General features: G+C 33.8%; 2 protein-coding genes across 2 annotated transcripts; both read left to right on the top strand.

Moving 5' to 3' along the window:
- The first annotated feature begins 23,951 nt into the window (after positions 1-23,951).
- On the top strand, positions 23,952-24,874 carry LOC127129742 (auxin-responsive protein SAUR72). The gene has a single exon (XM_051058891.1). The coding sequence runs from the start codon at positions 24,263-24,265 to the stop codon at positions 24,689-24,691; it is 429 nt and encodes a 142-aa protein (XP_050914848.1). The 5' UTR covers positions 23,952-24,262; the 3' UTR covers positions 24,692-24,874.
- Positions 24,875-29,945: 5,071 nt separating this feature from the next.
- On the top strand, positions 29,946-32,181 carry LOC127087550 (uncharacterized). Its single transcript, XM_051028451.1, has 4 exons — positions 29,946-30,216; positions 30,306-30,395; positions 30,724-31,993; positions 32,136-32,181. Exons 1-4 carry the CDS (start codon positions 29,946-29,948, stop codon positions 32,179-32,181), a joined length of 1,677 nt encoding a protein of 558 aa, XP_050884408.1.
- Positions 32,182-72,089: the final 39,908 nt, after the last annotated feature.

A 72,089-nucleotide genomic window follows, 5' to 3' on the forward strand; every position in this document is an offset into this window, starting at 1 on the left:
TTACTCAATATACAAGGAAAGTCTAAGGATGGCCTTAAGGCAAGAAAGGACTTGATAGCGATGGGAATAAGAACTGAATTAGGACCCTTGAAGAAAGGAAAACGAACATATCTACCGCCTGCTGCTTATACTCTATCTAGAAAGGAGAAAAAAACATTGTGTAAGTTTCTAAGTGAAGTTAAAGTTCTTGAAGGGTACTCTTCAGATATTAGAAGACTTGTGTCTATGAAAGACCTCAAGTTAAAGAGTTTAAAGACCCATGATTGCCATGTTATAATGGAACATTTTCTCCCAATAGGTATACGTTCTATTCTTCCAGAAAAAGTAAGAAGCTCTATAACTAAGTTGTGTTCTTTCTTCAAGTCAATTTGCAGTAAGGTGATCGATCCTGCGATCTTACCAATGTTGCAAAAAGAAATCGTTATTACTTTGTGTGAGCTTGAAATGTTTTTTCCTCCATCATTTTTTGACATAATGGTACATCTAGTTGTTCATCTTGTGAAAGAGACACAATTGTGTGGACCAGCTTATATGAGATGGATGTACCCTGTTGAACGTTATATGAAAATATTAAAAGGGTACGTGAAGAACCGAAGTCAACCAGAAGGTTGTATGGTTGAAAGATACATTGTTGAAGAAGCGATTGAGTTTTGTACTGAATATTTGTCTAATGTTCAGTCAATCGGACTCCCCAAGTCTCAGCTTGTCGAAAAGAAAGAAGGAAAAAATCTAATTGGAAATAAAATCATGGCAGTATCAAGGGTCGAACAGGATCAAGTGCATTTGTATGTTCTGCACAATGAGAATGAGGTTGAGCCGTATGTTGAAATTCACAAGGATGTTCTCCGAGGTTTAAATCCCAATAGAAATGAAAATTGGATAGTACGAGAGCACAATCGATGTTTTATACCTTGGTTTAAGGATCATATTTATTCAAAGTATTATTCATATCCCGCTTCAATAACAGGAAGGTTGAGATGCTTAGCATATGGTCCAAGTTTCCATGTTTTTTCTTATAGCGCATACGCGATTAATGGATACACATTTTATACCAAAGAACAAGATGATAAAAGTACTATGCAGAATAGTGGTGTCACCGTGGTAGCTGAAGCAATGCATATATCAAATGTGAAGGACTTAAACCCCAAATTTGCAAATCTGTCGTATTTTGGTGTTATTGAGCGCATTTGGGTGTTTGATTATGAGAAGTTTCAGATTCCTATATTTGGTTGCAAGTGGGTTGAAAATAATAACGGCATTCGAATGGATAAGTCAGGATTTTTGCAAGTGGATCTTAATAGGGTGGGATACAAAGATGAGTCTTTTATTCTAGCCTCTCAAGCTAGACAAGTGTTTTATGTCAATGATCCGAAAAGTACGAAATGGTCTATAGTTCTTTTTTCCAACAAAGTAATTGATGAAAACACTGGAGATCAAGGTGATATTGATGTTGAGATTGAATCGTTTACCAGAAATGATCAAGATGAGAATATTATATCAAATGATTCATATATTAGAAATGATCAAATGAGGGTATTTGGATCAATCCAACCGTCCGTGTTGTTAAGAGACATGTAGAACATATTCCAACCAAGAAAAGAAAGAGAACTTAGTGAAAAAGGTACAGGTCAAATGATTTTAATTGTTTTCTTTATTATAGGTAAAATGGATTTTATGATTTTAATTGTTTTTATATTTGTCATCTGATTTTAATTGTTTTCTTTATTACAGGTAAAATGGCTATTATGAAGTCAATCATTCGTGCAAGGGGCAAGGGATACTTGAAAGTATCAATTGATATTTGTTTAGATGGAGATGTTCCATTGTCGTCAAGCCTCATTCGCATAGATGATGATGTTGGATATTTGAAAGTATCCCTCTACGACAATGGAACATGTCCATCTAAACAAATATCAATTCTATCTTCAAAAGATAAGGGACCAAAACTATAAGGGGATTACGCAACAACTCGAGTCAGTTGCATCAAAAAAAAAGGTATAAACACAATTATATGATATTTATGCATAGAAAATGTTAATTCTTGATCTTATACTTCACCTAACTAATTTTATGATATTTTAGGTTCATGCTATTGATATTGAACAAAAAGAGGTTGTTGCTAAGAAGACTGCGGCTAGCAAAAAAAATATGCATCTCAGAGATGCTTTTGCTACTTAGTTTTATTTCTTTTTAAGTTATGAATTGGTTGTATATTTAGAATCTTTAGAAGTTAAACGATTATATATCAGTGGATTGTTGTATATGTATGGATTGTTGTATATAAGGCTTGTTGAATGCAATGTGTGAAAAAGGGCTTCAAATTATACAGTTTTAGGTGTACTGCTTCAATATACAGGTTGTCTAAAATAAATAAATAAATATAGCGCTTTTTAAAATAAATAAAAAATAACCATCCACTTTAGAGGGCGCTTTCCAAAATAAGCGCCCTCTAAACCCTTTAAATTTCCACTTTAGAGGGCGCTTTCCAGTAAAAGCGCCCTCTAAACCCTTCAAAGTTTCCACTTTAGAGGGCGCTTTCCAGTAAAAGCGCCCTCTAAACCCTTAAAAGTTTCCACTTTAGAGGGCGCTTTCTTTAAAAAGCACCCTCTAAAGTGGCCCTTAAAGGGCTTAAAGAGCCACTTTAGAGAGCGCTTTCACCAGGAAAAAAAGCGCTGTCTTTACCTATGCCAGCGCCAGATTAGTGGGCGCTTTAAAGCGCTGTTATAGACCAAAAAAAGCACCCTCTTTTCCCTTATTTGGCGTAGTGTGTACATTTGGAGTCCGTTCCGGCAAGTTGTTGGGCTTTATTGTCAGCGAAAGAGGTATTGAAGTTGGTCCTGCCAAGGTCAAAGCAATACAGGAGATGCCTGTGCCCAAAACTGAGAAGCAAGTCCGAGGTTTTCTTGGCCGCTTGAATTACATTTCGAGATTTATATCCTACATGACTGCCACATGTGCGCCTATATTCAAGCTCCTCCGGAAAGATCAGCGTCATGATTGGACCGAGGATTTCCAGAAGGCCTTTGACAGTATTAAAGAGTATATGTATGAGCCTCTGATTCTGTCTCCGCCTGTTGAAGGGAGACTGTTGATTATGTACTTGACCATGCTTAATGACTCCATGGGGTGTGTATTGGGTCAACAAGATGAATCAGGGAAGAAAGAGTACGCAATATACTATTTGAGTAAGAAGTTTACTGATTGTGAGTCTCGGTACTCAACGCTTGAGAAGACATGTTATGCTTTGGCTTGGGCCGCTAAGCGTTTACGCCAGTATATGTTGAATCATACAACTTGGTTGATATCCAAAATGGATCCAATCAAGTATATCGTTGAGAAGCCTTCTTTAACTGGTAGGATTTCCCGTTGGCAGATGTTGTTATCTGAGTATGATACTAAGTATCGAGCTCAGAAGGCTATTAAAGGAAGTATCTTGGCTGACCACTTGGCACATCAACCAATTGAGGATTATCAGTCTGTGCAGTACGACTTCCCAGATGAGGAGATTCTGTATTTAAAGATGAAAGATTGCGATGAGCCTACGCTCGATGAGGGCCAGAGCCTGGTTCCCGATGGGGTATGGTGTTCGATGGTGCTGTTAATCAATATGGAAATGGTATTGGGGCATTGATTATTACTCCTCAAGGCACACATTTTCCTTTTACAGCAAGGCTAAATTTCAAATGCATGAATAATATGGCAGAGTATGAGGCTTGTATTATGGGTTTGGAAGAGTGTATTGATCTTAGGATCAAACATCTTGATGTTTATGGTGATTTGGCCCTTGTTGTTAATCAGATTAAGGGTGAATGGGAGACGAATCAACCTGGCCTCGTCCCATACAGAGATTATGCAAGGAGGATTTCAACTTTTTTTACTGAGGTTGACTTCCATCATATTCCTCGAGATGAGAATCGGATGGCAGATGCTCTTGTTACGCTTGCTTCAATGATTGTGGTGAAATGTTGGAACGAAGTCCCCAATATTACTATGATGCGCTTGGATAGACCAGCTCATGTGTTTGCAATTGAAGAAGTGAAAGATGATAAGCCATGGTATTATGATATCAAGTGTTTTCTTCAGAGTCAGACTTACCCTCCCGGGGCATCTGTTAAAGATAAGAAGACTTTGAGGAGATTATCTAGCAGTTTCTACCTCAATGGTGATGTGCTTTACAAGAGGAATTTTGACATGGTTCTGCTCAGATGCGTGGATAGACACAAAGCAGACCTGTTGATGACGAAAGTCCAAGAGGGTTCATTTGGTACTCATTCCAATGGACATGTTATGGCAAAGAAGATGTTGAGAGCAGGCTACTATTGGCTGACAATGGAGTCTGACTGCTTCAAATATGTGAAGAAATGCCACAAGTGTCAGATTTATGCGGATAAGATTCATATTCCCCCGACACTTATGAATGTGATTTCCTCACCATGGCCTTTCTCCATGTGGGGAATTGACATGATTGGCATGATTGAACCAAAGGCGTCAAACGGTCACCATTTTATTCTCGTAGCTATTGATTACTTCACTAAGTGGATTGAAGCGGCATCATATGCAAATGTGACCAGGCAGGTGGTTGTGAAGTTTATCAAGAATCAACTCATATGCCGCTATGGTGTGCCAGACAAGATCATTACTGATAATGGATCTAACTTGAACAACAAGATGATGAAAAAGCTGTGTAGTGAGTTCAAGATTGCACATCATAATTCTTCTCCCTATAGACCCAAGATAAATGGGGTTGTTGAGGCTGCTAACAAGAACATCAAGAAGATTATTCAGAAGATGGTCGTTACGTACAAAGATTGGCATGAGATGCTACAATTTGCTTTGCATGGTTATCGTACATCTGTCCACACTTCAACAGGGGAAACCCCTTTCTCTCTTGTATATGGCATGGAGGTTGTTCTCCCCGTGGAGGTTGAGATCCCATCAATGAGAGTCTTGATGGAAGCCAAGTTGACTGAGGCTGAATGGGTTCAGAGTCGTTATGACCAACTGAATTTAATTGAAGAGAAGAGATTAACTTTCATGTGCCGTGGTCAGTTATATCAGCAAAGGATGAAGAAAGCCTTTGATAAGAAGGTCAAGCCTCGTGTGTTCCGAGAAGGTGACCTCGTGCTCAAGAAAGTCTTGTCTTTCGCGCCCGATTCTTGGGGAAAATGGAATCCAAACTATGAAGGTCCATATGTTGTTAGGGAAGCCTTTTCAGGCGGTGCTTTGTTGCTTACAACTATGAATGGGGAGGATTTCACTCGTCCTATGAATTCGGATGCAGTCAAGAAATACTTCGCCTAAAACTAAAAACAGAATAGCTCGCTAAGTTGAAAACCCGAAAGGGCGGCTTAGGCAACAATGAGCGTCTCGGTGGATTGAAACCCCGAAAGGGAGGTCCAGGCAAAAGTTAGAGACAGAAAAAGAAAAAAATGAATATATATCTCGCTTGATTGAGTACCTCACCCTGGGGCAATCTAGGCAAAAATTATGGATTTGGCAAGTAACTGCATCCTGATAAGACTTTGTTCTTCAACTGTCATCTATCAAAGATTCTCGCTCAGTCATCGTTAACTGAAGCTTCAAATACATTGGATTCGGAGTTGGTGGAGAAATGGTCATTATGTTCAATGTAGCCCTTTTTCCAATATATATCACCAATTTCAAATTTGTAAAGATCCATGGAGTCTCGCCATTTGCGGACTACCATTCTATTAAATAAATTTGAGCCTTTACCCAATTCTTGGCACTCTTATTTGTTTCTGTTTTAACAAATGTTTGCATGTTTTAATTGATAAATATCATTGTTTTAAACAAATAAAGTTTTTATAAACTGTTAAAAAAAGTGAACATTCACAATGACTAAAAGGATAGTTGGAACGTCTTCAGTGCTCTCCCAAGGATAGTACGATTTCCAAAAAGGTAAGACATTTGTTCATTTTCTAGCATCCTTATATCCTCTTCATCAGCTTTCAAGTTGTCTCCATAGCGAGCGCAGAAAAGAGTGATGCATCATTAGCTTCCCAAACGTTTGGCACTAGCATTTGTGTTTTATCAATTATATGGTTGTCATCCCTTGTATGGACTGACCTAAAATCCCTTATAGATTGATAAAATTTGATATGCTATCTATTCACGAGGAAGTTTGTCTTTCCCTAGTGTGGGTAGAAGTCTCCACCGGAGTAAGCATGTGTTCCCTGCATAGCTGCCTTTCCAGATAAGTTGTTTCCTCAGCAGGAAATTTGTCTAAAGCAGTTGGTGAAGGGCTTGAGTCCCTTTTCATCCCCAGCATGGCACTTGTTGACGAAGGATTCGTTTCCATTTCCCTCAGGCAGGACAGTTCCTTTGGAAGTACTAGTTATTATTCCCCAGTAGGTTTGCTTACTGTCCATCCCCAGTGGAGTTGCCTAATCCGAGCTTGATAATTTGTATCCCCTCCGTGGTTGAAGATCTCTTCCAGTATCGGACGGCAATGAGGAAGATGTGTTATTTCCTTCCCCAGCGGAGCAAATTGGTTCTTTCTCCCCTCAGCAGAGATTTGTCTCTCCAGCAGTTAGAATGGAGTGTTTGATTGATGGATATCTGTTTGGTGGGTGTTCCCCATAGAATTTCACATCATCCCTTGATGAGTTCCCCAGTAGAGTTTCTTCTATGACAGATCTTATTGATATCCCGCCACCTGTTCCCGAGAATTGTTGGAATATCCCCTGCAGTAGGAAGCAATGACCTTTGCCTATCCCCAATGGTGATTGGTGTATCCTGGTATTAGATCATCCCCATCAGAACTGATCTCTCCTATGGGTCTGGCTTTTCTCTTTTGAGATGTTATGCCGGATGTCCGTTCCTGGCTTTTGAGCCTATTTGTGTTAGATATGTCTGTTTGTCAGCATTAATCATACATAAATCACGCATATACATGCATAATCATAGCACTCAGATATTCATGATTGCATTATTTGCCATATATCTTTGCTTGTTATCTCCTGCTATTGGTGGAATATTCTTCCCTAAGCAGATGTTTGAGTCTGATCTCTCCATATAGAGTCAGCCCCATAGGCAGAAAATGTCTATCTTTCCGTCTTTATTCCCCACTGGGTTATGTCCTCGTGGATGATCATTATTTCAGTTTCCGCCCCAGTTATGTATCGGGATGGAATTACTCCCCTGAGTTATATCCTCATCGGGTTGAGTCTTGTTTGATTGTGTGTTTCTAGTTTGTTCCTAGATTGACTCCCTTCTTGTTATTTCTCGGCAGTTCCCTGTGGTTTAGTTGTTCAATTGCTCAGTAACCAGTAATTGTTCATCCTTTTCCCCAGCGAACTTTGTGGCTTTCTACCCAGTAATCGGTAGTTGTAAGACCTATTTCTTGGTTTTCTACCCAGTAACCGGTAGATGTAATCCCCTCTTTGTTGGTTATCTTTACTCAGTTGTCGGTATTGATATTCCTTCATTTTGAGTATACCACCCAGTAACCGGTGATATATCTCTTGGATAATTGCTCTTATCAAGCAATTTATCCCCTTGCGAGTCATCTTTCATTTACCCTTGTTTGGTAATGATTGTTTCTCCTTCTGATTGGTCGTCATTTCATTCCTAGTACCTAGTATCCCGATGTCCTTTCTTTTCGGTCGATTTATCCTGTATTAACCCAGTAACCGGTTGTGGATAATCTTCCATGCGAGTATGTTATCTACGTTATGACGGTAATAGATAACATATCTCATGAGCTCTTCAGTCGAAGTATTTTTCTTCCCCAGTTGAGTAAGATTTGTATTTCCTTGAGGAATCGAATGTCCATCCCGTAAGTCGAGTTTGCTTTTTCAGCCCTCCTTTCGGATGATGAGTGTCTTGGATATGTTCCCAATTCACGCCTGGTTGGTCACCTATTATATGCCCAGTAACTGGTATCCCTGGTGTTCCTTCCTTCTGCTCCCTATTATGACTTTTTGTCCCCAGTGGAGTCAGATTTCTTGAGTTGAGATGTGCCTTTTGGGTACTCCTCAATGTTTCGGATGATTAATATCTCTCACCCTTATATCGGTCTTAGATATTCTTTATCCCTGAGCGTGTTGTTCTCTCACCCAGTAACCGGTGTTTTGGTGACATGTCTCTCTTTGAATTTATTACCCAGTAACCGGTAATATCTCGTTGTTTCTTTCTCAGTTGAGTCATTTATGGATATCCCCGTCTGAGTCCGGATTTTCATCCGAGGTATCCTTTGTGGATAGTTTTGTTGTATTGGCGTATTCCCCAATACATGCAGCTTTGCGTCAGCTCGAGTCTTTCCATTGATTTACTTTCATGGAATCCCTTCGTGTCTCCCAGCAAGTTTTCAAGTCGTGACCTGCTCACGCATTTTCATCTTATTTTCCCCAGAGTCTCTGTCTCCCTAGTGAGCGTGTTACTCCTATGGACTTTTCAGTTTCTCCTGATTTCTTTTCCTTCGTGGCAATTATTCACCATGAAGATTTTATTTTTGCATGCTTACATTTACATCATGAGGTCTCTTAGGGACCAAAATTCGTCTCTTTGTTATTATTTAAGCCCATTCTACCTTGTCGAGACGAAGATTTTAACCTTCATATCTCCGGCTAGAATAACCTTAAATAGGGGCATCTGTAAGACCCTAATTTTGACCCTAATATCCCTCATGGCATCATATCATTGCTCATTGCATTGCCTCAAGAGTCATAACATGTTTGGCTCCTTAACCATAGGGGTGGGATTTGTGTGAGTGATTTGAGACCACCAAGCATGCTTGTATTGTATATTATTGCTTTTCTCATTTGTTTACTAACCAAAAGCACAAAAATATGTCACTAACTCTTTTTGTTTTGAAGCTCAAGTGATCATGTGCTCCTATGCTCCTAGGAGGCTCCTAAGCTCAATGAAGTGGCTAGATGAAGATGAGAATCAGCATGAAAATGGTCCACAAAGCTCCTAATCATAATATATGTCTCCCAAGTATCTAAGTTTGCCAATTTGATCAAGATAACCCAAAGGGCTTGAGGATTGTTTCCTAAGGAAACCCTAATTCAATTGTGCATTGATTGTGCCTTGCTCATGAAGCAACCTCAACATATGATTAAATTTTATCAAGGTAAGTTATTTCATTCATTATTTTATGCATATATGAGCCTATGTGAGGATCCTCAATCATTCATTCATCAAGATTTGAAGTTTGGCCTTGAGAAGTTGACCAGTCAAGTCAGCTGACTAAACTGAAGATCACTGAGACATAACTTTTGATGTGTTTGTCAAATGAATATGACCCCGAGATAAAACATGTTCTTAAGAACCATATGAACAACTTTCATGTTCATCCAAAATCGTTTTAAAACTTGGAAGGTCATCATTCATTTCAAAACATTATAGGTCATTTTGACTGAAACCCTAATTTTGGGTCAACTTCCCAAGGACCTAACTCCCTTTATTTTTATGATTTTGAGGTGAAACCAATTGAATTGGAAAGCTTAAGATGTCTAATTAAAATGTTATGTTGGACAAAATTTCATAATCCTAAAAGAAACACATGTGATAATACAAAACATTATAGGTCACTTTGGACCAAAGCTATTGAATTTGAAAAATGCCCAACTTCAAGTGCCCATAACTTTCTCACGAAAAAAATCCAAATGATGCAAAATTTGAGTCTAAATTGATCATCTTGAAAAGATCTACAACTTTGATGTTGGAGGCTTTTCCATTTGAGGCTTGCATCATTAAAACAGAAGGGCTTGAAGATGCTTACTTTTGGGGGAAATTTTCAAAGGTGATTTAAACATGTTTTGTACCCAAAACTTCACAGCCAGTTTTCATAAATTTCCAAACTCCAAATGATTTTTTGCCCAACATGACTTTTGTTCCTTATTTCAAGGGTTTTCCAACCATTACTCACATTAATTTTTTTGACTTTCCATGAGTGAGTTTCAAAGAGCTTAATGTTTATGTTCATTTTTGCAATTCGCATCATAACTTCATGTGCAAGCATATGCCAAGCCTTGTGCACGTCCAATTCACTTACCTTTGATCTCAGCATGGATTTCCCTTCACTCTTGGGCCTCACATGCGCCTGTACAGGCCCATGCATGGAGGATCCAAAATTCATGCACACGAGGGAAAGCATTGCTTTGCATCTATTCCAGCTATAAATAGAAGCTCATACTCATTCAAATGATAACCCCAAGGAGATCTAAAACGCTGCTGGATTGAAAACCAAACCCTCACCAAAGGAATTTTAGTTTTTTTCTATTCCATTTTCAAGCTTTAATTTCAACATCATTAGTTGAATTTCAAAGCATAATTCCTTAACCTTACATCACCATCACACTTTCAGACCAAAATTGGATCAAGAGCTTGGACAATTCGTGATGTTTGAAGCTTCATTTCAGAGGTATATTACCAAACTTTTTTGATTCAGATCTTAAAATATAATGTGAATTCCTTTGGTTTTTGTTGTTTTCTGAAGTCCTCAAGCATGAGGCAGGCCAGTGGTGGTCTTAATTTTGCAAATCGTGCCATTTCAGATCAAGCACCGTGATCTTCAAGCTCATGTTTCTCTTTAAATAGGAACTTTGGGAATGATCTATGGTTACAGGGGTGATGTACATCACCTCTGCTTCATTTTGATACCTTGCTTTTTCATTTTCATTAAAGTTTGATTCCCTGCGCGTGGTGGCCGGAATTGGTTGTCTGGCCGGAGAAGATGGTGGTTTCCACCACCATCCCCACGTGGGAGCTCTAGAGCCCTTGGATCTTGATAAAACGTTTTAATCATGGCCTTGTATTATGTTGACTTATTTTAATTCAATGTGTGATGCACTTGACTCACGTATACCATATGACCGCGCCTTTGAACCCTCAGCTCATTGCCACGTCAATTAATAAAGTGATCCAATGGCAGCGCATTTTTGCTATTTTTCCTATTTTTTGTTAATTCCATTTAATTCCTTTTATTTTCAAAATTCATAAATATTTTATTTGAAGTCACAAAAATATGAGACCAATGCCAAAAAAATTCTTGAAAAATCTAGTTTCATATTTTGATTTTTAATTAATTTTGTGACTTCATTTAATATTTTTTGTGAATTATTTGGTTTTTAATAGTTTTTAATTCATTTTAATTACTTTTTGATATTTGAAAAATCCAAAAATATTTTCTTAACACCTATATCATGATAAGTCAATGAAAAATAGTCTCATCAATTTCTTAATTGATTTGATATTTATTGGAGATTTTAATTCATTTGTGTTATTTTTTCATTGTTTTCATTGTTTTAAAATAGTTTCTGATTTCAAAAATTATTGAAAAAATTTGTCAAAGCTTGTTTGACCATATTAGACCTATGAGAATTTAATTGGACTTGTTGAAGTTTATTTGAATTGAATTTGAGGTTTGACCATATTTTGTCCATTTTATTTTTGCATTTATTTTTAATTCAAAAATACCAAAAAAATATGTTTGACTTGTGATCTTCATTTCTCTTTTGTTTGACATTGGTTGATGATGATTTGATTCACCTTTGACCAATTGTGTTTGATGCTTGAATTCTTTTTCCATTCATTTCATCTTCACCTCTTTCTTTTTAATTTTTGGCCAATGAGTTAATGTCTCATGGTTGGTCTTGACATATGAGAGGCTTAACCTTCTTTGATCCAAATCAAACTCAACTTGATCCAAGATCAAGTGAGTTGCTTTGTGTCCAAGATAGGTTGCTTCTTGGTCAAGCAAAAAACCTAAATTCCATACAAGGCCTTTCTCTTTTCTTTTGGCATGACAAGTTTTAGGAGCTTGGCTTACAAGTCATGATCTCTAACTTGTGTTTATTTACCTATAGTTTTATTGACCGGCCTCAGATAGGTGTGACTACTACATTAGTCCACTTACGATTGCTTAACATAGCGATAAATTGTCTTGTGACCAACTAACATAACTATACTAATTACTAACTTTAATTTGAGCATTTAATTTCTTGCAATTTACTTTAATGCAATTTACTTCTTGTTATTTTATTCATATTGCTTTTCCCTTTACTCATTTGAGCATATATTTTATGTTTATGCCATTTTCCTTTTGCTCATTTGAGCTCGTTATTGTACATAAATATATTGTTGCCTTGTGTTTGTTTTGCGTTTTTGTTTGTGTGAACCAAATGCAAAAAGGAGAAAGGACTTAGAATTAGGACTTACCTATGCTTAAAAAAGTTCAAGAGCAACTAGACCTCATGCCTTTAGAATGCTAAACTTTTTGAAGAGGAACTAGGCCTCATGCCTTTAGAATGCTAAATTTCAAAGTTGACTTCAAAGGACTTCCTTTCCAAAACTCATTCTTTGTCCATTCCTCTTATTGTGTTGTGAACTTTTTGATGTTTGTTCTTGGGTGATAGGGATTCCATCTTGAGATAGTAAGAAGGACCATTGTCATGAGTAGCCAAGTTAAGAGAGATAAGCCAAATGGAGATCCTAGGAGCTTGAATCCAAATATTGTGTGATTGCTTGTTGTTTGCTAAGTCCAAAGGAAAGGAGCATCTTGACTCATCTCTATGATTTCAAGAAAAGGAACTCCAAGGGTTTTATCTCTTCTCTTATCTTTGTATGCTTTAGGACTAGTTATTCTCTTCTTCTCATCACTCTAACCCAAGCCAAACTCTTTTTGTGCAAACTTTGACTTTGTTTCAAATTAGAAAGCTAGGCCTTATGCCTTTGACTTTTCAAAATCTTTTCATTAATACTTATTATGAATAGATCTTAATTCAACTTGGACCTCATTTTGTAAATAAATCTAACTTATAAATACAACTCACTTCAAATTGTTTTTGTGGTTCCAATGGCCACTTGTCAAAACTTTTTCATAAACATTAGTCATAGGTTTGAGTTATCATAGTGGTTGATGTAAACCTCACCTTATCCTTAGTGGTTGGATTATAATCCTTCCATACTTATTATAGGGTCAACCCCTCACTAGTATGTTGAAGCCTTCCTCACATGGTGGATTGTTGGTTTAGGTTGAGTTTTCTCCCTTTGATAACAAAAGACCTTAAGGCTTTTGATCAAATCAATTCACCAATCTTTTGAGATTTTTACTCTAAACTACGAGGTTTTGATCCTACCTTTGTGATGAGACGTAGGCAATGGGTTCATCCATTCAAACAACAAAATTGTAAATACAATCTATTCTTTTTTCATCCCTCAAATATTTTGCACATATTTTCACAAATACCAACCTACAACACACATTTGCAAAAAGAGGTTCCCTTAGAGTACTAAGGATGTTTTGGGTGCGTAAAATCTTCCCATTTCATAACCAACCCCCTTACCTAGATCTCTGACATTTTTATTAGTTTTTTATTTGATAAAACTTCTTACTTGGCTTTTGTTCGCTTTTTAGCCTTTCCTTTGGACAAATAAAAGTGCGGTGGCGACTCGAATTGTATGTTTACTTTTGGTTTAGTCAATAAACCATAAGGTAACGAATACCCCGCTACACCAAGAAAAGTTCATGAGCACTCTTCCCAAACAAATATTTTCCTCTCAAGGTATTCAATTATTTACGAAGCTTGAGGAATTGATCTTTCATATCATCCATCTTCTCATACACATCTGGACCCTCAGACGGCTCAGAGTGGTAGATAGTATCCTCAACATGAGGCAGAGTGTGAACAACAAGAGGTGGCACTGACATGACCGGGCTAGATGTCGGCTGAGAAACAAAGGTGGGCGCATACCCTTCTGGCATAAAGTTGGATGGCATCCCCCAAGGGAATCCAGTAGGTATAGAGGGAACATATTGACTGGCAGCATCAACCAGAATAGTTGAGGTAGCCACCTCATAAATAACAGTCCTCTGGGGAGGAGTTACGTGAGTTGATGAAGATTGGTTATGTGCAGCAATGAAAGATTCCGTCAGCGTCGTTAACCTGGAAATCTTATATTTCAGCTCCCGATTCTCTTGCTCTAGATGCTTCATCCTTCTTGGTTGATTAGCACGAGTGTTATAACGGTGAGTCAGCTTGGTTGATGCACATAATAAGAACTGATAAGACATATGGCGGAAGAAAACCTGTTATGCAAATGATGCATTAAATGCAATGTTTTTTATTGTTTAATTTCAAGGAACATATGAAGTTCTATTTGCAAATATGTAATAACAAAAATTTAATTGACCGTAATAATCTCTTTTTATTCATAAAGTTTGGAAGGATTACACAGAGTACAATTTCAGAAACCAAAGTACAAATACAAGAGAAAAGGAAACTATCATCCTAAGGATCCCTTAGCAACTGTATCAGATGATCTGGATGTGGGTGCATACTTCCTTCGGATGCGTCGAATCTCATACTCAAAGGATGTCTTCATCTGAGCCTTCTCAAGGACTAGCTGATCAATAATCTTCTTCCAAGCACCAGAAGGCCGAGGCGTGCTAGAGGAAGGTAGACCCTCTAGCTCTCTCTGTCTCTTCACTCCTCGGTCTTCAAGAATCTCAATAAGTGCATCCTTGTCTTTCGACTCAAGTTATAACTCTTCATGCTTTCGGCTTAAAGTATGGAACCGCTCTTCCCACACATCTTTCTCTTGCTTCATCTTGATGAGTGCGTCTTCTAACTCCTCTATATCTTGGTTAGGGAGAGTTGATGGCTCATCCATAACTAAATACATAGGTCTTTCACAAGCATACAACATCTTCAGCTCTAAATCTCTCTTCTTCACCCAAATAGTGTAAGCTTCCAAAGCTACACAGTTGCACGGACCAAGCTCAAATCTTCCCTTCTTATGTACATTATGCCAAGCATGTATCATCCTTTGCTTCAAATTTTGGGGATCCTTACCCTCTTGATAGAAAAGACCTTATAACTGAGTGTTATTAAGTTTATCTCTAAAGGGGAACCCAAGTTGACGACGAGCCAAAGCAAGGTTGTAGTTGATTCCTCCATGTGTTCCAATGAGAGACACATTAGAGAATTCACCACAACTATCAATAATGTCCAAGATACTTAATGCAGAATCATACCAAACAATATCGTCATTAGTGAGAGACATAAATCTCTGAGACCACCGTAGACATTGTTTGTTCTCCAAGAAAGCAAGCGTCTGAGGCAAGTGCAAAATAAACCACTTGTACAGAAGAGGAACACAACACACAATAGTCCCACCACCTTTAGAAATCCTCAAATGCAAAGAGAAATACATATCACCCAATAGAGTAGGAATAAGATTCCCAATCAAGAAGATTCTAATGGCGTTAACATCAACAAAATCGTCAATGTTAGGGAACAAAGCCAAACCATATATGAGCAATACAAATACGGCTTCAAAAGCACCTATACTACCGGCTTGAGCAAAGACAATAGCTTTACCAACGAGGAACTCAGAAGTCAACCCAAGAATACCTCATTTCTTTACCAAATGAACGTCAACCTCGGATTTCTTCAGATGAAGAGCCTTAGCTATGATATGAGGTATGGGAATCTCCTCCAATCCATTAAAAGGTACTTTGTCAGATACGGGTATTCCCAAGAGATGGGCAAACTCTTCTAACGTGGGCACAAGTTGATAATTACGAAAAGTCGAGCACCGGTAGAGAGGATCATAGAATTGAACCAAAACACTCAGAAGTCCTTCAACCACATCAGCAGATAATACAGGCAAAAGCTTCACATGGCATTGCTTGAAGTCCAAGGGATCTAATACAAAGGATGACAACTTCCTTAGCTCTTTCAAATCAGGACATCTGAAACCATACTTCTTAGTGTTCCTTCGTTCGTAATCCATGGTCTGAAAATATTTGCAAATAAGACCTTAGTTCCTTGAAATTTATTTTTCTATGATGAATGTTATGATGCGCATGTATGCATGAATGCAACAATCACAAACAAGGGATCACACACAAGGAAAACACAAACAATGGTCAAGGGATGGATCATGTCATCGTCAAGATAAATCATCCATTTTGGTGGATTATGGTTTTCACCTTATCAACACCCAAGTTCCATTGATATTGACATGACTTAATCTGATCAACCAAGAATCAAAGGGTTTGTTGTGAGTCACGAGCATGAAGTCAAGTTAAGAACCATCCCAAAGGAGTGTACTAAGGATAAAACTTGTAGATCATATTTTAAGAAGTTCCCAGAGTCTTAATCCCATCTATCGGATATTATAGGTTAGGATGATTGACTCATAAATCCATAATATTTTCAAGAGAAACTCGTCTGAATGTAGTATCGCGTAACAAGTGTTATCGGGTCTACACCTGAACAGCCTTTGCACTACGTCCTATATAGGCCAAGTTGGGTTAAATGTTCTACGGTCCTCAGCTTCTCGGACCCCAAATCAGAGAAAGTAATGCCTAACCACAAACAACTTGTGTGCCATTAGTAACTCCAAAAGGATCTCCAATGAGTAGATGGGTCTCAAGCCAACTTGTTAAGGACTACTCCACACAAGTTGAATATGACTATACCATCCTCCTATCTTAATTGCACTCAAGTTCGGGTTAGAACTTATCTCACCACTCAGAGATCACCAAGCACAACTGACAGATTATATCACACAAACAAACATACAAATATCAAATATACAAATATATACACATAAAAAAGTAGGCTAAACCCACTGAGGACTACTCCCCAACAGAGTCGCCACTTAATTTCTGTAACGGTAAATTCATGACCATCAAGCTATGGATAAGCCTGACGTCAATAAAACCAGAGTCACCACCGCGCTTTTATTGTTTCCAAAGGAAAAGGGAAAAGTACGAACAAAACTCAAAGGTAAGAAGTTTTCAAATCAAAACTAATAAAATGCTAGAGATTACATGTAAGGGGGTTGGTTACATAGAGGGAAGGTGTTAACACCCAAAGTGTCCTAGGTACTCATAGGGAGCCCTTTTTTATGTGTGCATGTGTTTTTGGTATAAATGATATTTGAGAAAAAAATAGAGTGTAGGGATGAGAAAAGAATTCATTGATTATATTTTTGTGTTTGACAAGACCTTTGGAGTTGTGCCTACGTACCAACATAAAAATGAGAGATCAAAACCTCGTAGTTCGTGGTACAAATTTCAAAGAAGTTTGTGAATTGCTTTTAATAAAGGTTTAATAAGAAAAGGCACAAAGGGCCAAAAGTTGAGTGGAGTTGTTAGTTCTTTTTGTCTTTTTGAAATGTTAAGTCAATATGATTAAGTTTATTTACAAATTTGATTTAAGAAAAAGGTTTGAAAATTCATTGGCATAAGGCCAAAGTTTCTAATCATTAAAACAAAGCCTAAGTTTGAAATCACAAGCAAAGAAGGTTTTGAAAAGGGGGAGAGATTTTTAAATTTAAGAAGTGGGAGGAGATGAAGAGGCTATCCTAAGCATAAATTAAAAGTTAAGGGTTGAAAAGATCTGACCAATGGGATACAATCCAACAGACAAGAATGTCATATAGAAACTCAATTTCCCTTTGGACTTTAATCAAGCAAACATCAATAAGCAATGAACAATATCAGACAACATGAAGATCAAAGCATCAAATAGAGATAGCCACATCCAAGCAAGAAATTCCCATAACTAACAGTCTTCTTTGTCTTCTCATGTATCAAATGAATTATTCCTTGATCAACTCAAAGCAAAGCATCAGACACAAGGTCAAAATAACAATTAGCATAAAGACATAGTAGCAGATGAATTTAGACAAGATCCAAGGCTTGCATCAGATGAAGGCTTAGTTCACAATAGCTTGGTCTCAAAATGTTGGCATTGGCCAAGTCCTTTTTGCATAGGGATTGTTTCCTAATTCTAAGTCCAAAAGCTCATATCAAGATCAACAGTCCACCAGATGGTTTTTAGGGTTTTTTGTTGTTATTAGGTGTTTTAAGGTTCTAAGACCATAAACATAGTCAAAACGCATAAACAAATATATATATACAATCACAAGATATGACTCAAATGAGCAAAGTGAAACTGGCATAATCATAAACAAGTTAATGGAATGTAAAATGGCAATGAATGGCAAATGACTGAAATTTAAATTGGATAAAGTAAATGACTTGAAAGTAAAGCAATATTAACAAGAATTAGTCAAAGGTTAGTCAAAAGTTATTCAAGTGTTAGTGGTTATTTTTTTATTGATTAAGTCATTATTTGGAGAACAATCAACCATTCTTTCACAAGTATGAATCCTTAAACCAAGACATCTTCCATGAGAAGGACTCCAACTTGGATAATTCAACAAGTATGCCACTAGCTCTGATGAAAGGAAAAAAAGTCAAGTCTCCACACAATACCATGAAGAATGGGAGACTTACAATCTCAATTACTAGAATTCTATGTCATTAGGGTCAAATTTAGCTATATGTTAAGCAATCGTAATTGGACTTATGTAGAAGACATAACTATCTGAGGTCGGATAATAAAAATTTAGGTGTTAATGCATGATAGAGATTTGGTATGAAGAACTAAACTCCTAAAACATACCACACACTAAAAGAAAAGATCAAGAGGGAGAGACCTATCTCAGTCATACTTATATTGGTTCATCTGACACATGGTCATTGATGAACCAATTAGCCTTAAGACATTGGAGATTTCATTGGTCAAATGAGGGAATGGGAAATAATAGGGATGAAGATGAAGAGGGAAGGGAAGATAGAAACACAAATTGGTCATGGGGGGATTTTCATCAAATCAAAACCATTAATTCATTTTGGGAAATGAAATGTACATTTCACCAATCCCCTAAATCCAATGGTTTTGATCCAACAAAAGTCAAATCAACCTTGACCAAGACCCAAACAGAAAGTCAAACATCACAAGACCATAAAAATGGCTCAACATAATTTTTAAGCATTTAATCAATTAAAAATCCGAGTAAAAGTGAATTAAAATACATTTTTATTTGGTCAAAACCTAAAATCTCTTCAAAACACAAAATAAATGGCCAAGAGATTATCATAGGTCAAACAAGGTCAAATGACCGTAGAATTTTTTTTTCATGATTTTTGAAAAGTCGGAAGTATTTTCAAACAATTAAAAATATGCACACAAAAATTTAATTTATGAAAAATATCAAAATGAATCCAAAAAATAATTTTAATTCAGAATATGAAAGAGAAAAATATTTAAAGATTTTTGGTGAAAATCCCATATTTTTTGGATTAAAAATGAAATTAATATGAATTAAACAAAATAAAAGGATTAAACATAAAATCAGAAATTAAAATAAAATAAGAAAAAACAAGGGCCACCAGATCTCCCTCATTAATTGAGGTGGCATATCTGATGGCCACACGCGCGCGTTCCATGGTGGTCTTGAGTCAACGTGATGTACGCGTGGTAATTCAAAACAAAGGTCCAAATTAGAACATCCAAACATGATCAGATGGCCAGGAGGTGTGCCAGCACACCACCGGAGCTAGGGTTCCGATCATCTTCTCCGGTGACCTCCACCAGACTGGTCCAACTTCATCTCAATGAAAAATAAAAACAAGGACACTATTTCAAAGAGAAAATGCCCAGGATCGTGAATTTGGCCTCAATTTTGTCCAATTCCAAGTATATAAAAAGATACAGGGATTTGAATTTTGAGGATCATGAACTGAGTTGCTTCGATTTAACCTCAAAGCAACTCAATCTTGTTGCATATATTGGTAGGACTTCAGCCAACCAAAAATCAAAGAGAATGGTGAAGAATTGAGAGAGAATCGAAGAGATGAAAATTCTTCAAGGGAAAATCATCTTTAGAATCTTGCAGAAGTTGAATTGGATCAAGGAAAGGCTTGGATTCTTGGAGCATTAACTTCAAAACTGAAGTGAAATTTAAACACGATTTTCAATTGAAAACCTTCAAGATTGTCCTCTAATGGTGAGGGTTAGCATTGCAGGTTCAAAGCTTGGGCAAGGTGTCCATAATTTTGAGCATGAAGGGTCTCATTTATAGGCAATGCAATTGGTTTTCACACCCTTCTATCAAAATTCCAAAAATAGCAATTCACCCTTGCATGGTTGCATGGGCGTGTGATAGGCCCATGAAATGATGTAATCATGTCCATTTTTCATCATGTGCAATGCTGAAAGTGTGTCATGTGATCATGCAATGGAAATTGGAATGTGAACATGAAATTCATCCAAATGAAGCTTTATGAAGAACACATGCTCAAGTCCTCAAATTCTTAGCCAAATGAGATGATCTTCAACTTTTTGGAAAGGTGAGATCAAGAGGAACAATTTTCATGTTGAACACTTTTCCATTTGAATCTTGGATCATGATAAGTTTTGAGGTGGAAGTTTGGGGAATCAAACATATTTGAGAATTTTCTAAGTACCAAGTCAAATGTTCACTTCTTCCACCTTGAATAACTTTTGCTATGGGTTTCACATGAAAAAAGTTCCTTCATAAAAGTTGTATCTATTTAAAACCTATTAAATTTGGTCACCAATTTTACCTTATTTGGATTTGGCATGAAAGAGTTATGCATTTTAGAAGTTAAGGAAAATCACTTGTTCAATGGTAATGGCCCAAAATGACCTATAATGTTTCCTCTTGGCACATGCATTTTCAAGTTGAATTTGAATTTATTCCAAGATTAAAAGTTGGAGAGTATATTTTAAAGTTGATCATAAAACTTGAATGGCCTTCATATCATAAAAATTGAGCAAGTTATGGTCCTTGGAAGTTGACCTCCTAACTAGGATTCAAACAAAATGACCTATAATCTTTCACCATAAAAAATGTCTTTCCAAGCAAAACTAGTTCTTGACTTCAACATGAAAGTTGTTTATAATGTCATAAGGAGTAACTTTTATCTTGGAATAATTTTCATATGACAAATATTGTAGGAGATAGGGTCTAGGGAACCCCAGTTTTGACTAGTTGACTTTCTCTGGTCAACCACCATTAACCATCTTGCAAACTTGAAATTCTCTTGATCTATTGGACTCATTGAGGATCATATATGTATAAGATGATGTAATATCAAGTATCCATTAAAATATTTGATCAAATGTTGAAAAAACTTGATGAGAAAGTCACACAAGATACCCAAATGAATTAGGGTTTCCAAGGGAAACAAGCTGCAAACTCTTGATGAATTATTAATCAAAATAATCAATGAAGATCAACGGGGACCCATATATGATGTATAGAATCAATGTGATCCATCTCTTGATTATTCTCCTTGCATTGAGGGTCTAAAACCCTAGATGTGAGCTTGATGAGGCATAAGTGAACACACACACTACCTACAAAAGAAGCAAACTATACATTGACATATTTTTGGTATTTTGGTTAGTAAATAATGAAAAACAAAGTATGATATAATCAAATGTGGTTGGTGATATCTCCCGATGCAAACCCAATGAATGTGGGGTAAGGAGGATGCCAAGGTGTGATCCCAAAACCAATGCATATGATGAGATAACATGAGGGATCTTAGGGTCAAATTGGGGTCTTACAGTAGTCTATAAATCGACTAGTTATCTCAGGTTGTTGAGAGAGGTTAGTTGTTGGTGTTCACTTTTAATCTTTAACCTTTATTGAGAAAGTGAATAGTAAAACAGTTTTAACCAATTCTTTTTCTTTATTCTTCTCTCTTTTGTATGCTGGAACAAGATTTGTTCATACCCTTATAAGGTTTTGATGGTAAAAAAGTATTTAAAGAACAACAGAGTTTGCTAATAGTTATTCAAGTGTGCAGGTTCTGAAGTCAAACTATATCAAGATCTCAAGTTTATCAAAAGATTCAGTTCCACTAAAAAGTGGCTCAGATTCTGATTGATCAAAATTTGTAGTAGTTCATCAACATCTGAAGACATCAGACTCTAGAGGTTCAGACTTTGGTCTTGACCTAGCTTCTGATGACAACTCGGATTCTGAAAGGCTGAAGGGCATCTGATCCGTACACTGTACCAAAGTAGTCTTGTCTTATCAAAGCTTCAGAATTCTGGACAAAGTCTATTAGGGTTTGTAAGGCTCAAGAAATAGAGATGTGTCATCTTTAGTCTGTTATGCCTTTTAGTAAAGACCTAGTACTTTGAAAGGTACTAAGAGCATTTCTATTATTCAGTGGACAAAGCTTCAACCTGATGCTAGTTTCCAATGACTCTCTTGACATACTTATTCACTAAGCTTGTTCGTCATGTTCAAATCCTCCAACGACTATTTATATGGTCCTATAAAAGGAAGTTCAAGGATACAAAGAAGTGTGTGTATATATATATATATATATATATATATATATATATATATATATATATATATATATATATATATATATGTATATTAGTCAAGTTGAGCAATATGGGCTCATTTACTTTGGTTGAAAACTAAGAATGTGCTAAAGATTCAAATATTGTACAAGTCTTTGAATAAGCTGGCAACAGAACCACATAACACAAAGTGTATCTGATACAAGTAAGAGCACTTTTGTATATATGTTAGCTTGTAAAATAGGATCTTAAGATTTCTTATCATTGTTTATCTTAGAAATCTTAAAGACATCTGAATCTGTGTTGTAACTATGCACTACTGATAAAAATATCAAGTGCATTTGTATTTACTATCATAAACTGCTATTTAGAATATGTCAAAGTCTCTTGCTGAGTGCTTGAGCAAAGAACTCTCTTGCTAAGTGCTTGAGCAGGGAAGTCTCTTGCACGAATGCTTGAGCATTGAAGTCTCATGCTTGAGGACAGAGCAAGAAGTCTCTTTCAGGGTTTGATTAAGCAAGATGTCTCTTTCCGTGAGATTGGGAAGGAAGTCCTGAACATGTTGTTCAGGCAATGAAGTCTTTTGGTTGGGGGCTTGAGCATAAGTTTCTTTCTAGTTTGATTAGGCAGAATATAATTTGTTGATTATAGTGAAAATCTCTTGTATTGCTAGGGGACAGAAGTACTCTTGGGTTGAGAGGAACCATGATCTATTGTATGTCTCTTTATTTACTTCTTCATTTACATTCCATTGTGCACAAACTCTGAAGTGAGACTCTGATCTGATTCAGACTCCTACTTGGATCAGAATCTAAGTTTGACATCTTAGGTTCTGAAGCAGGTTTAAGAAAAAGAAGTAGACTTTCACATACACAATTCAACATCCTCATTTCTTGTATATATTTTTCTCACCTTCACTATAAACCTAAATAGTATTTCTTGTGTTTCTTAAAGAAACTCAATATTTATCTGAATTTTTCTTAACAATATCAATTCAATATATATATATATATATATATATATATATATATATATATATATATATATATATATATATATATATATATATATATATATATATATATATATATATATATATATATATATTAATCACTTATTATAAATAAGAAATGTTTAAGAATTATTTTTTCAAAAAGGAATTGCTAAAAATTAGTTATACCTATAAAGATTTTTTTTAGAATAATTTCATATTCCTGTGACTTATTTCTATGTACAAAAATTCTTATAAAATTTTATATAAGTTAAAAAAAAACTACCAATATTTCTAACGACATCAAATTATATATTAAACCTGTTCTTTAAAAAACATTTAAGAATTAAATTTTCTATTTTTATTTTTGAATAATTTATTCTTGAAAAACATTTATAAGTTCTTAAAAAAATCCTTAATAAATAGAACAATTTTTTTATAATATAATTTATTTGAGAAATGAAAAACATATATTTTTACAGACGTGAATGATAAATTTAATATAAAAAAAATGCAAATAACTACTTATTAGTAATTTGTTAATATTTTGAAGAAAAAAAAGAGAGAGAAAAAATGATAAGAGGCAAAACCTCTCCCTAGTGCCGCGTGACTCCACATCCCCATCCCACCATGGTCCATCTACTCATCCTGTGGCAAACATCGAGAGTCGTCTCAAGACATTTACAAAAAGCCAAAAATACAAAAACAAAAGAAACAACTGATTCAAAACGATACCCTAATAATAAAATAAAATACGTACTGTACATATAAATCATATAGTAATTAAATAAAAATAAAACCAACCCCACCCTAGTCCCACCCACCTCTATATAAATTTTCTCTCTCTACATTACTTTCTCTCACCAATTGTACCTGCCAAGTACGCTTACCTGTACCTCCCACCCACACTTCTCGCATCATCACCTTTCCATTCTCTTCACTATTAATTAATTCAATTCCCCTTTTCATCTTCACATATATATAAACCACTCTCACTCTCTCCTTCTCTTCTATTCTATTATCATTCCTTTTCACTCTTCACTTCTCAACCACTTCAACTTTCTCTCTCTAGATTCCTCATCTTCTCATCATGAAGCAGTTGATTCGCCGATTATCTCGAGTCGCTGACTCTTCAACCTACACGCTACTCCGAACAGATTCATCAACAACAACAACAACTCGTCGCCGGCGACCTTCCCGCCGAGTCGAATCTTTCCGGATGGAAGTATTATCGAAGATCCGGAGATCTTCCACGGTTGTTCCGGAAGGACACGTCCCGATCTACGTCGGAGACGAGATGGAGCGGTTCGTCGTGTGCGCCGAGCTTCTCAACCATCCGATTTTCGTCAAGCTTTTGAACGAATCGGCGCAGGAATACGGTTACGAACAGAAAGGCGTGCTTCGGTTACCGTGCCACGTGTTCGTTTTCGAGCGCGTGCTTGACGCGCTAAAACATGGACGCGACACGCGCTGTATCGCTGAGCTTCTAAATTCTTCTTCTGAAGAAGGATTATGCTGATGGAGTTTAAAATTAGGTAAATTAGTGAGTTTTTTTTTGTTATTATGTAAATATGAATCAGGATCTTGAGAGAGAGAAGAAAACAAAAAACAAAAAAGGAGAAAGGAAATGTTGTTGTTAGGGTTTGTTTTGTGTCTCTGTTTTTTTGTTTGTTGGTTGTTGTTGTTGAGTGTAAAGAGAAGATATTATTATTATTATTACTCTCTTATGTTTGCAACCAAGGAATGAGAATCATGAATCATACGTCTCTTTTGGTCCTCAAATTTCGTTTTCTTTGTTTGATTATTAGCGAAACAAACAGAAAAAATTTGGGATTATTTAAACATTTCACCGTTTGTGTTTTGAGTGTTTAGTTCATTTATCTTTCGCCGTTTAGTAAACTAACGGTTCTTGTTACTTTTTCTTGTTTGGGGATTTTGTTTCTAAAATTTAATTTTACTTGAAAATGGTATTATTTCATCTGACTAATTAATATGTTATTAATGTTCTTTAATTTCTAAATATCAGCTAATTGAATTTAGCGGAAGTGCTGAAAAGTTCTATTTTAATGAGTTTTTTGAAAAGTAATTAATAATGGTGGAATCTATTAAATGGTTGGATAATAGAGAGATTTTTTGTTTCTTTGTTGTTGTGATATTCTAAAATAATTTGTTTTGTTTTTCAAGTAAATACATTTTATCTGAATGTTAAATAATTTTTTTTTAAAATTCAGTAATTAATTCAGTGCCAAGAACAAAACTCTCTACTACTTATCTCCTTTTATCTTTACAAAACTTTAGAAGAAATTACTTAAAATAAAATAAGTTACAGAAAGAAAAAAAAGTTCATTAAAATATTAAATTTATTAATAATTTTTATAAATTTATAAAATTATTTTTATTAAATAAATTAAATATTTGTGTTAAAATATTTATTACAATGTAGTATAATATTTGTGAAGGTAAAAAATTATATGAAAAAACAGGGTAGTGTATGAGGCATACTATTAAACAAAAAAAAAACCTTAATTATTTTGACACAACTAAATTATAACTAATTGTACTTGTTAAATACAATGAATGACAATCTTTATTTGTGTACACTTTGTATTGTTTGTGTACACTTTGTATGAGGATTTTAAAATTATTATGGTGTTAAAAAAAACTTATGAATGATGAGAAGCTCTAATGTTACTTTTCAACCCTATTTATGTAGAGTAATTGGGTTTGAATCTTAAGATTTATGGGATGATTATTTTGCTTCTCATAAGAGTATAAGAGTATGAAGTAAAATGATTTTATTTATTTGTCTGAGTTTCTATATTGTTTGTGTTTTAAGATGGATGATAAATGGATAGTTAGACTCCGTAATTTATCTGTAATTTAACCATCCATTTTATTCATTATTTACAAATATACCAGAATTGGAACTTATATAAAGTCTAAAAACTAAAAATATCTTATACTTAAGAACTAAGATAATATTTATTTTAAAATGATAAATGAATGATAACAATCATTAAAAAGTTAAATATAAATATGTTAAAATTCTTTAAGCACTTGATAAAATTTGTGTAACATCCCGTTTGAAAATAAAATAAAAAAATTTATGTTACAGTTATTTAATATTATTTAAAAAGATAATAGTTTCGAAAGTATCCTCATCTTAATAATGATGTTGTTACTTAGTTAATGATTATGATAAACAAATAGTAAGATCTAAATTTTGTACTATGTCTCTTTAACTGTTACTTTCCCTTTTATCGGGTAGAATTGTTGGGCTAGCCGTCATAACCAATGTGTGTACATACTTCTTGTTCTTTTTAAGGATAAAAGAGATCATCAATCCAATCTCGTAGATATATTGTTTCCTCATTCTCTGATCTATTATTACTAAATAGTACTAAAATTTAAGAAATTTAAACGAACTACTACTATTACATTTGTTAACTATACAGTTTCAATAAGTTTGACATGAGAGATTGTACAAAAAAAAAAAGCCCAATAATTAATGTTTTTTATTTAAAAAATAATTTATGTTTCAATTAAAAAAATAAATTATAGAATATTCTTTCTTCATAGTATTTTTATTGAGAAACAATAATGTAAACATAAATTGTGCAAAACACAAAAGAATATTGTGGTGCTTATATCATGATTGAAGCTTTGGGATTTGGCAGGTCAGCAGTGTAATTGCCGTGATATCCGGTAGTGTTTTTGAATCCAAAATCGTATCCACGAAAGGAAAGGGTAGTTTCGTCATTTTATACTGCATGAAGGATAATGTGGTCATTTAGGTGTATGTACTGTCAATAGAAAGAAATCAGCGATGGCATATTAGCATGTGGTGGTCTTGTGGTTGGAAAGTACTAGCATGCAGCTGCTACTCGATACTTTTCACTCATCTTAGGTTTAAAACTCAATCTTAAATATGCACTTTTAACCTTCCATGTTTCTTAACTATTTTCTTTCAATAGCATGATTTTGACTCCTCACATTTACTTATTTTATACGATTGTGTTAGAACAATATATCAATGTAACTTTATTAACGAGAGTATGTAATGTCTTAGTCGTTTTTTTTTTGTGTGTGTGTGAATTGTGTGTATTTTTTCTTTGGTTATCATAGCTTTATATAGTATTTTCGACCCATTATGTATTCAAGGTCCATCAAATATTATTTAAGTTGATTGTCCTCTTGAATAGTGTGATTTTTAAATGGTAATTGGAATTGGAACCAAACTTTATTGTCATGTCTTGGACCATAATGTTATCAATTAGCTCTATCTTAATTAGAATATTCCCTCCAATTAATTTTGGGTTGACACGCTTGATCGAATATATCAATTGCCTTCGCCCAACTTAGTTCTATTGGGCGAGCTACAGTTCAAGGCAATCGTTATTGATTTTGGGTTATAATCTAGTTCACTCTTGACGATCAAATTCAATATATCTGACATGTACACAGTCTCCTTAAACATGAGCCGTGTAAGGGGAAAATGATTTTCTAAGACCTCCTGAGAGGTTGGACATTTACACAGTCCCCAAACATGAGCCATAAGGGGTTAAATGTTTTCCTAAGACATACTAAGAGGTTGGACATTTACACAATCTCTCAATCATAAGCCACGTAGAGGCGAAATGCTTTCATGTGACTTATCGAGAGGCTGTACATTTACGTAGACCCTTAAGCATGAGTTGTGTAGGGACAAATGCTTTTCAAAAACTGGTTAACGATTGTCGGACATGCCCTAACGAAAAATCCCTTTTGGGCGAGCTTGCTCTACCTTTTCAAGACGTGGTGGCCTTTAACTGTGTTCGACTAATGCATGTTAGTTTCCTAACCTCCTCTTTGAATGTCCCACTTGTACTTGTTATAACATATTTCCAATAGATGTAATGATTTCCATATGCCTTGGAAATAGTAGTAACCTCGTGGCATATCCCTACTTCCTGCAACTTTAGGAGAATAACTCTAAATGTACATGTCTTCTTATTTTTTGCCATTGAACTCTTTAAATAGACTTGTATTTTTTTCAATTTCATCATTTTCTCACTTCATCTCATACTGTCGCACCTCGAAAAATGAGAACAAGACTTAGCAAAGCGCAAATGCACACTCGCAGGATTGACTAAATAGAATCGCCACCGAACTTTATTTATTTCTAAAAAGGAAAGGGGGAAAGAACGACAAAATCCAAGAAAGAACGACAATGATATTTGTCGTCGCAATCAAATCAGAGTTCAGGAGTCGATTACGCAAGAGGAAGGTATTAGCACCCCTCACGTCCATTGTAATCAACGGGAACCATTATGTTAGTTGTGTGCGTTAGTGTTAGCTTAGAAATGTTAGACTTCTCAAGTTATTAGGTGGGAGAGAAGAAGAAGACAAAAAGAAAAGAAGAATATGACAAGATACCTTTCGTTTATGAAAAGGGTTTAAAGATCAATCACGCGACGACGAGAAAAGGGTTTGATATGATGGATGCGTTTTGAGTAATGACGAGAGCTTGTATGGGCGAGATATCCATCTCGAAACCTAGTCTTCGGAGCTCGTGGTATCCACCACGTTCCTTTTCCATCTTATTTGCAAAAATATTTAATAAGAATTAAGTGTTTTTGGATTTTGATTTGAAAAAATGAACTTGACGTTGGATCAAGCATTTTGTTTGTGATACGAAAATGAAATGATTTGAAAAATTGTTTGAGATGCTTATTAAAGAAAAGGGCTTAATATTGACCTAGTTGAATTTTTCAAAGGATTTAGCTTATTTATGAAGGTTAATTGATGTTAAGCGATTGATTTTGGTTTGGAAATATTTTGGTGTGATTTTGAAAAATGTACTTGATGTTCATCAAGCACCTTTGATTTTTTTTTTGTATTTTTGAAAGGTTAATTTTAATAGTCATTTTATCCTTTTGGATTAACCATTATGCATCAACTAAAAATATAATACAATAAACTAAAAAACAAAGCATGACACAGACTATCAATTAAAGAGGTAAAAGGATTAAAAAAAGCTAAAGAAAATGAAAGAAAAAACAAAAATAAATAAATAAAGCAATACTAAGGAAACACCATAACTTTCTCAAACTTTTACGAAATTAAGCAAATAAATAACAAAAATTTATCTACTCGATCTCATAAACACAATGATATATTTAGACAGCAAAATAATAAAAAATTGAAAATGAACAAAAATGCAGCAACATATATTTGCTTGATTCAGTCATCTTATCCACCCGAATGACAAACAAATCATGGATTCATGCTCGAAGTGATGTTGGAAAGTTATTGGATACATTATTTATGTAAAACAAACATCAATTTACATTGTACTCCCTTCGGTCTCATATGTAAGCAAAAAAAAAAAAACTCACCCTTTAAGAAAGTGGCTATATATTCATTTAAGTAATGGAAAATATACATTTTTTCCATATTTACCCTTATTTATTAATTTAGAAATAAATTAATATTTTTATTATAACCATTTAATGGTTAGTCAATTTTTATTAATACCATTTAATGGTTAGTCATTTAGTGGTTATATATTCCACTTCCTCTTACTAAAATTTCCTGTAGAAATTTGTCCCGCCTAAAAACAACACTTCTTAGTCCATTTACTGTATTCTCCACCCGCCTAAATTTCCATGGTCCCGTCCTGTAGAAATTTAACATTTTCATAGTGAGTTCTATAAATACTAAAGCTTTTGGTTCTCATTTTCATAGCCAAAATTTTACATTTCCTGTATCATTATCTTTTGGTTCTCATAAAAATGCCTCTTAATATTGATCTAAACACTCCATATATTGATCATGAAATGATGGAATGCAACATAGCATCATCCATTAATCTAAATGATCCTTCTTCAAGTAATTTTAACTTGTCTTTTAAGGACCTACATGGTAGTTCATCAAATGAAGAATACATGGAAGAAGCTAATATGTTCAATTGTGAAAATGATTTTGAACATGGTTTTTTTAATATTAATGAGGACATTGATGTTGATGCTTTATATTCAAATGAAGTTCATGTCATGGAAGAAGGTAATATGCTCTAATACTTTTATGTTAGATAATTTTTGAACAACTTAATTAATTTTTTTCACTTTTAATACTGTTTTATAAAATTGCAGAGAGTGAATTTATTCCAAATGAAGAAGATGGAGAGGAGACTGAATTTAATCAATATGAAAGTGATGGAGAAACTGAAAGTATTGCAGCTAGTAAGATTTTTTATCATATCATTATATTTTTGTTTGTTCATATCATTTCTGTGTCATCTTTTTTTCATATCATATCATTACTTTTTGTTTTCTATTCATTACTACATTGCCATATTTTGTTTATAAATATAAAACATGCATGAGTCATGCATTAGCAACAAACATGAGACATGCATAAATTAATATAAATGGAGTGTCATCATTTGTTTTCTATTCATTACAGAGCCATATTTTGTTTGCCAATAAGAACATGTAGTAACAAACATGAGACAGTAGCAGCGTAGCAGCATATACTTGTTTCTTAATTATTTTCAATTTTTTCATGCAGTGTCCACAATGGTTCAACATGAACCTGAAACTTTTAGGAAAAAAAGATCATTTTTAAACAATGATCAACGGAAAATAATTGCTCAATTATTGATAAAGAATAGTTGTGGTGGAAAACTAAAATCCGGAACTGTTATATGGTTGGCATCCAAATACTCGGTATCCATCGATGTTATTTATCGAATTTGGAAGCAAGTATCTCAAACAGGTGATGCGTCTCATAAAAGAACAAAAAATTGTGGTCGGAAAAGAGTTGCGGTAGATATTGAAAAAGTGCGGGATATTTCGTTAGCTAAACGTAGCACTCTTCAGAGCCTCGCATTTGCCTTGGGCATTAGCAAAACAGCATTGTTTAAGTTTGTAAAGGATGGGACTTTGCGTCGGCATTCAAATGCTCTAAAGCCACAAATGAAAGATAGCAATATGAAAGATCGTCTTAGATTTTGCTTGTCCATGCTTGAAGAAACTAGTCTTCCTCATGATCCGGAGTTTAAGTCTATGCATAATATCGTCCACATAGATGAAAAATGGTTCTACATGACCAAAAAATCAGCTAACTACTACCTTCTTGAAAATGAGGATGAGCCATATCGCACATGCAAAAATAAAATTTTTATTGGAAAAGTCATGTTTTTAGTAGCAGTCGCTAGGCCTAGATTTGATGACGGTGATAAGGAGATATTTTCGGGAAAAATTGGCGTCTTTCCTCTTGTTCAAAAAGTTGCAGCAAAAAGGTCAAGTATCAATAGAGCTTCGGGTACACTTGAAACTAAACCGATTACTTCTATCACTAAAGAAGTTAGTCGAAATTTTCTAATCAATAAAGTGTTACCTGCAATTAAAGAAAAATGGCCGAGAGAACATGCAATGGAAACAATTTATATACAACAAGATAATGCTCCGTGTCATGTTTCTATTGACGATGAAGAATTTCGTAAAGCAGCTTCTGAAGGAGGATTTGACATCCGTTTATCTTGTCAACCACCGAATTCTCCTGATTTAAATGTTTTAGATCTGGGTTTTTTCAATGCCATTCAATCATTACAACAAAAGGAAGTTTCAAAATCAGTTGATGAACTCATTGAAGTTGTGCAAAACTCATATGATAATTTTTCTAGCAAACAATCTGACAAAATTTTTCTCACACTTCAATCTTGTATGATTGAAATCATGAAAATTAAAGGATCTAATAATTACCGAATTTCCCATATGAAGAAAGAAGTGTTGCTTAATCGAGGCATACTACCTACGCAACTAAAATGTGACCGAGAGTTAGTTGAAAATACTTTTCAATATTTAAACAATGATAATTAAGGTACGAACTTGTTGGTTTATATAATCGTATTTTCTATAAATTTTTAAATAAAATAGTGTACGCTAATTTTTGTCAAATTTGATTTATTCATTTTTCAGGAGGTTGGTTCTAGATCATGGAATTTACATGGAGAAGGAAATATGAAGAATGCTAGTTAGTTACATTAGACTTATTAGTTTATGTGTTGTACTACCTATTTCATATTATTGGTACTGTACATTACAATAAGAAGAAAATATGAAGAATGCTAGTTAGTTTACATTAGACTTACTAGTTAGTTTCATGAAGAATGCATGTTAGTTCCTTACTGATGGCACTGGTACTGCACGTTAGAATTTTTTAACAAATGAAAAATAAAATAGACAATGACATTACTCCAAAAAACCAATAGAAGATGATTAGAAAAATAAACATTAAACATCACAATCATAAAGAAACATAGCAGTACAATTCTTTAACAGTGCAATAGAAACAACAAAGAAACATTAAACATCATAAAAATCCAAATAAGAACACACCTAGTTTAAATAATCTAAGTAAATTTTTATCATATCTTTAACCTCTTCTTTCTTGACACCAAAGTTCAATGCTGGTAATTTGTTCAGATCAAACTCATCCATATCTAAGTATTCAACAATGGTGTTTTCATTTGTTGGAGTTAGAGCATTTTCACTTTCATTCTTTGGAGTGATATTTTCTGCACTTTCATTTGTTGGAGTTTGAATTGTTTCAGGAACTTTATTGTCTTCGATACCTAAATCAAAAGATGGAAACTCATTAGCTAAATGATGTGGGTTTGCCATTTTTAGAGTATAAAAAAAAGGAAGAACAAGACTCATGGAGTTTTGTACAAGATGATACTGCACCATTTATAATAGGATATGACTTTTCAAAAGCCAATGATAACAAATGCAACGTTTCAGAATAAATGCTCTTTTGGAAGTGTAAAAAGTGGAGTTATTATAGGAATAAACATGAATATTGAAAAACTAAATTTGAGGGTAAAATTGGAATGGTATATTTAATTGTAACCATTGTAATTAATTTTTGCTTATATTTGAGACTCCAAATTTTATTTTTTTTGCTTACATATGAGACCGGAGGGAGTACCCTTTTTCTTCATTAAGGTTCAAGAATACTTTAAACTCTTGATTTTAAATCAATGGAGTTTTCATATAAAATTGTGGTGATTAATTAAGTGCAACAAGAATAATAATGCAAATAAAATTAAATAAACGAAAATTAAATCATATTGAATCACTTTTGCTCATGGAGGTTCAAGAACACTTTAAATTCTTGATTTTGAATCAATAGAGTTTTCATGCAAAATGATGATGATTAAGGTGCTAATTAAGTGTAGTAAGAATAATAATGCAAAGAAAATTAAATAAATGAAAAATTAAATCACATTTAATCAGTTTTGCTCATGGAAGTTCAATAACCCTTTTCAAATCTTGATTTAAAATCAATTGAGTTTTCATGCAAAATAGTGATGATTATGGTACTAAATAAATGAAGTAAGAATAAAAATGTAATAGAATTAAATAAATGATAAATATAAAAGCATACCTAAAATAAAATTCAATAAAGAAAAAAAGGAATGATTTGAAGAAAAATGAAAAGAGTTTTTGCTTAGTTTTTTTGAATGGTTGGTGGTGAGATTTGTGAATAAGAATGATTTTATTTATAGACTCTAAAATGGGTAGTTTATGAATTAGGCAAAGAGTGTAAGTGTCTTCTAGAAAATTATTTAGTTAAATAGTGAATAATGATGTAATATATGTATGGAATAAAAATGTATTATATGCATGGAATAATGATGTAATAAATGAGGGGTATTTTGGACCTTCTAGAAACATTGATTTTTGTTTTATGATGCATAAAAATGATTAATAAAATTCAAATGGATATTTTGATGATAAATCAAATGATCATGAATTTATTTTTCAAAATGCATAATGAAAAAAATGCAATTTTAGTCAATTTCTTCAACATGTATTATGTTGACTTTTATACTACAATGTATATATGCATGATTATGATGACTTTTTTTATGATAAAAATGAATATGGCTAAAAATACAAAACTTTACAAATGGACATGTATCGGATGAATTTAAAATACTCGAACAAAATTGTGGTATAACAATTGCCCCTATTTAAATATCTTCAACCAGAGAATATGAAGAATGTCATTCTTCATATGATCATGGTGGGAGATAGTTAAATACTAAGAATACCCGAATTTTGATTTTGAATGCATATGATATGGTATGATATGTTATACATGCATGACTCTTTTTTTTTATGATTTTGATTCTACTAGGGACATGATGCAATATGATATGAATCCTAACTGAATGATGGATGAATGATGAAAGACACGTTTGTGGGGGATGATGGAGACAAAGGGTGAATGTGGCCCACAAAAAACAAAAATGAGGATAGAAACTTGCTAGAGATAACAATCCAGCTAGAGTAAAGACAACTCTAGGGAGTATGCAAAGAGATTTTATCAACAAGTTCATACATGACCTGATGAAACTTGGGAAATGTTCAAAGAAAATTTCAACAAAGATTCAGACATAACCTGACAACACTTGGGACATTTAAAGAGAATTTCAACAATGGGTTCATACATGACCTGGTCATTGGAATATTCAAAGAGTTTCAATAACAAATTCAAATATGACCTGACAACACATGAATATTTAAGTAGTTTCCACAACAGGTTCAGACATGACCTAACATCACTAGAAAACAAATAAAGAAATTTTTAGCAATAGGTTCATACATGATCTGACAATGTTGGGGGATATCAAAAGGTTCCATCAATAGGTTCAAACATGACCTGACAAAACTGGAAAACATGCAAAGAAAGTTCCATCAATAAGTGCATACATGACTTGACAACATTGGAAAACAAAGAGACTTTGAACAACAGGTTCAGATATGACCTGACAATACTAGAAAATCAAGGAAAATTTAATCAAACAGGTTCAGACATGACTTGAAAATACATGGAAAAATTCAAATAAAGTATATCAACATGTTAATACATGATTGATCAGTGCATTTTGATGCACGTTCTTCCATGTTTGTACTTAAGCATTTCTTCAGTTTGCTTTGATTATTTTTATGTTTTAATGTGTTTTCATAATTTAATTTAATTTTGCACTTATTTAATTTTCGTATTTAATTTTCAGCATTAACAGCTTTCGCGAGAAAAATCATATCTTGAGCTAGGAGTATCGGATTGAGACGTGCTACCAGCCGATGGAAAGCTAAGAAAAAGATCTACAACGTTTGTTCAGAAGTCGAGAGCTGAATCAGACTGTAGAAGGGCCAGAAAAGTCGTTGAAGTCGCAACATTAGTTTTATTTAAGTTTTGGGTCATTAGTTTTTGGTTTGTGTTATGTTTTCGATCCAGTTGGGTTGTAAACCAAATTCCTTGTTTTCCATATACCTAGCAGCCGCATAACATGAGGAGGAGGACTATTCACGAAATACTGAAAAGCTTTGGCAAGAATTCTCATAAAGAACTAATCGGTCCAAACAATTTGCTGTATTCGGGTTCCGATACCTTGAGATTTTAGTAATTCTTATTCAGGTTTTTTATTCCTTTCAATATTAATATATGTATTTTGTTTGCTTAATCCGATTTACATATGCTATATTGATTTAATCCGATCGATTATGTGATCCTAACTATAGTCACGATTTCGTTTGCTTAATTCGCTATCGAGTCCGTTTAATTCATGTTTGCTTAATTCATGAAACTTAATCCTGTTTGCTTAATTCGGATAATAGGAACATACAACTTATACTATCAATTGCGCTTGTCAGTTGATATTATAATCGAATAGGAATAGTTAATCTGCGGTTGGAATTGCGATAGTCGATGATAGGCAAAGACCGAATCAGTAAATTGTTGCTACAGCTTATTTCAATAATCACTTATTTTAATCTATTTTTTTTAATTGAATCCTAAACCAACCAAAACCCCATTAATCGTTACTATCATTGGTTAATTCATTCAAGAATCCTTGTGAGAACGATATTCGAGTCAATTTGTCGCTAAACTACATTTTTGAAAAACTACTCGTTTTGATCCACGTGCGACAGTGGATCAATGACCTGATAACACTTGAATATTCAAAGAGATATTTGTCCACGGGTTCATACATGATCTGACAATACTAGAAAACAAATGGAATTTCAACAACAATTTCAAACATGACCCGATAATTCAGAAAAAGTTCAACAAACAGGTTCATACATGACATGACAATTCAAAAAGTTTCATCAACAGGTTCAGACATGACCTGAAAACACTAGAAAAATCAAAGGGTTTCAGTAACAGGTTTAAACATAACCTCAACAACATTAGAAGATTCAAGGAAAGGTTCAACAACAACTTCAAACATGACCAGACTACACCTTAGAATGTTTCTGAAAATTATGGAAATCTCTCACAAGAAAGTCATCCAGTCAAAAATTCTGGAGATTCCTTAATAGGGAATATATCCATACAAAAATATATTGGGTTTTTCTTACGAGAATATCATCAAATCTTTTGGGGAATTCCTTTCAATGAAAGAGTCACACCGACAACTTTCTAGGAAACATCAAGACAAATAGAGTACAATCTCTGAATGTGCCAGAGAAAGCTGAACTTTATGCCAATGAAGACCAAACCATGGTTCAAAGGTGCCAAATAACAATTGGACTTTTGAATATGAACTACCAGACGAGAACTGGACTTGAAGGATAAATTACCAGATAGGAACTAGTGTTAAATGATAGATTACCAGATGTGAACTGGTGTTTGTTTTGTGTTAGTTTGTGTTTGTTAGACGAGAACTAACTTTCAAATAATCTACCATATGAGAACTGATTTAGTTTGATTTATTGTCAAACGATAACTGACTTAAAATGGGTTACCAAACGAGAATTGGTTTTGAGCAAAGGTTACCAGACAAGAACTGGTTTACAAATAGGCCGCCGGACGAGAACTGGAGTTAAAAGCAGGTCATCAGACGGGAACTGGTTTTAAGAAAAGACTACAAGAGGAGAACTAATGTTAAAAATAGGCTACCAGACGAGAACTAGTTTCAAGAAAAGGCTACCAGCCAAGAACTGGTGTTTTGAAAACTGACTGTTAGACGGGAACTGACTTTCAAATGATTTACCAGAAGATATCTGGTTTTTGATGTTTGATTTAACATGCTATGGGCATGTGCTTGATGAATGAGATGATATGCATGGCTTAATGCTAGACCAAAGCGACATGATTAATGCATGAGAATGCTTTACGCAAAGACTCGAAGGTTTCCAAAATGTTGCCCTTGTGATGGGTAATGGATGGAAGGTCCCTTTGCAACAAAGTTCCTTTGACAAAAGGCAAAAGGTTAATTGATGGGGTGACAACATGATTCCCCGACACTCGTCTTGAACTCGTTATTTGCTGACGTATGGCATAAACTTGAGTAGCTTGAAGGCATGGAAATGAGTTGCGCCTCTGTGGCTCATCTTGCCCCGGTTTGTTGGGTATTTGAATACATTCTCCTCACAAGGAGTCTGGAAGATAACTTGTCACAACAAGAACTTGAGGTGAGTTGCCCAAATGTTTGAATTTTAAAGGGATCTGACCCTGGAGAACCGACTCTTTGAGTGGTAGACTTCTGATTGACTGACCTTTTAAGAATTGGACTCAACTTAGCTCTTCGGGTGACTTGCCCCTGTCTGGACTTCTTTTGAATGATCAAGTTCCTCAACTGGATGACTACGCATTGTTGGGATTCCTTTGATGCTAAATGTTGACTTGCAAATAAAATTATTCATTCAAAAATGGTAATTTTAATGTAGTTTTTATGAAATTTTGAAATCAATCACTATTGAAATGATAGTGAGACACAATGAACAAGTCAATGACCAGAGCACCATGTTGATCTAACCATTCACAGGATGAAAGATGATATGATCGATATAAATGATTAGCAAAGATCATTTAGGAGCCAGGTTAACACAACCTTGTTGTAGTATGCTTTCAAAATAAACTCTGCCTCAATTAGGTCTTTTAAGGGTTATAACATGGTTTGGTTAACAATTTTTTAAAGCAAAAGGATATAAGGCTCAAAATTTAATTTTAACTCACCCCTTCTTCTTGATGTCTTCCAGTCCTACGTTCAGATAAATTGACACACGCATTCGACTTCCAAGAGTGTTCGAAGGTATAACAGTGAATATGAGGATTCAAGATGAGATTTTATTGAAATGTTAGTCACATTATTTTATTTTGGTTGAGGATTTGATGGCCTCTTTTGATTGTTTTTTATCCTTGATTTTGCATGGACCATTTCTTTGAAGTTTTTGGTTCATCGGGATGCCCTGATTTTAACCTAAGTTGTCTTTTGGGAGTTCAACTTAGCGGGCTCTTTCTTTCTTCTTTTTTTATTTGAAAGATTGTGACTTCCATGTTATTGGTGGATAAGGATCAACCAACAGAAATTTTAGCTTTCCTCAACTTCTTCAACACTTCAACATGTGTGTGAAGGATAACATATGGTGGAACCTCTTTGGAGGGTGTACAAATGGACAAATTCTCTTGAAGGTCGAATGCACGATCAAACTATCTGAACACAACTACCCTTCCCCAGATTAATATTAAGGGTTTGAATTCCAAAAGAAACACCAACTTCTAGGCTCAAAATGTTGACTAGGGATTAACTCCGCATCTCTTTAGTGTTTAGGGATTTGAAATAATGCCTTACATCATCGGCAAAATTTTCTACGAAAGCATACCACAACAATTATGGGTAATGATTTTCATCCTCCTCCCTCCAATCTTTGCCAAAACAACAATTTTATTAAGTGTGGATAAGAGTAATATTTTTGTTTTTTTTTGCATAAATGAAGGAAAATTTACAAGAGTGAATACAAATGGATTAATTCAAAATGTGTGATCACTTCATTAATAATACCATTAAAAGATAACAATGATTATAAACAAAGTAGCATTTAAAGAACAAAGAAAACACATATGCAAATGATAATAATGCCTGATGACCGCCAGCGTTGAGGATGTATTCCTATCTGATCCACTGACTTCAGGAGATGCCTCTTAAGGTCTTTGCACCTTATCAAGGCAAGAGGTTGACATGTACTACCAGGCTTCCTTCTAGAAAAAATATGTACTTCTTTTTGATCAATTGTTGAACCTTGAATTTGAAAGCGTTGTAGTCTTCAATTGAGTGCCGTATTGAGTCGGCGTGATATCCACATTGCACGTCAGGATTATACCCAGGCGGGTATGGTTGTGGAACAAGATTCCTAGGTTTGGGATCCACCAATGAGCTTTGAATCAGAGGCTATAGAAGCTTACTGTACGTCATAGGAATTGGATCAAGAGGAACATTCCTTCTTTCCAGGTTGTTACGAGGCTTATGCTGGCTCTGATGATGATTCTGATATCCTCGACCTTAGGCTCGCTGATTTGAATGGGGAGCAATTCATGGTTGCTGGTATGGCGCTCTAGGCATTGTTGATTACCCATAAGGATATTGAGGCATTGAAAATGGTGGTTGCTGAAAAGCTAAGGGACCATAGTGTCTTGCTGACACACCATGAGAATACTCAACATCTGTAACAACTGCATTGACATCCTCTTCTTCCTCTTGGGAATGGATAATGGATTCATTCTTTCTAGTCCGGCTACTCGAAGCACATTGGATTCTTCCGCTCTTGAGGCCATTCTCGATGCATTCTCATAATCTCACAAGTTCAGAGAAGTCTAATGACGCACTGCCTACCATCTTTCCAAAGTATGAACTTTGCAAGGTATCCATGAACATGTCAACCAATTCCTTATCTAAGAGTGGTGGTTACACTTGGGTTACCAATTCTCTCCATCGTTGTGCATATCCTCTGAAGGATTCGTCGCTCTTTCGAGATAAACTTAATAGTTGTCTTCGATCCGGAGCCATGTCCAAGTTGTATTTGTATTGCTTCAGAAATGCATTGCCCAAATCTTCCCAAGATTGAATGTGGCTACTTTCTAGCTTCATGTACCAATTCAAAGATGCTCCACTCAAACTGTCTTGAAAATAATGAATCATTAACTTATCATCGTGAGTATAAGAAGCCATTTTTTGACAGAACATCACCAAATGGTGTCTTGGGAAATTGTCCCCTTTGTACTTCTCGAAGTTGGGTACTTTAAACTTTGGAGGTATAACCAGTTTTGGCACTAAACACATGTCATCAGGACTTAACATGCTAAAACCTTCCATAACTCTCAATCGTTTCTCCATATCACTGCTTATATCTACAACTTCATTCATTTGAGAAGGCTTCACTTTTGTCACCAAATGGGCACTTTGAGAATTTGGCATATTCCTTGTGGATTGAGGATTTTCTTCATCATTGTTAACGGTTGGGATCTTCTGTACCATGAGAGCTTCACTAGATACGGGGATATGCACCAGCTAAGGTCGAGTAGGAACGTCCACTTGTTGAAGAGAAAAGTCACGGGGAAGATCATATGTCAGGTTAGTCACCACAGTAAAACATGGTGGAGGACCAACATTCTCTTCAACATCATTGACCTTGGATAATAAAAAGTCATAACAAATAACACATTGGGACATTTCAAATAATGCATACTTGGTTACTATCAACACATTGGGACCACTACAAAGTAAAGTAAATAATAAAAAACATACATTTTCAACTTCAACAATCTTGAACGAAAACAAACCACACCTGTGTTACATGCAAACTACGAAAAATGACGATTCGACCTTCCACCTTGGACGAAAATAAACGAACCAGTTTGCAATTACAAGAATCAAAATGTAATGATATTGAAGATGAAGCAACTAAAAATGTAGAGTTTGAATTGCAGGAGTGGAAATGAAGATGAATAGAAGAAAATAGTATTGAAGTTGAAAAATTAACAATCAAGTCTAATGTCCCGAAATTGAAAAGTTACTAATTAAGTCATTACACAAGTTACTTTGAATAAATGTCACATGCAATTAAAAAAAAGACAACATGTACATGACATGTCACTCATTTGAATGTTTTGATTTAATGAAATTTTAAAATAAAAAGAATCTTAAAATATTAAAAATGAAATCTTATTGTTTATTTTCACATAGAATATTTTCAAAATTCGTCTATATAATACGGGGAAATGGCTATTAACCCAAAAATCTATAACCAACCTATAATATGGATGAGTCATAAAATATGAGATTAATCCACATATATCTCATCATCAACAACAAGTTTTGGCATCACATCAACCAAAAATAAAGTTAGATATCTCAAATAAAATGATAACATATTCAGACTAATTGCCAAATTATCACTCAAGATTGGAGCATTACTCTAATTCACACACTTCAAAAGAGCAATAATTGATCAGATTTTCGGATAAGTCGAAGTACTACCTACTATGATCTCTTTGTGGTTCTTCATGAGTTCTTGCTTAGGGGTCTCTTTCCTTACACTATAGACTATAGTTTTTCTTTTGTACTTTCTCCTTGTTATTTTTCATCTTGTTAAAAAATCAACTAATTTTATTTTCAAGCAATTATAATCTCCAGCCACTTTTATATGTAAAAAGCAGTGCTTTAAAATTACTCACAATTAGAAAAAGTAAACCTAAATATCAAAATTTGAAATATAAGCTTAATGTAAACTTCTCAATTTTCCCCCACAAAATTGATAATGACAAAATAGAGATAAATTTCATATTTTTCTCTCTCTAATTTTTCTCGTTAATTTAATCTATCATATACTTTCAATTTGAAATACAATTTTTGCCAAAGATATTTTAATGCAAACTTTAAAGAATAAAAATATTTTACGTGCATATTCGATAAATATATATCCTATCATTATTATTAAGAAAATAATTGTCACATATATAAATGTTAGAATATGACTGCTAGTGTGGAAACCTATTTTTCAAGTTAGTGATACAAAAGAAATTGTTTTTTTAACAACATTATTTATTTAAACTATTGTATTAATTGAAAACTAAAAAAATATAAAATTATTAACTTCAATCTTTGAAACGGAGTGTACGTTCCAATCACTTATAATAATGTTAACAATTATTACTTATATTTTGTCAAACACAAGTTATTATATATATATATTTATAGATAAGACTCTCTTTAATCAAATTATTTTAAAAATGAATGAATATGACTGTATGGACCACTGATTTAACAGAAATGCCCTTTCGTATAAAATAGTTGTTTACACAGCTGATTTTGACAAACTACTCTTTATTTTTGTTATTTTTAAATTTAACTTAGATCAAAATGTATTTAAACAAATGAGAACGTCATATATTCATATTCATATAATATAATTCGTACCATGTTTTCCAAAAAATATATAATTCGTACCAACCAACATACCTTTTGTTTACGATTAAAAACAACTATGCCTCTTGCTTATTTTAAAATGATTTATTTCTCCACAATAATTGTAGTTAAAATTTGTTATTGTATATATAGTATTAATCACTCTTGGTTTTAGCCAACATGGAATTTGTTATCTTAATTAATACAGCATATTATTAGGTTTGATATCCATATAAATGGTAAGTATTTGAATTGATAGGCTGTTGATATTATGATATTATAAGAGTTTAAGTAACTCATCTTTATAAAATCCATTTAAAACTCTGCTTTTAAGATAAGAAGTGTCACTTTATATAAAATCTTTCAAGGTTTTATCTCTAATCAATATCAAATTTGTGATTTTTCCAATACATCCCTCACGCCCAACTCTCTTTGGGGTTTTGTGCATAGATATAAATAGTGGGCGGTCTATGATTCGATCAATAGATTTTGATACCATATTAGAGTTTGATCTAACTCATCCTTACAAAATTGACTTGTAAGGTGAAGAATGTTATTCTATATAAACTCTTTCAAGACTATATCTCTAATCATTGTAGGACTTGAGATTTTCCCAATACACTCCATCAACAAATGATTTAGAAGTAGATGACAAATGACTAGAAGACACATACGAGGAAATAGGATAACCACAAGTATGTTTACCTTTGTGTAAAGCAATTAAAAGGCCATTTGCAGAATCTGTAGGCACTAGAGAAGGAAATGAAAGCTCTTGAGCATAACGACACTTGAAATTTAGTTTCTCTTCCTGCAGACAAGATGAATGCAAATGAGTTTTTATTATCAAGATGAATTCAGATGTCAGTGGCCCGCTTAAAAGCACATCTAGCTGACAAAGGATATGTCAAACATATGGAGTTAACAATACCAATACTTTTTCCCGTGGCTAAAATTTTATCTATTTGTATTATTATATCTCTTGATGCCAAACACCTCCGACCCTTATTTCAATTAGTTCTAAAGAGTGCCTTTATGAAAGGTGACTTACAAGAGGAGGTGTATATGAAGTAACCACCTTGTTTTGTTGCTCGGGAGGAGCATGGACATGTAGTTTGTTTCAACAATCATTGTATGGTGAAACAATCACTAAGTCTTGGTTTGTGAGATTCAGTGAAGTGGTTTTGACATTTGGAATGAAACGATATCAGAGTGAAGATATAATATTTTTTGATAAAAGCAATCGTGAAAGTATTTTACATGTAGTGCATGTTGATGATATTATAATTACAGAAAGTGATAGCAAAGAAATTGACAAACTGAAGACTTTCCTCATAACCATGTTTCAAACCAAAGATTTGGGAATCTTGAAGTACTTCTTGGATATTGAAGTTATGTATTTAAAGAAAGGGATTTTAATTTTACAAAGAAAGTATGTTCTGGATCTATTATATCAAATCTATATGATAAGATCGAAACCATGTGACACTCCCATGAAGTTAAGATGACAGTAGATGGAGCTCTACTCTCGGACCCAAAGAAATATAGAAGGTTAGTTGAAAAATTGAATTACTTATCAGTAACGAGACCTGATATTGCTTTTCTTATAAGTGTTCTAAGTTAATTTATATTTTCAGCCTTTGATACTCATTGGGAATCACTAATTCACATTGTTAATATTTGAAGAAAGCGCTGTGAAAGGGCATTGAGTACCAAGAACATGAGTATATGCAAGTGGAGGTTTTTTCTAATTCATATTAGATAGGATGTCAAGTGGATCGAAAGTCTACCACATGATATTGTGTATTCTTCAGATAATTCGATATGCTAAAAAAGTAAAAAAAATACAAATATAATGTAGTAGCAAGATCAAGTGTAGACGTAGAATACAGGTTTATGGCGCAAACTACTTATGAGTTGATATGGAAAAGACAAATCTTGGATTATATGAAATTTAAGAATAATTGTCCTATGAAATTATGGCGCGATAACCATGTTATCCTACATATTACATCAAATGCAATCTTTCATGAAAGAACAAAACACATTGAGGTAGACTGTCATTTTATCATAGAGAAGGTTCAAGAAAATTTCATATTCACTTCTTATGTTATGGAAGAAGATCAACTAACAGATTTATTTACAAAAACATTGAATGAATGAGGTGTGTAGTAATTTTATTTGTAACAAATTGGACATGGTTAATTTATAATATAATAATATATTAAGATTTATATTATAATAATATATTACTAGAGTTTAATATAAAGTTATATGAGTTTATATGGGCTTGATCCATTTATCTTTATTATGTATTACTCTTTTAACATATAAATATCAATATCAATATAAATATAAGAATCACTACACATTATAATTTATCTAATTGATTATTCATATTAATATTTTAAGACTCTATCTATAATTAATATAGAACTCTTGAAAAATAAGTATAAGTTGTGTTGAAAAACAAGTCTGAGTTCTAAGTCCCACATTGTTTAGAAAAATGGAAATTGAATACTTTATAAGTAAGAGAACTCATACACCTATCACCTTAAGATTTTGGATGAATATGTGGTGTATCTCTCACTTATTTGGGTGAGTATTTGACGTGAGTGTTTGACCCATGATAAATGCTTCACCCTCATGACGATCCATAAACTAGTATCAGAGCTAAGATTCCGATCAAACGAGGAAGGAAAAGTAACATTTATTATGATTAAGGGATGAAGAAGTTGAAGATATGTGAGACTTTGAATGAAGGAAGAGAATAACATTTGAGTATTAATATAAATAGAGATAATTAGTTTTACTTTTCTACAACAATAAAATGTAGTTTTTTTGGGTGTATTGGGGATTTGGGTAGTTGCGTGTCTAGAGAAGGTTTTCTATTTTTTCCGTTCAAAAATAGTTTGTTGATAATGTTTTCTATTTTTTATATTCAAAAATAGTTTATTGGGAGAGTTTGTAATTTTTCCGTCCAAAATTGTAATTGAGAGAGGGTTTACAATTTTTTTGTTCAAAAAATGTAATCGAGAGAGGGTTTGTAACTTTTTCATTCAAAAATTACAGTTTGGAGGATTTGTAATTTTTTCCTTAAAAATTGCAATTTAATGGGAGAGTTTGTAATTTTGTTTTGTAAATATTTAAAGTTGAATTATAATTTTATGAGTTTTTTGTTTGGATTTGTTTGCTCTTTTTTGTGGGGATATGTTTTTGTGTGCGTAAAATTTTGTTTTAGTGTTATTTTTCCATCAGTGGTATCAGAGTCTGGTTCGAGTAAGAGACCAACTCCCTGTGTCGAAAGTTTTCTTGACATGGTGGTCAGACGACGTGTTTCGTTGAAGTGCATATGACGAGATAAGGGTATCTCTCAACGGCGATACAAACATGTGGATGAAAGAGTTTCCGTTTAAGGGGGGGATAGTGGATTGACTCACTTGACGGAGAGATTGTTGAGAAATAAATGTGAGTTCTAAGTGGAGGTTGAACACTTTATAAGTGGAGAAACCATACACCTATCATCTTAATATTTTGTGTGAATATGTGGTGTCTCTCAATTGTTTGGGTGAGTCTTACCTTTGACATTTATATTAGTGTTTGATCCAATGTGAATGCTTTCCCCTCATGTGACCGTTTTTTTAATACACTTACTTACGTTCAATATTTTTTGAACTTTGTGTGTAGATATAAATGGTGGATGATCCATAATCCGAATATTTTATTAGAATTTGAAATAATTCATCGTTATAAAAATCATTTTTATAAGATGAAAAATGTAAGTTGTATATAAACACTTTTAATACCTTTTGTCTCACCAATATAGAATTTGGGATTTTCCCAATCCAATAAAATAATATATGCTCTTCAAAGATGAATAGGATAAATAATTATTAGAACAACTGTTTGTAAACTTTCTAAAGTTTGAAGTAATTAAAAGGGAATGTAAAACAGTTGAAAAAAACAACACTGTCTTGAAACAATACAAGTAAAAAGAACAAAACAACAGTGTATAAGATTTGGAAGTTAAAGAGCATGCAACCAAAACCAAAGATTTTATTCAAAACCTACCCCTTGATTTCTCTGTCTCAAATTGGCATTACATGCACAAGTCAATAAGGTGGTCATTTCAAAATTTGTGTTCACTCTATTTTTGTTTTTTAATTAATCATTATGTCAAAGTTAGTGAACCAAAGTCTCATTTCATTCACCAAAACAAAATTCAAATCCTAAGTGGCTATTTGATATATTTTTTTTATAGTTAGATCAAGATCAAACAATTTATATTTAAATATATTTTTAATTTATCTTAAAATAAAAATATTAAATTTAAAATTAATCGTCTGATCTTAATCCAACAAACAAAAATATATCATATACGTGAATGTTACAATGTGTGACCATAGAGAAATATGATCAAGAGTTATACTATAGTTTTTCCGATTTCTACTTGATTTCTCTTCTCTAATACTTATAAACATTTAGTTTTGTTGTGTTGTGTTCAAATAGCCCAAACGTACCATTTGACGTGAAAATGGGGTTATGGAAACATGTTTGGTTGTTACCAATGATGTTACATGTTAAATAGCAATGACTCATCGACTTACTCTTGAAGAATCATAATTTCGTTCATACTTGTCAAACAAATTTGTAAGTCTCTATGTCTATTTCAAAGAAGCCTTCGATTGTTGTTTACTTATATGTTTCTCCGTTGTTAAGCTTTCAATTTTCTACTGAGAGTGACTACGCATAACAGAAATGATTTATGAGTGAAAAATAGTTTATATATCTTGAAATAAAAGTAATAATAACAGTAATAACATTGATTTTAATAAGTATTTTCGTTATAGGTAAAAGTTATACTAATAGTGTTCACATGTGATAACAATTTCACTTTGTTCGATGTATGTCTTTCCATTATAAATTGAAAAAACAATTGTAAGTTATTTTAATCATATTTATTAAAATTTACATCAATAAATCTATCGGCTAAAAACTTTAATATGAATTAACTTTAATCTTAAATCAATCTTTTAAATTTATTTATTAAAACTGAATAATTTACTATCGAAAAAATTACAATTGTTTTATTTAAAATATAAATTTTATGTTAAAGTCATCTTTACAAAACCGACTTTTAAATTAAATTGTCATTCTATTTAAAAAAAATTTAAGCTCCGTGTCTAACTAATGTGAGACTTAAGATTTGGATTTGGTGTGCATATAAACAATAGATCACCCAAATCGATTGGTTAGTAGACATGGCAACATAACCCGTACCCGCGGGTAGCCACCCGAACCCGTCCCGAAGTTGACGGGGAAAACCCGCTTTGTCTGGGTTTGAGTTTGGGTTTTCCCGGATTATAAAATATGGGAACGGGTCGGGTAATGGGGACACTAGTACTCACCCCGAACCCGCCCCCGAACCCGTCCCGTTTATTTTATTATGTACATTATTATTTATTTTGATGATTTAGAATATTAAATAAGTGGTCAATGTTTTAATATTTTGATTTGTATTAATTATTTAAAATATTTTAAATGTATGTATGGTATTTTTTTAGATTTTTTAATTTTATTATTTGTAATGCAGTTTGATTTTTTAAAAATTAAATATTTCTATTAAAAAATTGATTTCACTAAATGGATGGTGGCGGGGCGGAGATACCCGAACCCAACCCGAACCCGTTTGGGACGGGTTTGAGTTTTAATTATCCATCCCAGTTTGGGTTTGGAGCGGGGAACGGGGATTGTTTGAGGATTCAGGTTTGAGTTTGGGGAAGGTAAAAACCGTCTCCGATCCACCCCGTTGCCATGCTTATTGGTTAGTGCTATTATATTTTAACAAATGTGGTTGTGTCTAACTCAACCTTACAAAACTGATTTATAAGATGATGATTGTCTCCACTTATAAAGACATGTTTAAGTCATTTATTGTTTGATGTGAGACTTTTAACATGTCTCCTCACGTCCAAGACTAGACAACTGAAGCGTAGAAATAAATGGTGGATGACTCGATAGCAAAAATCATATTTGATGATCCACCGAATCTTAAGCGAAACTTTTGATATCATATTAGAGTTTGATTTAAGTCATAGTTACAAAATTGACTTTTAAAGTGAGGGGTGTCAGTTTATCTAAACTCTTTTCAAACTTTATGTCTAACCAATGTAGAACTTATGATCTTCTTATTACATCACCTCACACCCAATATTCTTATAGACTTGATGTATAAATATAAATGATGGATGACTCGAATTATCGATACGATACATGAGATTTGATTTTTCCAATATTATATGAAATGAAATAACGAATGATTGTACATATTATAAAAAGAGAAATGATAATATTAAATTCATTAACGGTGTTAATATGCATAAAAATATTAAAAAATGTATAAAACATATTTTTTAAATATAAAATGTCAACCATATTATATCCAATTTTTGGGTAAAAATAACATACCTAAAAATTATACATTAATTAAATATACTTTTATGCATGCAAACCGTATATTGTGAAGGTTATATTTGTTGGATCACATATGAACATAATGGATCAATAACAACACATAAATAAGAAAACACTACATGATCATTCAATTTTTTTAAAAATAATCAATATTTCAGATAAAATACTGAAATAACCACGTTTCAAAATATGGTTAAAGCATGTGTCAACATTAGTGGCGTCTCCTCTTGTTTCAAAACAGATGCGCCAGATGAACTGACACATCCATTTTAAAACAAGATGAGGCGTCACAGATGCTAACACATGCTTTAAAAGCAATGCAAGGAGGCGCTAGCAACCATGGCGCCTATGCATGGGCATTGGTGTATGCGTCAATTCATCTAGCGCATACACCTTTATATATATATATATATTTTTTTTTAATTTTTAATTTTATTTTATTTTTAATAAATAATGAAATATAATATTAAAAAAAATTATTCATGATATAATAAAAGTTACATGAGACTGACAAAAATTTAATGACCGACCCGATCGAAACGTCCCCCTGTTCCACATCCAGGTGCGTTAGTCTGTCTTTGAGGTCCCCCACGATTTTTTTGAGGTGTTTGAGGTCTTTGCGTGCTGACCTGATCAAATGATGTCTGGTGTGAAGGTTTAGCGGATGTTTCAGAGGTATTTGATAGATGTGCCACCATATTAAGGGGACATTCTATGGCACAATGAAGTTATGCGAAGGAAGAAAAATGGTCGCCCAAACAGCACCCGTATTCGAACCGAAATGGATACGGCGAACAAAATAGTTATATTATGTAGTTCATGCCGTCAGCCAGATCACAATCGTACTAACTGTCCTAGTGTTGGAACGAGCACAACAAGATAAATTCACATGTACCTCTGTTGCAATATATAAAAAACTAAATTTATTTCATATTATAAGTTTGTGAGGAAATACCATTACATAAACAACAACACAAACAATTAAAATACCATTACAATAACTAAGCGATTACAATCATCAAAACAATTTTGAACATGTAATGCATCATCCTATGAACGTCTCTGTCAGTCTTAATATCCACCCATTCACGCACTTCTCCATTTTGGTTAAACGTGGACACAAGCCATTAGATTCTTCTAATCATTTCACCATCTTCAATTTCTCCATCTAACCAACTGTTCAACGTCCGATTAAGACGTTCAAACGAATCTATATTCCAAAGTCGAATCTTTATCGTAGACGCAACGACGGAAAAGATTAAATCAACATTTCGCTTGTGAATGTATTCAGACATGGTTAAAAATCAAAAACTTGAAGAAAATTGAAGTTGAATTAAAGAAAATGTGGTTGTAGGGTAAAAGTTGTGTGAAAAATATGGCTGAAGGACGAGGTATTTATAGAGGAAGTATAAAAATGCATGTGCCAAAGGGTTAGGCGCCACACTTGTCAACACATGTAGGCGCCACACATGTCGACACATGTAGGCGCCACATGTAACACCCGAGGCCGGAGAGGACAAAGAGTGGTTACATGTTGCATCCGAGGGCGAAGAAGTGGTTGTCGGTGCACGAGGCATGACAATGAGACAATCCTAGCAGCTTCTAGGGAAAAACCGAATTCACATCGGAATGAGAGGGATCCTGAGATTATGAAGATATGAGACTGCATGGTTGAAGGAAGGCTTATAAGGATTAATTGGTACTACCTATACCAACAAGATGCATCTTCGTTTTGGTAGCCTAACCAATAAGAACTCCATAGCTCAGCGTGCTTAACTTGGAGTAGTATTGGGATGAGTGGCCTTCTAGGAAGTTTCTTGGAAAGTGTGTGAGTGAGGACAAATATAACTAAAAAGACCCGTGTTGGTTTGTGGGGTCAGTCGATAATCTTGAAAGCAGTCTGAGGCGTTACAAATGGTATCAGAGTCAGACATTTCCCAGTACGATGTGGTTCGGGGACGAACCAAGCAGAAGCTGGTGGGCATGTAACCCTCGAGGCCGGAGAGGACAAAGAGTGGTTACATGTTGCATCTGAGGACGAATGAGTGGTTGTCGGTGCACGAGGCATGGCAATGAGACAATCCTAGCAGCTTCTAGGGAAAAACCGAATTCACATCGGAATGAGAGTGATCCTGAGATTGTGCAGATATGAGACTGCATGGTTGAAGGAATCCTTATAAGAATTAATTGGTACTACCTATACCAACAAGATGCATCTTATTTTCGGTAGTCTAACCAATAAGAACTCCATAGTTAAGCGTGTTTGACTTGGAGTAGTATTGGGAAAGTGTGTGAGTGAGGACAAATCCTACTGAAATGACCCGTGTTGGTTTGTGGGGCCAGTCGATAATCTTGAAAGCAGTCTGGGGCGTTACACCACACATGTCAACACATGTAGGCGCCAGAAGCATGAGCCCAAACACATGCAAGTATATGCATGCGCCATAACCCTTGGCGCCACCATGCATTGCTTTTAAAGCATACGTCAGTGGTGCTGGCGCCTCCTCTTGGTTCAAAATGGATGCACCAGTTCATTTGGCGCATCTGTTTGAAAGGTGGTTATTTCGATTTATTTATTTTTGAAATATTGGTTATTTTAGATTTTTTTTTTTAAAACGTGATTATTTAAAAAAAAAATAACTGGATCAAAATTTAAAATGATTAGATTTATGTGTCCACTCAATTTTATAATGCTTAATCTTTTATTTTTGAACAATGTGTGACTTTTAATATATATTTGTATCACAACAATATTATCTATCTTTTTATAAGACTTAAAAAAATAATTGAATGTTAAAAAAATTAGTTGTAATAATAAATTTACAATTTTTTTTATTTTACATAATTATTTATATATCTTATGATATAATAAAAGAGTAAATAAGTTTATGCTTTTTAATTTTATATTTAATTGTTATATTTTATTAAAGAAACTGAAATTTACAAAAAAAATCTTAGTTATATTAAAAAATAACATATATAAAAATATATGAATCCAAGTAATTAATTATTGTGAAAATATTTCAAAGGATAAATTCTTATTTGAGCATAATCCTAAATAATCTCTTCATCCCTCTCAAATTATAAAATATTTTTGACATTTCATGCAAATTAAAGTATAATTAATTTTTTTTACAAAAAATAAATTATATATAATTTTATAACTTTGTCCATCATTAATTATATAAAAAAGTGAAATTAAATAAATTCTAAGAAATAAAAATAAATAATAAATGGTATATTGAAAAATAATTAATTAAAATTAAAATTTCATAACTTAAAATAAAATATTTTGTAAAGCAATTTATAATTTGAAAATAAAGTAATAGTATCTAAACACACTCACATAAATACTAGCATATATAAATTAAAAAATAAATAAATAATGTTATATGATTTAATTGAAATATTATTTTTATTATTTAAGTGATTCTAAATGATTTTTTAATTTGTATTTTTGACTAACTAAGAGTTGTTCTACTCCGAAGCAAGTACTATAGTACACGTCAAAATTAAAAACTGATTCTTCTTGGTCTAATCGAACATTCCACAGCCTTGAAATTCTAACTTTGAATTTCGAGGTTAAACTTTATACTATAGGTGTACGGAAAGTAACAAGAATAATAAATTCCAAAAATGGGATTAAAAAATTCTGTGTGCTCTCTATTCAATGGAAATGCATGTGAGTGATTATGATTTTAATGGTCACAAAATAAGGTGTCACGGAAATTTTGTAGTGAAAGTTTTGTCCATTTCTTAGGTTTCTGTTTTTTCCTCTGGCCCCTCATGAATTTGGACGAGCATCAACGCATTCATATACAAATCGACCGGTCAATTAAATTATATTTGATTAGGATGATAATCAAGGAAACATTGGCACACTTAACTGATGCGTACGGCGTTAAATAACTAGAAAGCCACAACTTTTTTGTTTACAAGAAAAACACCACTTCTATGGCTTTGTTTGATTATAAAGTCGTGTAGATCTCATCATTGATAAACTAATTATAACTATTCTTCTTCATAGAATCAGAGACATTAATGAAAATCTAGTGGACTTGAGTTTCGATGTGGTGGAGTCACCTTTTGGTGCAACGAGGATATACCTGTAGACCTACATGGTTACAGTGCGTCAATGCGTAAATGGTAGACTTGTATGATTATCACTCTAACGCTTAAGTTAGTGAGTAAGTGAAAAACTAGTTTGAATGTATGAATAAATAGTCTGAAATAATGCGCGTTGTGCTTTATATGAGACAAACAGATAAAATCATCTCCAAGAGATCCACCATCTTATGTGGGTGGCCGTTCAATCATATCCAATAGTCGGAAGTGTGTTGAAGGTCAGAATCGTGTGCCTTCAAATGGGATTGAAGTCATACATGTGTCACACGATGCTTGATATTGGGCATTACGTTGTGAGCCTTGTGAGCGGCCCAAAACAATTCCTCACAAACCCTTGTTCATACTTGAAGAATGACAATTTATTATGAATGTTTTTAGTTTGGTATCCGACAAAAGGAAGTGGAAGAGTTTTTATGGGACATCAATAACATTGGGAACATGTGCATTAAATATCTTCCTAATGATAAGTAACATTTAACAGGTGAACCTCAATGTGTGGCCATATGTATGGCATCAATGATACCTTCTTGTAATAGAGTATTCGAGTATTCTGACCAATCTGAAATAAGATCTTGATTGTTGGAGGGTGCGATTTGAATTTCTCCATATACGTTGTTGTGGATCGTAAAATTGTCTTTGTTGTGAGATATATGGAGAGTCATGGACTTACCATCTCCCTTTTTGTTACTCGTGGATCTTGAGAACACTTCTTTTGTGTTTACAATTCTTTTATCTTCATTAACATCCTTTGACTACTAATTGCTTCAACCCATTTGCATCATCTCTTCTGGAGTAGTGTTCAAAGAGCAAATTTTCGAGATCATCTTTTTCAAAGTATCAACTGTGAATATAAATATAAAAATTACGGTTGATAGTATCAACTGTGATAAAATGTCTATGATTTTCACAACGATTAGTTTATAGAAGCAATCGTTGTGAAAATCATAGACATTTTATCACAGTTGATACTATCAACTGTAATGAAAAATATCACATATATATGTAAGCGAAACTTTTCTCATTTCTGTACAGAAAAGTTATAACTCCTAATGCAAAACCATAACATCTCTCTCACACCTTATCCCAATCTCCATTGACGTTTGAACATCATTTTTTCACAAAACTCCAACATATCATCTCTAACTCGTATGGATCAAGGAAAGGTGCCACGAAATATGCAAGACGCAAACACAAAACTCATTTCTTTGACTTCCTTTTATCATTTCAAGTACTTGAGACATTTCCACCTTTCATGTTATGAGTTATGTTGTTGTTGTTGTTCAAAATATTTGTTCTTTCTGTTTTTTTCTTGTTGTTGAGACAATAAACCCTTATAGGTTGTATGTTGGTGATTTTTGTTTCGTTATTTTGTTGTTTTTATTGAGGTTGTGTATTGTTTTTGTTGATAAATGTTGTTGTTTGTGTTATTGTAGATGTTTTTGTTTAGGCATGTTGATGTTTTTATTAAGGTATGTTGTTGTTTTGTTAAGGTAAATTGTTATTTTTGTTATTGTAGATATTTTTGTTTATGTATGTTGATATTTTTGTTTATGTATGTTGATGTTTTGTTAAGGTAAGTTGTTGTTTTTGTTGATAAATATTATTGTTTGTGTTATTGTAGATGTTTTTGTTTAGGTATGTTGATGTTTTTTGTTGAGGTATGTTGTTGTTTTGTTAAGGGAAATTGTTATTTTTGTTATTGTAGATGTTTTAGTTGAGGTATGTTGATGTTTTCGTTAAGTTATGTTGATGTTTTAGTTTATGTATGTTGTTGTTTTTGTTGATACATATTTGTGTTATTTTTGATGTGTTTGTTGATGTATGTTATTGTTAATATTATTCCTTATACATTGTCGCTTTCATTTCGTTCAGCTAACATGTCATAGAATATGAGTTTATTATATTGTATGTGGTTTTAGTTTTTTACCAACCCCTCACTGAATAAATAAACTTTCGAATTGAATTAGAAAATAATAATATGAAAAATTAAGTTATATTAGAAAAAAAACTTACATTGATCAATATTTTTTGAGTTTTCTACAATCTATTATCTCTATCTCACTCTTTAACGGTTAAAATTTGGTTAGATACTTCTACTTCTTAAGGAATCACTTATTTCTCTACTAGTTATGTATGCAAAGTTAATACTTTGCTGAATGAACTAGTAGAGAAGGAAGTGTTGGTTGAAGAATTAAAATCATTGAAACAAATTATAAATGTTAAAGAGCGAGATACAGATAATTAATTGCATAAATCTCGAAAAAAACATTGGTTAATGTAACTTATTCTTCTAATATAACTTAATTTATCATATATTAATTTCTAAATCAGGTTGAAAGGTTATATGTATAGTGAGTAGTTGGTCAAATAAGTATTCCACATAAGTTATAATAAACTAAAGTGAATATACTACCATAGTTAGAAGTCATAACTATGGTGAAATATTGTGCGTTAAACTCTTTCATTACGGTTGGAACATACAACCGTGGTGAAGTATTGAAAAATCTCCCAAAATGTTGGTGTTAGATATCGAACTCATGACCAACCCACAACCTCCTTACACCAACCTTTTACTTAGGTTGAACATGCCACATATATATAAATTGCAATGTCACAAGAGAACATGACTCTTGATTTACAGTTCATCATGATCTAATCAAACACTAAATTACACAAATTTTACTCTAAACTCTTTGCTTTCTCACAACTAAAATAATGAAAAGTGCATACAATAATTTTTAAGAAGATATTGAATAAGAGACAAGAGTATAATATCCTATTTTCATGTTTGGAAGTGAACACAAGGTATCCTGTATATGAGAAGAAGTTTGGAAAAAAGGAAGGAATTAATGGGCAAAGGCATATCGCTAATCGAGTTGCCTGAGGCGCTAATCGATTATATCTAGCTAAATATGAAAGAAACTAGACAGATTTTGAAGCCTAATCGTTTAGAAGATTTCCCAATCAATTAGTTAGCGAGTCTCCTTCATAATAAATTAGATACATGTTATAATTTATTAGAGAGCAAGATTTTTCTTTCCTAACTGGTTAATACGCTTTTAATCGAGCAGTAAATGGCAGAAAATGATTTTTAAGAAAGTTTTAAAAGAGATGAAGTTTTTAAAGCCATTTTAAGTGTATTTGTGTGCATTACTTTAATACAGTGGGAACTACTCACACTTATTTACACATTATTGATCCTAGACAAGTAAAATACACTGAGGTGCAAGATGAGGTGAAATTTCAAAGACTAGTGTTCCTTTGATTTTGATCTTTAGCATTTGTCTTTTTTTCTCTATACATTGGAACCTACTTATCTTCTCTTTTTTAAAAACTTCAATCTTTTTCTTCTTTGATGATGCACATGATTATTTTTCATTATTCTTTTTGTCATTGTCAAAACAACGGTTGAATTTAGAGTTACGTTTAAAACACATAGAACCACAAGTGGTCGAAGGATTAAACGGCTTGGTGGCAAATGGGGAAACTTCCATGTGGTTGGAGACCTCTTTTCAACAATTGAGCTCTAGTGGGGAGATTATAATTTGAAAGCCAGCAAAGGAAATTATGGACTTTATTTGAAACAATAGATTTCCAAATTTATTTCCATAACTTGATAAGGTGAGAGTTTGAGGATTTTGGAGATTTTTGATTGTTTAAGTCCTTTATAAGCTAATAAGAAGATCAAACTGAATATTTCCATGCTTCTCCCAATGCCAAATAACCTTGTCTACTGCAAGTCTCTGTAAGATATGTATTATGAAAACCTATTTTCGTTTGAATTGGATAAAAATGGTAGATACCAAATCTTTGTCCTATTATTTAGTGTTCAAGTTAATTCGAGTTGTGGTAAGACTTGTATCATCTAGGCCTTGCACATGATTTCTAACATTGAAATTTGTTTGATGAGGAAGCCAATAATTCTTCCAGATCTTTACTTTTAACATGTTATCATTTTCCACCTCACAACCTTTTTCATTAATCTTTGGAACTAAGAATACTTCTTAAAGCATATCTTAGTTGGTACCCCGCAATGGATTCTAAGAAGATGTTCATATGATAATACTTAGTTTTTAGAACTCTTTCTAAAATAGGATCCTTCTCTTACATAAGCCTCCAACTATAAGCGCCTTCTTGAATTCTTTAAACCCTCTAAAACTCTTACGACCTTTTTGTTTTGTTTCTGATATGAAGTTCTAAGGCATCCATTGAATATTTTCTTTCTCATCCTTAGATCTTTAGCAAAACTTGGATATCATAGCTTTAATCTCTTGAAACATGCCATAAGGTAGTTTACAATAACTCATGATGTAGTTCGACATTATCTGGGCTACTTAATGGTTAAGTATATCGTACCTTGCAGTGTATAATGTTTCTCTAATTAATACGAATGCAATATAATACGACACAATCAACTAAGCTTCATTTATTTATTTTCTCTCATTAATCTTTCCTTATATGTGTGACCCTGTAGGTTCTCGTGATGTTGACAATTATATTAAATCACACATTTAATATGATAAGCAGTGAGTGGTATCTAGAAAAACCCCACTACTATCCAAGTCATAAAAATGTCATGTGATATGATGCAATTTTTGTGTGTGTGATAATGTTTATGTTTACACTCAACCATTTTCCCTTATGTATATATTCAACACAATACATTGGTTGTGTCACTCTTATCCAGTTCAATATTGGACTCTTAGACATTTATACAATTACGTATGATGGAAATATTTCATCCAACTCACTTACGTCCCTCAACATGATTTTTGTAGTTCTATCAACCATCTTTATGATTACCTTGTTAAGGATAATGTTTGATCAACAATAAAGTACTCAACTCCATATCTAGATTCCATAATGATTTCAGGTCAAAGGGTGATATACATGACTATCACCTTTAGAATAACTTATGACACTTCTATAATACCTTAATTCCTGACTCGACATTTAATAAGATAATTCAAATTAAATTCCACAATTAGAGTCTCACGCATGCTTCACCATAGCATAAAACATCAAACTCAAATATTCATATGAAAATAAGCAGCGAAAATAATCAAGATCAACATATAAGTCCTAACAACAACAAAAATCCAACATAAGAAAACATAATGCAAATAAAGAATGAACATCTCATCCCCAGTGCTACATATCAGAATAAATCCTCTCAGATCAAATGATAAAAGCTAAAGAGGCATTGGCATCATCCTCTAACTCAAGTGGCTACTCCTGTACCTAATTGTTTGTACTCTCGAAGAGTATATACGATATAATAACAAATAGGGGGTGAGAATACATCTAATAAATATTAACGGTGAAATTCAGCATCAGGATAGTAATAACGAATTATAACATACATCATTCACACCCCAAAACACAATCAAAGAGATAACAGTGCAAATGTAATGCTAATACCACCAATTATTCTTAAAATACATGTGGTACCAAATCTATAGGATCAGAGGTATATTAATGATTTTCCCATGTCTCAGGTTCCTCTCTGAACCTTGTCCCTCTCTAGAGGTGAGACTGTCATAGTCCCTCTCTGAACCAGGCCATCACTGGACCGAAGTCCTACCTAACTCCAGAATATATGCATACATAATCATGTATAAGAGAAAGCATGCAACTCATCAACATCATAGTATTATAAAATCACAAATCTCAAAATATTCTAAAAAATGTTCCACTCTTGAATATATAAGTTGCCATTGACAAGTCTCATTGTAATCCCTCTGGACTATACTCAAAATTGCCAATTAAGGTCTCATTGTAATCCCTCTGGATTACTATACTTAAAAATATATTTTTAAAATAATCTTAATTATTTCTCATCACAAAGGGTAAAGGTGTGTTATTACCTCAAACCAATAACTCATCCAAATACTCAAAGAACTCCAAATGTCTCAAAACTCATGATTCTCAAAAAATAATTGTATTATCAAGAAGTGCTCCACCACTAGCAACATCTAAACTATTTCTTTCTATTGGTAGTAATCCCTCATAAAAGTATTGTATTAACTGCTTGAATCTTTCCCAGTATTCGGCCAATGATTCCATGTCAACCTGACTAATACCACATATTTCTTTTTTGATTGAAGAAGCTCTTGAATCAAGGAAAAATCTTTCTAAGAAGATTTTCTTCATATTATTCCAACTTGAAATAGAATTTAGCTCAAGATAATATAAATAATCTTTTGCAGCACCTTGTAGTGAGAATGGAAATGCTCTAAGCTTGACATGATCTTCGGTAATTCCTTGAGGTCTCAATGGTGTAGAACACAATCTGAAATTCTTTTAGATGTCTATGCGGATCCTCATCTGCAAGACCATTAAACTTTGGCAACAAGTGTATTAAACCAAATTTCAATTCAAAAGGTACAACAACAACAGGGTATTCAATACATAAAGCATTATAGCTAACAACAGGGGAAACAAGTTCTATCAGAGTTCTTTGGTCAGCAATGTTAAAGTCAATGGAAAAAAAATCCACAAACAACGAGAAAACACATAACTAATTCAGCAATGCGGCAATAAATAGGAAAGTACCGATAATGTCCATATTAAGAAAAAACAATTGAAATACGGAAAAAAAACTATTAAAATAAAAGGAAAAAATATAAAAACACAAAAATTAATCTAATAACGTCAATTAAGAATTTTGAGATTTTTTTCGTAATTTTCTAAAACTATCAAAACAGAAAGAAAAAAATCATAAAAAAATAGAAAAATAAGGAATTTCGGATTTCTTATGACGACTTCCATTATTTAGTTTCTAAATAGAGGCTTTTGATTCTTGATTTTTTCCTAGTGAATCGACAAAGAATCCGAATAATTTGAGACAACTTTCTTAAAAAACAGATTTGTTTATCCTAAAATGCGAAAAGACCAGAACGCAAGAAAGTTAGGACAAAAAATGCTAAAACACAACACATATGACTATAATAATTGTTAGATTATAATAATGGTTAAAATCTACAAGAGTCCCCGGCAACGGCGCCAATTTGATCTGATGTCGCGCACGTGTCAAAAACAAGTAACTAAGAACTGTAGTCTAGGGAAGCAACACTCGAGTATCGTATCGCAAGGAATATTTACAAATTAACCAAATAAGAAAACTAAATATGAGGGATTTCGATTTAATTTAGAATAAGTGATTATAAAAAGTGATTATAAAAAGTGATTATAAAAAATGATTATGAAAAGTGATTATAAAAAGTGATTATGAAATAAGTTGATATACTGATTTGGTTTCCTAACTTATCATTGGTTAATATAATTTTCATGCCCTAAGAGGATTCTAATCCCTCTTCGATTAAAGTAACAATAACAAGCGCATTGATACTAATATATGATATGTGTTCCTAATTTCTTATTTAAGCAAACAGATTCTGAATTAAGCAAACCGGTTAAGCACACGCGAATTAAGCAAACGCGATTATGGAATATATATCAATCAAAACTAATCAGCACATATTCTATAGAACTTGAATAAATCATACAAGACATAGAACAAAATATTGAAATGGAAAAGACATTTGATTGAAAATTAAGAAACCTCAAAGTATCGGCGGAAACCGATTACAACAGATCAACCTTGTGAATTTTAGTTCTCCATGAAAACCTCTAAGAAATATTGTATCTTCAAAATTAAGAATATGATTCATGTAGCAGTGAAATACCTAATATAATAAAAGAGAAATTCGGACCCTTATGGGATCCGACCCGAAAATTACAAAAACTGGCTCAAACTAACTATTTTAATTAAGTCTGGAACTTCAACGAATAATCGACCCTTCTTCATTCTGAATCTATTTTTGACTTCAATATGAAACTTTTAGTTCTTTCTATTAGCTTTTCAACGCGTATTAGAACGCGTCAATCCGACTCCCATAACTCAAGTTATGATCTGCATAGTGACAAGGTATCAAATAACTATTTTTGCTAAAAATAAAGTACGAAAATAAAATAAAGGCAAAAATAAACTTAAATATAAAAATACACTAAAATATTAAAAATAATAGAATAAATTATAGAGTTTCATAAATAGAATAGTAGAAGAATGTGCATCAAAATGCACTGATCACTTACCCCACTCACATGGCTCCCCATTTCATAGGTCAAATCCAAGATGACTATAAGTTCATGGTCTCGTGTTTATCCGAGTAAGTATTATGGAATTTTATACGTTGTAACCCTAATATTATCTATGTGAGTCAAGGTGTTATGAAACCATATAAGTCTTTTACACTCATTCGGTTCATAACTTCCACGCTTATCAGACTCCCTGACAATTTATACATTGTTCCACATACCTATTTGTACCTTCCAAGTTAGTGACTCTTCTAGGAGGTCCCCATGAATTCACTACACCATGAATTAACACACGATAAGGGCGCCATTACACTAAGGCAATCTAGCTTACTCAATATAAGCCAAGTGTAACCACCACTCTAATATAGAGCTTTCAACTTATCAACCTCCTAGACACTAGTCCCAACTATGTATATCTTTAAGGGAAACCTTAACCACTTTGATCTTCTTAATGCTTTAACTTACCATAAAGTTATCTACAATTAAGGAATCATGCCAATCACTTATGTAATTTTCCACGATTCTAATCATTAATCACACATTACTTGAACATAACTGCATTTAATGTTGTTTATGCTTAGAATGACAATCATCACTTAGCGGTTGCTAACCCACTTAATTTGGAACCTAAAACATGAAAATGGGGTTTTAGTTCAATTTGGGGGTCATGTATCAATTCATGAACCTTCTTGAATCAATTCCAACAAAAAGAATGTAAGACCATATGTCTTGAATCGACTCAAAGAAGTATTGATCAGATTCAAGCCTACAAAAACTTCTCTAACTCGACTCAAACTCTTTATCTTCTAAAATTGTTCTCTTTAATTTCCTTTTTATAAGTCTTGGAATTACATGTGTCTCTCATTTTTTTTCAAGAGTTGTTCTGATTCTTCTTAGCTATACCATGAAAAAGAGGTTGAACTTTTAACTTTCTACTTTTATATCTCTCTTTAAAATGACCATAATGCCTTGCTCGTGTATTTTATTCCAACTTTGACCCTTGATTCACCCAGTCATCTAAAATTAAAATTTTACTCATTATGTTATAGTCAAAGTAAAACATTGGGCATTAAAGGTATTTCCTTTACCACTATGTTTGGTGGTGAAATAAAGTTGAGTAGAGAGAAATAGGTGGATTAAGAGATGAAAGAAAGAGAAGAGAAATATAATAGATTTCACATATTGTTTGATATAAGTGAATAAAGAGAGAAATAGAAGAGAAAGAGATGGTACTATTTTTTAAAAAGATCATCCTTGAGTTAAAATCATCATATATTTTATATTTTCTTTAGCCTTTTAAAAAAACATATACTTTATAGTTAATCAAACTAATAATAAATTTTAATTTATCCATAAATTTGTTTTGGTTAATTTATTATTTATATCTCATCAAAAAATATTTTATCTATTGATAGAATATTACTAACCCAAAAGAATTAAAGACGTGCGCTCAAACCGTTGCAACAATGGTGAGAGGTAATTAACACTTTTATTTTTGAATATTTTTTAAAATAATTATTTTTTCAATTTAAATACTTAAATAACCTATTTTTTAAATTAATTATCGAAATAACTACCTTTGATTACTTATGCGTCAGTTGAACTGGCGCATCTAATTTGCAATGAACTGGGGCGCCCAACCCATTGATGCATGCATGCATTGCAGATGAGAAGAGGCGTCAATTCCCTTGGTGCATGCATGGATTGGTGCCACATGCATTGGCATATGCAGGTAGGCATGTGAGTGTGCACCACATGCATGTGTCATGTGTGCGTATGTGCCTAAGGCAATGGTGCATGCATGTGCGTGCTCTATAAATAGATAGCGTATCTCCCATAATTTTTCATACAACTTCTTACCCTCCTTCCATTTTCCTTCAATCTACTTGAATTTTATTTTCTTTAAAATGACTGAATATTCCTATATTTCACAAGAGAAATGTCGATTTAATCTTTTCAGTAGTGCAACCTCCGATAAAGATCCGACTTTGGAATATAGAAACGTTCGAACATCTTAATAGGACCTTGAACCGTTGGTTAGATGGAGAAATTGAAGAGGGTGAAAGGATCAGAAGAATCCAATGGCTTGATACCACGTTCAACCAAAATGAAGAAGTTTGTGTATGAGTGGATATTAAGACTGACAAAGATGTTTACATGATGATGTATAGTTATTACAAAATTATTTTTATGGTTGTAATCACATAGTTATGTTGTTGTAATCACATAGTTATGTTGTTTATGTGTTGTATTTGTTAGTGATGGTATTTTATTTGTTGTGTTGTTGTTTAAGTGTTGTTTATGTGTTGTATTTGTTTGTGATAGTATTTCCTCACAAAATTATCATATGAAATGAATATTATTTTTAATATAAAGCAAAAGAGTTAGAATTAAAATTATCTTGTTGTGCTTGTTCCAACACTAGGACAATTATTACGATTATGACCGGGCTGGCGACATGAACTATATAATCTAACCATTTTGTTCGTCGTATCCATTTCAGTTCGAATACGGGTGACGTTTGGGCGACCATTTTTCTTTCTTCGCATTATTTCATTATGCCAGAGAATATCCCCTTGATATGTAGGCCAGTAATCCTCTTTTTCTACCACTGAAAAGCTAATTTGTAAACATTGCAAAGGATTATGACTTTGTAAATGTCAGATCTTTAAACATACCGCTATGACATGGGAGCAGGGCATACGAAAGGCTTGAAACTTTCTGTTAGAACAAGATTTTAGGTCTATAATTGATCTCTAAGTTTTGATGATAACAAAGGATGAAAAAAACTGGTATCCTGACGAATTTATCTAAGTATGCATGACTCTAACAGAAAATGGACCTGATAGACAACATTTGACATCACACGAGTCTAGAGCAGATGACTTAGAATCAAATAAAGCAGTCGTTCTGACTCTGAAGACAACGACGCTTACAGTATCTGAAGACTCAGATATTCTGAATCTGAAGGATTCCACACTTAGTTACTCTGCTGATCCGTACATCTGAAGAAGGTTAAACTAAAGACATATCAAGAACTTCTGAAGAAAAACCACTTCTAACAACTATCTGGAGAATACATGCTAAACAAGAAGATCTGGATTTCGCGTACTCTGACTCACGCCAACAGATCAACGTTAAAGACTTAACAACGAAGTTTCCACATATGGTATTAATCTTTATTTGGAGAAAAATATATACTCTCCAAAATTGCTATGGAAAGGACAACAAACTTAATGTCAATTAAGTCTAATCATTGTCAAGATATCAACATCAATGCTTCAGCCAACAATATCATATCCAAAGCACTATATAAAGGCCATGTCATCTTCTTACAAGACACGAACAATCACACAAGAATACTGAAAACTCATTATATATTTTAATTCTTGTTCAAATATGTTCACACGAGTTGTTTCTCTTAGTGTGAATTTTTATTGTTCTTATTGTCTTAAAATTGCTTACCCAGAAGCACAAAACATTTCCTTATAATTCTCAAATAGTTGTTGAATAATTCCTCAAGTGGCTTGCGAAGTCTGTAGACTTGAGAGGGCTAAGAGAGCTTTGTTCTCTTAGACGCCTTTGTTGTAATCTTTCTAGATTATTGAATTAAGTTCTTGTTGAAGGCGAAATTACCTTGGCCAGGTGGACTGGAGTAGCTTTGAATTTCAAGCGAACCAGGATAAACTTCTATGTTGATTGCTTTATCTTTCGTGTGTGTTGGTTGCAAAAGTTTTTATTTTTCAGTGAAAACAATTCAAACCCCCTTTCTTATTTTTCTCTACCTTCAATTGGCATCAGAGTTTCGGCTTTGTTATTGATTTTCAAATCAAACACTTAACAGTGTAGAGAAGATCTAGCGTGAGAAAAACATAATGACTAACACCAGTGAAAGAGATAGCTACAACGCTAAACCTCCAGTGTTTGATGGAGAAAAGTTTGATTATTGGAAGGATAGATTTGAAAGTTTCTTCCTTGAGTATGACGCTTACCTATGGGACATAGTTACAATTGGCTATGAACCACATGTATCTGATGATGATATTGCTATTGCCATAAATAAGATGACTGATGATCAGAAGCGTGATTTCAAAAATCACCACAAAGCCAGAATAATCTTGTTGGATGTTATATCCTACAATGAATATGAAAAGATCACAAACAGGGAAACTGCTAAAGAAATACTTGACTCCTTAAAGATGACCCACGAAGGCAACACTCAAGTCAAAGAGACAAAGGCTCTGGCTCTAATTCAAAAATATGAAGCCTTTAAAATGGAGGATGATGAAGTTGTAGAGGTAATGTTTTCTAGATTTCAAACTTTAATTGCAGGACTCAAGGTTCTGGACAAGGGCTACACAACTGTAGACCATGTTAAAAAGATTGTCAGAAGCTTGCCAAAGAAGTGGAAACCTATGGTCACTGCATTGAAGCTATCAAAAGATCTGAACAACATAAGCCTGAAAGAAATCATCAACTCCCTCAGGAGTCATAAGATATAACTAGAGGAAGACGAGCCCCAAAAGAAAAGCAAATATGTGGCTCTGAAGTCTAGATTAGAAAGGCGCAAGCCAGAAAGGAACAAAGCCTTTCAAGCTGAAGAAGAAGACACTAATGACTCTGAAAAGGATGATTCTGATGATGAGGTAGGGATATCTCTTCTAACCAAAAGAGTTAAACAACTATAGAGAAATAGGAATAACAACTTCAGAAGATCAAGACAGAAGGGAGATCACTCAGAATCAACTTCTAGAAGCAAACCAAACAAAGAGGTAACATGCTATGAATGTAAAGAACCAGGACACTATAGAAACGAATGTTCAAAGCTCAAGAAAGACAGTTCCAGAAAAGAAGGGTTCAAGAAAAACTCCTTAAAAACTAAGAAGGGACTCATGGCTACCTGGGATGACTCTGAATCTGATGCCTTAGAATCAGACTCTGAAGAAGAACAGGTAAATGTTACATTCATGGCTACCACATCTGGAAGTACATCCGAAAGAGAATCTGATCCTGAAGAGGTATTTTCTGATCTATCTCGCTCTGACCTTGAATCTTGCTTATCTAAATCTCTAAGCTCCTATCAGAAGCTTCGACAGAAGTTCAAGGCTCTAAATAAAGTCCTTGAAGGATTTGTTGAAGAATGTGATAAGCTTGAGATAGAAGTTTCTGAATTAAAAGGCAACATTTTTGTTTTGGAAAAAGAAAATGAATTTTCAACCAAAAAATGTTTAAAACTTGAAGAATCTTTATCCAAAGCTCCACAAACTTCCAACACAATAATATACAAATATGAAAAAGCGTTTCAAAAATTTATAAAAAATAGGCTAGAAAGAAGCAAAAGGGCTTCTCTGATTTCTGGAGTTAGTCAGAATAAGAAAAAAGGAATAGGATATGGATCTAAAGAAGATGAGCAAATACCTTCTGCAGATGATAAACCTAAATCTCGCTTTTCTTATCATTACACACATGCACAAACCAAATTTTTTACTAATGCCAGACAACCCAAAGTTTCCATAAACTCTGGGAGAACTAATCATAAAGGACCCAAAAGATTCTGGGTACCAAAAGATAAAATAGTGTATGTTGCAGATATCCTATGCCACAGAGTTAAGACACCAATCATGGTACCTGGACTCTGGATGCTCACGACACATGACGGGAAGAAAGCATATGCTTCAAAGCCTGGAACTTAAAGATGTTGGCTTCATAGGCTTTGGAGGAAATCAGAAAGGAAGAATCAGAGGCTCCGGAACAATTGGTAATGGATCTCTTCCCTCTATTTCTGATGGTCTTTACGTAGAAGGATTAATGCATAACATGTAATCCATAAGTCAATTAAGTGGTGTCGGTTACGATATAGTCTTCAATCAAAAAACGTACTAAGCAATTAATCAGAACAACGAGACAGTTCTTTTCACTGGCAAGAGGAAGAATAACATTTACAAAATAAATCTTTCAGATCTCAAATACCAAAATGTAAAATCTTTAATGTTTATAAATGAAGAGAAATGGGTATGACATAGACGCTTGGGCCACATTAGCATAAGGAGGATTTCTCAGCTAAATAAACTCGAGTTAGTCAGAGGTCTACCCAAGCTGAAGTTTTCTTCAGATGATTTTTGTGAAGCGTGTCAGAGAGGAAAATGTTCTAAAACAACTTTTAAAAATAAAAATGTTGTTTCTACCTCTAAGCCTCTGGAACTTTTTCACATTGACTTGTTTGGAGCTGTTAAGACAACTTCAATCAATGGTAAGAAGTATGGACTGGTCATCATTGATGATTATAGTTGTTGGACATGGGTAAAATTTCTAAGACACAAGAATGAGTCACACTCTGTATTTACTAGTTTCTGTTCAAAAGTGCAAAACGAATTTGACTCTAAGATCAGCAGAGTCAGAAGTGATCATGGTGGTGAGTTTGAAAACATACTTTTTGAAGAACTTTCTGATTCCAATGGAATATCCCATGATTTCTCCTATCCTAGAACTACACAACAAAATGGGGTTGTAGAAAGGAAGAATAGGACTCTCCAAGAAATGGCCAGAACCAAAGATCAATGAAACAAATGCGGCTAAGCACTTTTGGGCTGAAGCAGTAAATACAACTTGTTATATTCAGAATAGAATCTCTATAAGACGTGTTCTGGAGAAGACTCCTTATGAACTGTGTAAGGGAAGAAAACCCAACATTTCTTATTTTCATCCTTTTGGATGCTCCTGTTTTATCCTAAACACTAAAGATAATCTGAACAAGTTTGATTCAAAAACATAAAAAGGTATTATGTTGGGATACTTAGAGCGCTCTAAGGGCTACAAAGTATACGATACATAAACTAAAATTGTGGAAGAATCAATACATGTCAGATTTGATGATAAGCTTGACTCTGAAAAGTCAAAGCTAGTTGAAAAACTTACAGATCTGAAGATAACTCTTGTAGGTTTTGACGAAAAGACTAAAGAACCTGAGGAGGATGAAAGGGAAACATCAGAAGCAACCAAAATCTCAACTACACAGAAAAGATCAAGAAATAGAATAAACGTCTCTGAAGAATTGATTATGGGAAACAAGGATGAACCTATCAAAACAAGGTCTACATTCAAAGTATCTGAGGAAATCCCTATGGGATTAGTGTCTCTGATAAAGCCAACATCTTATGAAGAGGCACTTCAAGACAAAGAATGGATTCTGGCAATGAAAGAAGAACTTGATCAATTTGCAAAGAACGATGTCTGGGATCTTGTACCAAAGCCAAAAGGTACCCACGTTATTGGAACCAAATGGGTGTACATAAAGAAACTAAATAAAAAGGGAGAAGTAGTCAGAAACAAAGCAGCACTGGTAGCACAAGGTTATAGTCAACAAGAAGGTATTGACTATATCGAAACCTTTGCTCTAGTCGCCAAGTTAGAAACTATTCATTTACTTGTATCATTCGCTGTAAATTACTCCACCAAACTATATCAGATGGATGTCAAGAGTGTATTTCTGAATAGATATATTTCTGAATAGATATATTTCTGAAGAAGTGTATGTTCATCAACCTCCAGATTTTGAAAACTCAAAATGTCGAGAACATGTTTTTAAACTGAAAACATCTTTGTATGGCCTAAAACAAGCTCCTAGAGCTTGGTATGAAAGACTAAGCACTTTTCTTATGGAACATGAATTTATCAGAGGCAAAGTTGATTCTACGCTCTTTTGCAAAAACATCAGAAATGACCTTATAATCTGTCAGATATTTGTTGATGATATAATCTTTGGTTCTGCTAACCCTTTGTTTGTCAAGAATTCTCTAAGTTAATGCAGGCAGAATTTGAAATGAGTTTGATACAAGAACTAAAATTCTTTCTGGGAATTCAAATCAACCAAGCTTCAGACGCTTCATATGTATATCAAAGCAAATACATAAAAGACATTCTGAATAAATTTGAAATGTCAGAAAGTAAACCAACAAAGACTCCCATGCATCTTACCTGCATTATGGAGAAAGAAGAGGTAAGTCAATAGGTTTGTCATAAGCTTTATCGAGGTATGATATGCTCTCTTCTTATCTGACTGCTACACGACCATATATTCTCTTCAGCGTTTGTATCTGTGCCAAATTCCAATCAGATCCAAGGGACTCTCATCTAACAGTTGTTAAGAGAATCCTAAGGTATCTGAAAGGAACTCCTAACCTTGGCCTGATGTATGAGAAAACATCAAAGTATAGGATTTCTGGATATTGTGATGCAGATTACGCTGGAGACAGATTGGAACGAAAAAGTACATCTGGAAATTGTCAATTTCTGGGAGGAAACCTTATCTCTTGGGCTAGTAAAAGACAGTCAACCATAGCACTCTCTACTGTAGAAGCAGAATCTATTTCAGCTTCATTATGCACTACTCAGATGCTCTAGATGAAGAATCAGTTAGAAGACCTTCAGATATATGAGAGTAACGTTCCTATCTTTTGTGACAATACTGTTTCCATATGTTTAAGTAAGAACTCTATTTTGCACTCCAAAGCAAAACACATAGAAATTAAACATCATTTTATCAGAGACTATATTCAGAAAGGGGTGATAACATTAAAATTCATAGATACATACCACCAATGGGATGCTATCTTCACAAAACCCCTAGCTGAAGATAAATTCTCATTCATTTTGAAACATTTAAACATGGCAAATTGCCCAGAATGAGTAAAAAATATGTGCTCCTTCTCTGAAATGTCAAAATAGGCTCTAACTTAAATCTTCTGGCATTTGGATCTGACTCTGAAATTTCTACCAATTAGAAGTAATCTGAATTAGAAATCCTCAGGACCTAATCTCTTGGTATTCCTAAAGTCAGATATATCAACTGTGGCCTCTCTTGCATCTGACCTTGGATCTTCTAGACAATTGTCTAACACAGAACTCAAGATCCAAACTATTGAGATCTCCTCAAGCAATGTGCATATTTTTGGGATTATACATCTATCATTAGATGAAATTAATTTCCCCCTCGCTTGTCAACTCAATTTTTGTGCTCATTAATGTTTGTTGTTTACTATTCCCATGAAATGATGTCGTTTTGCATGTTAACCTTGTGTATATATATTTGTCACAACTCCCACTCTCATACTTTTCACTCACTATCCAACATAAACCCTTGTTACCAACAACAACAAGTTCTTCAAAGTTCTTCAGTGTTCTTCACTTCATCTCCATCTTCTTCATGGATGCACAACAACAACAAGTGTATAACTTATCTCAACAAATGGAATCAATTGAACAACATACAAATGTTTCCCAATAAACCACCAGTGTAACTGCTACAATATCAACTCCAATCTACAAGTAACCACACATTTTGGATTGACCGACCCACATTCATCTTGCAACTCCTTTTGACAAACTGGAAGTTCTTGTGAATCTCTAGTAGATTTTGAAAACATGAAGCAAAATGGTATTGATATCACGGAGGAATTAAGAAAGCAAGGTTGAGAAAACTACTTTCTGAGACTCTATGGTCCATTCTACACTTTTCTGGTCAAGGAGTTCTGATGATTTGCATATTGCGATGACCACTGCATCGTCTCACACGTTCTGGGGATGAAGATGGTTATTACTGAGAAATACATCACAAAACTTCTAAATATGGAGAAGACCGGGGGAATACGAATCTACAACATCAACCCTAGGGAAAGATATATATCCCAGGAGATTATTCCCACCATCTTCAAGCAGAGCGCAAAAGGAAAATCCTCCAAGAACAAGAACTTCACCAGAATTTGAAAGTTTGGCTGAAGATCATTCTGGGTACCATTCATCACCGCCCAATATCAAATTCATCAGATTACATCAACACTTACCAGAAATGCATCCTTTACTGCCTTCATAAAGGACTCACGTTGAATCTGTCAACCATATTGTTCAAGTATCTAAGAGATTCCGTTAGGGACACCAGAAACCACATGAAGCCCAAAAATTACATTCCTCTGGGAAGGCTCATCTCCGACATTCTAAAAGAAAACGGATTGGTGGATCATCTGATATCCCACAATCTGATAGAAGACGCGACAGTAGACATCGACAAGCCTCTGAACTCAAGAAATCTGAAAAGTATGGGGATCATTGAGAGAGTTTTAGTCAAGCCAACTCTGGACACCTCTTTGGAATCTCTGAAGGATAAGAGGAAGATACCCAATGGTCTCTATCTATTCTCTAAGATAGATCCCCCCAGAGGTCATCGCCTACTATCTACATGACCTGGAAAATCAAGGGGTAGACATCTCTGACTTCTGGGTGGATTGGCTACCTGAATATCCACCCAATTTCATGAAGAGGATGCGAGAGCCATCTGAAAGAAATTAAAAGAAGAAAACTCAGAAGCTAGGGGAACCATTTGTATCCAGACCACCCGTGCCTATAGTCTCCTCCTCTCCATGTAAGTCTTAACACTCTGAATCTCCTACTTTTCATTTAAGGAAATTATCCTTTTCCTTACCTCAACCATCCCCAATCTACACACACTCTAAACTCACAACATCCACCACAAATCCTTCTGAAACTCATACCTCTAACCCACTCTCACCTCCCCTTCAACACTTTAATCTAACCACCACAACACTACCAATATCTGAGGCCTTACTATTCAATGAACCCATATCACCACCCTCATCCACTCCCTCAACTCCACCTTACTATAACATCTCATCTGACTTTGACCAGCCTGGACCATCTGACCCTCAATCCCCTACTCTTGCGCAACTCCAAGCTCACACACTCTCTACTTAAAACCCATCTAATCCAAAAACCTCCATCCTTTCCCCATATGAACACCAAATATCACCACCCTCTGAACATCACATCGAAACTCCCTCTGAAAACCCTGTCACCCAAACATCTGACCCTCCCACTGAAACCATCCCCGCACCACCAGAACCTATCTCTCCCACCTCTAAACTTGAACCCATCTTCCCATTTTGGAAGAGGAAATCACCTTATT

This window comes from Lathyrus oleraceus, chromosome 1 (genome assembly GCF_024323335.1).
Source record: "Lathyrus oleraceus cultivar Zhongwan6 chromosome 1, CAAS_Psat_ZW6_1.0, whole genome shotgun sequence".
NCBI classification, from domain to species: Eukaryota; Viridiplantae; Streptophyta; class Magnoliopsida; order Fabales; family Fabaceae; genus Lathyrus; species Lathyrus oleraceus.

What these genes read in the sequence shown, in the direction of transcription:
- LOC127129742 (XM_051058891.1), top strand. Translation starts at nt 24,263, where the DNA reads ATGAAGCAGTTGATTCGCCGATTATCTCGAGTCGCTGACTCTTCAACC.
- LOC127087550 (XM_051028451.1), top strand. Translation starts at nt 29,946, where the DNA reads ATGCCTCTTAATATTGATCTAAACACTCCATATATTGATCATGAAATG. An exon ending in AGTTCATGTCATGGAAGAAG is followed by an intron (nt 30,217 to 30,305) that starts GTAATATGCTCT and finishes ATAAAATTGCAG; the next exon opens with AGAGTGAATTTATTCCAAAT. An exon ending in AACTGAAAGTATTGCAGCTA is followed by an intron (nt 30,396 to 30,723) that starts GTAAGATTTTTT and finishes TTTTTCATGCAG; the next exon opens with TGTCCACAATGGTTCAACAT.